Consider the following 71,361-nt stretch of genomic DNA (forward strand, 5'->3'; position numbering starts at 1 on the left):
TTATCATCTAACAATTTCAGGAATTTAAGTGGGTCTATCCCAGTAAAATGTGTCCAAAGGTAATCTTAACAAAAATGAAGTATAGTTCTCTTGTAAATTGTCACCTAAAGCACAATATTTCAAGGCTCAGGAAAGTGGCTTTCTTTTTTAAAATTCATAGTTTACTTGTCTTGTCTCAATAAACATTCCAAGTGTAGGTTTAGCAAATTGATATGGTCAGGCAAACTGTGTGCTTATGCTTCTGTTTGGTTATTTTCTCTGCTAAGTTCACCCTGTGGGGTGGACTTTGACCAATGGAGACTACTAAAGAGAGCTAACAGATAAATTCTTTTCTATTCCTTCCACTTAGACTGTCATAGATGCAGTAATTTTATGTGCCCTTACTGAAGACGTCATGTGATGTAAGTAATCAGCTGTGTTTTTGTTGAAAAGTTCTGTCCAGATGAGTAACTTACCTCCTTATACTTGCCTTCCTTCTTTCCTTGTCTCACTTCCCTTTTCCCCCTCACACTTTTCCCTTGTATTATACATCTCAAGGTCAACTTTTGCCCCAGGCCCTGTTTTCTAGCCTTGAACTAAGGAACTACTCAAACTATTAATTCTATTTTTAAGAAAATGACTTCTGTAATATAAGATATGACTGTAGTAGCTCAGTGCACCATCCCTCAAAAGTAGCAAGCATAAAAAATAATGTTTCTACTTATGGAGAAAATTAACGTTTTGGAGGTAACCAAAAACCTTCCACAAAGTATGCTGTCAGAAAAAGGTAAGTGTTGATAATAGACACCTACTTCACAATACACAAAACTGTATATAACAGAAAAATTAAAAAGGAAAGCATTGAATTGTGTTTATAAAAAGTTTGATGGGAACAAGAGCCTATTTTTATAACCTAGAGGTAGGAAGAACCTTCCTCAGTGTGATGAAATCTCTAGAATCCATAAAGGGAAAATTTGAAGGATTTGATCACCTATATAGGGGGAAACACATGAGCAACACTAAATGAATTAGATATACCTACTTTGACAGCACCAACATCTAGCTAAGTCAGCTTGTCCTGATTCCCTGAGCACTAAATAATCATCTGATGATAATTTGGTTTCTGATGTAGATTGATCTTAGGGAGTGAATGTTCTGAGCAGCAAACACTAAGAATCTGGTCTACTTGGTAATTTTTTTTCTTATAGTAACATAACTCATCATTCTTTTATTTTCAAAAAGAAATGCTACCCCACTTGGTAATATGTTATGCCTTCTGCAAACTTAGAAATGCTCAATAAACAGGGGGTTCTATGCCTAATCAAAGATCCTGTATTATTATAAATGGTCAACAGTGCCAGAGAGTTACACTAAACCCAATCTCAATGGTGGACTGAATGGATCTGTAAGGATAAAGTTACCACCCAATAAAGCTTCCTGCTCTCCCCACCACCCTTCTCCTTCCCCCTAGGCCTATCCCCAAACACACACATTGTCCAAACCCTTAACAAAAGGCCTGAGGGGGACTGAATGGGCAGGGTCAAGCATGGGAGTATACCATTTCGAAAAATAAATGTCTATTATCTTGCTTAATATCACACTTCAGGGCAGAGCTGACCAGGGACCATTATCCTAGTTTTCTACACCTTATGATGGCAGCAAGATAGTTCTGGTTTAAGGGCAAGGAAGAGCCATAGCTCAGAGAAACCAGAAATAAACTTTAGCTTGGGATGTTATACAAAATGAATGTGGAAAGGTAGCATTGAAAATGGTCATCATCATTCTTAGAAAAGCCATTATCAAGGGATCTTAGCTAGTCTCCATTTGTCAAAGTTCACCCTTTGGAGCATTAACTCTACTGTGTTTCCATGTGTGTAGTTTGGTTAGTTTGCAGCAGCAATAGTCCTTTCCTGCTATGTGACACTACATTAACTCATTCCTCAAGCTGTGGCTTGAACCACAGTGGCATTGGCAGTGGCAGAAAGGATAATTGCTGTATTTCCTCTGGATTTGAAGTAAGGCAGGGCCCAGGAATGGCGAGGGGATGTAGTTGGGCCAAGTGGAACTTTGATGGTACATACATTGAATTGGGAAATGTGATACGAATAATTGTGTTATGAGTCCATTATGAAGGATGCTAAAACACCATGGGGATAAGATACACTATAATTTGGGCTATGAAAATTCTACAATTGGTAGAAGGGGGTCTGGACCAAAAATTCTGAGTCAGCAAGTGAAGTACTCATAATGCCTCCTATCTCAGGATATATGACCACGAATGAATTAATCAGTGCATTTAAGCATTTTCAAATCTGCTGCCTAATTCTGTTGTCCAAGTTATTACACATTGTCATCTTGCCTTGTAACCAAGTATAGGACATTGATGTTTTAGGAACACAAAACATGCTATTAGGTCTTGAAGATGTGAGCAGTACTAATGAAGACATTTTTGCTAGCACCTGCAAAGGAGAGTGACATCCTGTTTGACAAAGTGGGTAAAATGCACTTTTGAACTTTTGAAAATTTTAAAAGTTTTTAGAAAAAATATAGAAATATAGAAATATAGAGAAATAATATAAGGATAAAATGAAATAAGTGTAAGAGGGACATTGGGACTGAGACAATTTTTTGAGTTCTTATTGCAGCAATTGATTGATTTGTTATAGTGTATTATTTCTTTGCCATACTTCTGGGTTGCATTTATAATTATTATATTTAGAATTTTCACATATACATCACTGGTGTGATTAATCCATCGTTTTATTTATTTTTACATCACCAAGTATTTTTAAGTTGAAGTATGATTGACATACATAGTTACATTAGTTTCAGTTGTACAACATAGTGATTCAATAAGCCTATACATTATGTTATGCTCAACGCAAGTGTAGTTACCATCTGTCACCAAACAATGCCATTGACTATACTCCCTATGCTGTACCTTTCATTCCTATGACTTTCATAACTGGAAGCTTGTATCTCCCACTCCTTCTTACCCATTTTGCTCATCCCCACCCCTTCCCTCTGGCAACCACCAGTTTGTTCTCTTTGTGGTTTCTGCTTTTTTGTTTGTTTATTTGTTTTGTTTTGTTTTGTCTTTTTAGATTCCACATATAAGTGAAATCATATGGTATTTGTCTTTTTTATCTGACTTATTTCACTTAGCATAATACCCTCTAGGTCCATCCATATGTCAAATATTGTTATTAAGATTGTGTGGCTTGTTTTTCACTTACAAAGCAGTGTCTTCATAAAGAAGAAAATTATCAATATTTTCATTCATTTATTTTATTCTTTTCAAATTCTCCCTTACCATAAGGTCATGAGATTATCTACATTATCTTCTAGCAGGTTTACTGTTTTGCCTTATGTCATTTAGATCTACAATTCACCTGGAATTTATTTTTGTATGTGACATGAAGTAAGTGTCAAGATTATATTCTTTCCCTATAAAAAGATATCCAATAGACTCAGCACCATTTCTTCAGAAGACTGTCCTTTCTCTACTACATACACTACAGTGTCATATTTGTGATAACTTGTTGCCATATATATATGGGTCTGTCCTTGTACTTTTGATTCTGTCCATTAGTCTATTTTTGTTTAATCCTTATTTATTTATTTTTGAGAGAGATAGAGAGATATATAGAGAGAGTGGGGGAGGGGCAGAGAAAGAAGGAGAGATAATCCAAGCAGGCTCTTTAGTGTCAGTGCAGAGCCCCACGTGGGGCTCGAACTCACAAACAGTGAGATCATGACCTGTGCTGAAATCAAGAGTGAGACACTTGGCTGACTGAGCCACCCAGGCACCTCTGTCCATTAGTCTATTTGTTTATCCTTGCATCAATGTGTTTGAATCCTGTCATAATTACTGTAGCTTTATAGTGCATCTTCATATTTGGTAGTATGACTCCTCTTTATTGTTCTTTTTCAGAATTCTCTTGGTTATTCTTGGTGCTTTGCATCTTCATATTTTTTTAAAAAATGTTTGCCAATTTACACTCATATTAGTTCTGATTTGTACACATTTTGTTAGAACGACTCCTAGGATATGATGGTATCTCAATGCTATTTTAGATGGCTTCATTTTTATTTTTATTTATTAATTTATTATTATTATTGTGTTTTAGAGAGAGAGAGTGTGCAAGAGAATTTCAAGCAGGTTGCATGCTCAGCACGGAGCCCAATGCAGGGCTCAGTCCCACAACCCCGGGATCATGATCTGAGCTGAAATCAAGAGTCGGACACTCAACCAAGTCACCCAGGTACCCCAGATGGCTTTGTTTTTAAATTTTCATATCCTACTTGTTCGCTGCTGGTATATGGGAATAGAGCTGATTTCTAAAAATATACTGACATTGTATTGAGTGGACTTGTGGAAATCATTTATTAATTTTTATAGTTTATTTATAGATTCTTTTGGGTTTTCTACATATGCAATCATTTTGTATGTGAGTTATGATTATTTTTTCCAGTTATTGTTCCTTTTATTTATTTTTTCTTCCCTTATTGTACTCTCCCCAGTATGGTGATGAATAAAAATGGTAATAGTGGCCATCTTTTTCTTGTTAACTGATCTCAAGTGGAAAGCTCTCAATATTTCAATATTAACTATTATGTTTGTTGTAGATGGTGATTATCAAATTATAGAAGTTCCCCTTTATTCCTGGTTTCCTAAAAGTTTTAAACCATGATTGAATAAGCCAGAATAACCAGTTTGAACTACTCCACTCCAGAGAAGAGGGAGCAAGAGAATATAAAAGTAAAAAAAAAAAAAAATGAAAGGGTCTATAGGGAGAGTTCCTGGAAAAGAGCATTTGTGGAACAATAGGACTTAATTCTTGTCCTTTTCCTTTTCCTTCCTCTTTAGGAGTAACTATGGTGAAGCACTTGATCATTCTCCTTTTTTATTGCTGTTCCAAAAGCAGCAGACACCACACATATATCTAGTGTGTTGGCACATGGAATAAGAACAGTGGAGTTGAAGGAGAATAGCATTGTAGGAGAAGGTAAATGCCTATTCACCATGCCTATTCACAAGCGAACAAAAACAGACAAATACATAGGAATAAAACCCAAAAAGAAATGGGAAAGATGATTATAAAGAAAACTTCACTAAAGAAAATGAGGATTTAAATAAATGTGCCTAGATGGGAAAATTATAAAGATGCCACATCTTGCCAATGATTAACCCATAAACTTAGTGCAATTTCACTTAAAACATTAAAAATTGGATTCTGCATAGACAGACAGACAGATCTAGGCAAGCCACCCTGCTTTCCTCGCTGCACCATGAGGCCTGATCCCCACAGCCGTGGGCAGGCAGCATCACAGAGCTGAGTGATCCTGAGTTGTCTGGACTCCTGCAGTTCCCAGGACAGTGTGTGCCACAAAGCAGACACGGGAAACAGAAGAAGCTTATGATCCTACAGATGACAAAGAAGCCCATTGGTGGAGGATCTTATCCCACTCAAATCTGTAAGATTGATTTCCTAGCAATTGCTTCAGCTGGTATAACCGGAGAACACGATTATTTTCTTCCTTTTGGCCACTAAATGCCTGTGTGCACCACACATTCTGTGAGGGAAGAAGGGCAGAGCTTCTTAGATGATGATGGACATTCCACTGGATGGGACAAGGGCAGAGAGTGTGACATCTAACACAAGGGTGCAGTGTGAACTTCCTCATCTCCCTTCACATCCAGCTCCCTGCCTCCTCTATGCACCATGGTATTTGATTAGTTTTTGCATCATCCTGGACAAGAGGAGGGACTTGTCAACTTGAACGAGGGAGGCTCTAAGAAGTGCATCAACCAAAACACCTTCCCGTGGTTTCCTCACACCAGACTCAGAAAGCTGCTCACCTGTCACTCAGAAGAGGCCGTTCTGGAGCTGTGAGACTACAGTGAGTCATGCCGATAAGGAGTACTATTTTGAACTGAACCCCTCCTTGTTCAGATATGTTTTGAATTTTTATTACACGGGTAAGCTACATGTCATGGAGGAGCTGCGTGGGGGTTTTTTCTGTTGCAGTAAGGGCTACTAGGAAGGCAAGGAAGAAAACTATGAGAAAGATTGGGACATGAAAAGCAATGATGTGAGTACAGGCTCTTCTGAAGACTTTTCTCTGAGAAGGAGCTGGAGAAGTTTGATAAGCTGCAATTTGGTCAACTACAGAAGAAGATCTGGATTTGAATGGAAAATCCAGCCTACTGCCTGTCTGCCAAGCTCATTGATTGCCATCACCTCCTTGAGTGTGGTGCTGGCCTCCGTTGTGGCCATGTGTGTCCACAGTATATCAGAGTTCCAGAATGAGGATGGAGAGGTAGATGACCCCGTGCTGGAAGGCTTGGAGATTGCATGCATCACTTGGTTCACCTGCAAGCTTGCCATCTGGCTGCTTGTTTCTCCCTTTCAAAAGAAATTCTGGAAAAACCCTCTGAATATAATTGACTTCATCTTCATTATTCCCTTCTATGCCACCTTGACTGTAGACACCAAGGAGGAAGAGAGCGAGGACATTGAGAACATGGGCATGGTGGTCCAGATCTTCAGGCTTATAAGGATTTTCCAAATTCTCAAGCTTGCCCAGCACTCAGTAGGACTTTGTTCTCTAGATATCACATAGAGACACAGCTACCATGAAGTTAGGCTGTTGCTTCTCTTTCTCTCTGTGGGCATTTCCTTTTTTTTCTGTGCTTATCTACTCTGTGGAGAAAGATGACCACATCTCCAACCTCACCAGCATCCCTATATGTTGATGGTGGGCCACCATCAGCATGACTACTAGGGGCTATGGAGACAACCACCGAGTCACCTTGGCCAGGAAGCTTATCGCCAGCACATGCATCATCTGTGCTATCACTATCAATGGCTTATCACCATTATCTTCAACAAGTTTTCCAGAAGCAGAAGGACATTGATGTGAACCAGTGCAGTGAGGACCCACCAGAGACATGTCACAAGCTACCTTACTTTAACAGTAGAGATATTTATGCACAACAGATGCACTCCTTCATCACCAGTCTATCTTCTATGGGAATTGTGGTGAGCAATCCCAAGTCTACATATGCTTCAAGCACTGAAGACAATGAGGATGTTTATAACATGGCATCCTTGGGGAATTACACTGCAACATGAGCAGGGACATTTGTGCCTTTATCTTGCATTCTTTCCTGATGTTAGGTTAACACAGCTTTATAAACTTCAATGGGTTCATTAAAATCATTAAATTCTCAGTGTGTACCTTACAGCCATACTTGGACATTCATTGCTCCAAGATGGTAGAATGTTCTTTATTTTTCCACAGTAAAGTGAATTAAGTGCCTTGTTCTAAAATTTATGTTTTACAAGAAAGAGTTGTGATATGATTTTGGGAAAAAAGGTGAATGGTATTGGGTGGAACTTATTGCTACGCCTTATGTATCATTCTGTGTTTGTCATTTACTCAATTGAGCTAAGTGTGAATTACTGATAAGAATCAAAGGTCCAGTGACTGAAGACTACATGCTTGTTAAGATCCACAAAAGGAGACAATGCATGTAAATCCATGTTCATATTCTAAACATGGGAATTTGGAGCATACTTGCCTAATTCTGTATGGGAAAAAATTGGATTCTGCAATGAATGACATTAGTGTAACTCATTATACATTTAGAGAAAATTAAGATACAAAGTCTACCTCAAACTACATGTACAAAACACACACACATTACAAATATACGCTACTAGTAGGTTAAAAAAAGAACCTAACTCTAAAGAAGTTCTTTCTTTAACTCTAAAAAGAAAAACTGTATTTATATTAGAAGGAAATATAGGCAGGGTGCCTGGGGGGTTCAGTCAGTTCAGCATCTGACTCTTGATTTCAGCTCAGGTCATAATCACCAGGTCGTGTGATCAAGCCCTGTGTCAGGTTACACACTGGGCATGGAAGCCTACTTCTCTCTCTCTCTCTCTCTCTCTCCTCTCTCTCTGCCACTCCACCCCACTTGTTCTCTCCTTCTCTCTAAAAAGAATATTAAAGAAAAGAAGGAAATATAGGCAAATGTTTTCTAGTAAATGTGGGATGTGAAGACTCCTAAAAAAATATCACAGTTCAATACAAAAATTGACAGGAACAGACTAGTTAAAATTCCAGATTGATGAAATATACCACAATAAAAATAAAAAATCAAGGACAGTGTTGAGAGAAACTATTGAGCCATGAATGCAACATGTGACAATAGGCATACTTCAACAGTGGCAAAAGACTACCATGTGCAAAGTGCAGCAAATCTAAACATAGAAAATGAACTTGCTTTTCTCTCACACAAATAAAGTAATTTTGGTGAGGGAAGAAACCAGTCCCCACTTTCCCGTGTTGTTAAAGTAGGCTGGGGGATGGGGTTCGTATGTTTCCTGTGAGCCAGGATATGTCCTGAGAAGGAACCTGGGACAGAGGCCTGCTCACAAGCACCAATACATACCTCCCTGCTAACACACACACCACCTGCCATAGGGCCCCCCAGTGAGCTGAGGGTCCCCGAGTCAGTTAGGAGTTCCTGGGAGAAAGGTGTGCCTCAGGACATAATTCCCACCGGGAAGCCACAGAGGGGATGCTCGGCTGGGTGCATGAAGATCCCATATGTGCCACACTGCAGCGTGAGAATGGAGTGCTAAATGGTGCTGGGTTAATTTGCTACCCCTTTGGGGAAAGAAGTCAAGTTGGATCACACCTCCTACCTTTCACAAAGGTAACTTCCAAGTAGATCTGTGAGACCCTTTAAGTGTAAAAGTATGAAGGAATTAGGAAACCCTATAGGAGACTCTTTGTAATTGGGACATGAGGGAGGACATCCTAAGCCACACACAAAAACAAGAGGCAATGAGGGAAAAGAAGCCTGCCTTTCGGGTAACAGGAGGCCAAGAGCAAGAGAGGAGGGAAGTGACAGGGTGTGAGGTGATGCATGCAGCATGTGTAGCAGACAAGGGACTGGCCAATCCTCTGCAGGACTGTCCTGGACTGTGGTGTAACACCCATCTGCATCTTAGACCAACTGGTGGCCCGCCCCCGGAAAGGAGCCTGGAGCCAGCACTAGCCACAGTTGTCAAACTCTAAGCTGAATGGTGCTGTGGCGGCTTAGAGATTGACTTGGTGAGGGCTGTGCCTATCTGTGGGTGGCACATCAAGGTGAGGGGATTATGGTTGAAACTGCTTTGAGAGTGGCACATAGGGCCTTGGGGAAGGATGCAGACTTTGAGACTGGAGGCATCCGCTGGGAAGCTGGATGTCTGCAACCTCAGGAGCCACTTAATGGGGGCGGGGGGAGGTCAAATCACAAATTTCCCAGGAGAGGTAGCAAGCTGGGGAGGGCACTGGGAGCTAGTGTGCAAGCCAGTACCCACAGGCACCAAATGTAGACGTAATCATGAGATGAATAAGAAGCAGAACCAGGGCTTTTTGGGAGCTGGAAGGCAGTCTGTGGGGGCAGTTCCAGATTTAGCCAAGAGGCAGGCAAGGCTGGGGTGGGCCCCATCAAGGCAGGGCCCTTCCCCACAGAGTGTGACAATCTCAAGCATCGATGACCTTGTCAAATATTTCCCATGGGGAAGCCCAGAAAGAATCTGTTAGTTGCAGCAGGCAGGTAGGCAAGTTTGGTGCCCGGTGGTCCCATGCTGTTTCATTCTGAATTAGGTATGAGAGGGGGCACCATGGTCTTTCTGGTGCTGAAAGCCTCTGTATGTCTTAATCAGGCCCTGAGTGGCAGGCATGCTCCTGAGTCCCCTCCAGTGCCTCTAGGGTTCCTGCTCTGGCACAGCAACCAACCAAAGGATGAAGGGCAGACCAGAGGCCTGAGCTTCCAGACACAAGGAGTGTTTTCTGGAGGGCAGTGCCAGCAGATGCAGAGGAGGCTCTTGAGTTGGGCCAAAACCACACCATGGAGACCCTTCGATGCCAATAGGCTTCCCAGGGACAGAAAGTTGCTCAGGAGATGGGCAGAAAGTCTCCAAGGCCCTCCCTGAGTTAGAAGTCAGCCGTGGCCTAAAAATGCCAAGTGCCTGCCTTGGAGATGGAGGACAAGTGCCTGTGGCAGCACTTGACTGTTGATTTGGCAGAGCAAAGAGGAGAAGGGAGGCATGTGTTAACTTGGGGCCCCAAGCCAGGAGGAAGGAGAAAATCTTTTCTGCCTTTGTGCTGAGATTAAAGAGAATGAGCATGAGGGTGTCACTGAAGACAGCATTGGCCAAGCAGGCTCCACTGGGACAAGTGGGTGTGGGCGTTGTCTGCACGGCCATTCTACTTGGGAAATAGATTGCCCAGTCCACCTGAGGCTGGTTTGGGAGAAAGGGGTGGTCGCATTAGCAACTCTTAAGCAACATGGCAGGGCCCAGCAGCCAGCAGAGGAATAGAGTTCCCGGGGGGTGAGCCCTACTGGGGCGTGGTGTCACAGCAACCACAAGTCACATGCTGGCCATCCAAGGTGCCAGTGCCTGGGAAGAAGCAGTGTCTCCATTGCATGTTGGAAGATTCTGGGGCACCTGGCAGGTGCCGGTGCCTGCTAGTCAGGCCGAAGCACAGGGCGGATGGATACAAGTCTTAGAGTTGTAATCTACCTGCAACCCAAACTCCGGGAGAAGGGAAAAAAGTAAAACTGTGCTCTGTGCAGAGGAGAGCAGTCCGAAAGCAGAGCATGCGCAGAGTGCTGATGTGCAGGGCACAGTGGCCCAGAGCAGCATCCCATGGAGACCAGGAGAGGGCACCAGGCACAGAAGCAGCTCTGCCCAAGGGAAGCTTCTTGTTGAGCCTGTTGGCCAGGGCTCTGAGGAAGAGGACCATCGCTTGACACATCAATAGCCGTCAGAGAACCTGGCTTTGGTGATGCAGGGGCCAAGGTGCTGCTGGGAGGGGTCTGGCAGTATTGAGAGGGGTGGCAGCGTGACTTGCCTAGATCCACGGAGTGGTTCAGTGCACAGGGCTGGGTTCCTCCTTTCCTCTTAGGGATGCCAGGAGCTTGGATGGAGGCGACAGAGATGTCTCCCCATGGACCTGTCATACCCTGCCACCACCCGCCACCACCCTCAACATCTGCCCTACCACCCCAATGGGGAGTTCATGGAAGGCTCTGCTGGCCCCTTCTTGGGTTTCACTGAAGGTACCAGGGAAAGGGCAGAAAGGAGGTTCCCCCAGAGGAAGCAGAGGCCAACACTTCTCGCTCTGCCAGGAATCTGGGCTTGGGGTCCCAAGGGAGGGAGGGGGCCTGGAGGTAGGTTTAACAGCCGCTTTGCAGGAGAGACAGAACTACACAAAGTGGGCACTCGGAGAGCGGCAACCATCATTGCTATAACTAGTGTGTGACATGCGCAGGGATGGGTTGTCCAGTGGTCCCCAAGGACGTGTACACACACCCCAAGGATACTGACCTTCCTATTTAGGCTGGCAGTCAAGGAAAGACACCTTCGTCGAGGGATTTCTCTGCTCCAGGTGCCAGGCACTGTGCCGCCTGCTTCAAAAGTGTTGTCTCTTTCAGTCCTCCCAACACTCCATCCTGATTCCACTAACCCCACCTCCACTCCCCTGTTCCCACCCCCAGCCCTCCAGGCCCTTCTTGAGGCTTATCCTGAGCACTGCAGCCCACCTCTACCCCGCCTCCTGTGAGCACTGATAAGCATGCATTTGTCAGGGAGCAAAGGCCCCCAGTTAGCGTGGGTTGGTGTTGGTTGGTCGCGTATTTTTGTCTTCCTCTTCATGTAGACTGTAAACTCAAGGGCAAGTTCCATGTCTCGCTTTTGCCAATCAAAGCACACACCTTTATTGATGATACATACAAATGGTAGGTTTGGGTGGGTAAGGTTAAGTCAGTACAGCACACAAAAGGGGGGTGTATGTTTTTGATGAATAGGTTCACCATCCATCAGCTCGCAAAGAAGCAGTAAATGAGAAAGAATTCAACCTAGGCGGCAGCAAAAGCATTTTCAGCACAAGCTCCGATATGTGTCTGGTCTCCACAAAATGGTCCCGCTTAGACAGGGAGACCACCACGGGCAGGGCATCCCTCATGATGCTATAATAGGATGTTCTGTATCCACAGCTGGCAGCTGGAATGATCCCTTTACCACAGGAAGAAGACCACAAGGGAGTGACTGACAATGCACATTGCCTGCAGACTGCAAAACCAAGAAGTTACTCCAAGCCCTGTGGGAACCCCTGCCTGGCCAATAGGAGTGTGGTCCTCGATTTAGCGAGTGTAACTTTCACCCCGTGATGTGGTGATGGGCTAAGACTGGATCTTCAACAGCACCCACTGCAGATTCTTTGAGTGAGAACACATGTGTGTGTTCACTAGAAGGGTTTTGGGTAGATTCAGTTCCATTCTGTTCGAGATGGCCATTTAAGAGGCCAGGGTGTCCAGGAGAACCTGTCTGTTTCCGTTCCTCATAAAGAGGGACATGAATGCGAGCGGCATTTGGGCACCCAGCAATTCCCCTGCCAAGACTGGCTTTTCGGACAAACCCATCAACAGTTTCAAAACCTGAAGCTCAGCACATCCACTTCCCTCTGCTATCAAAGGAAACTTCAAGTCTGAAACGGACTTGGCAAGCATGTTATTAATAACTGTCATGCTTATTAACAAATTTAATCCGGCCTGCTGCAGAAACGAGTTGCAGCAATGTGACACAGTCTCCCGACACACTTCATTGATGTACATCTTAATCTGCCCCTGATTTTCAATACTTGCATTCAAGTTATCCGGAGCACATAAAGCTTTCTCCTTAATAGCGGGGTCAGGAGTGGGGATCGTGTTTCCAACAATGGAGAGGCTGGCCAAATGACTATTGATATTGTGGATAGATGAAAAACCAGCATCCTTGGGCTGAGCAAACCACATTTTGCCCTGAATGAAAGGACACTTGGAGAGGTCAAGAACACAACTGAAATTTCTAAAGCTTTGATTACTCCAAGTATTTTTATGTTCGTAAGGGAATGGGCGCTGTTTTACTGGGTGTGTTCGATTGGCCTTGCCCCCACCTGAAGGCCTATCTTCAGTGCCTCCAGGGGCCCCAGGTTCAGTCCAATCCCCATCCTCACTCCAGGGCCGAGCCATAGTTGTGAAATCAAACCAAATCTCAGGTTCCTCCTCATCCAGCTCCTGGTCATCGTCCCATTCCTCTTCCTCTTCCTCCAACTTGTTACTGTCATCTCTTCCTAATGTTAGTTTGTAAACACAGTAGCAGGCACCAGCCCCAATCATGAGTCCTGCTGCCATCCAACCCACTTCCCGAGCTCGGCCCATGCTCAGGTCTGTGCCAGTCTTTGGGTAGGATGGGAGAGGGACTTGTTCCACCTGATTGAAGAGGATGCTAAGGCCAGGGTGAGTAATGGTGGAGTGTAGTCCTCTTCAGCCTCTCTCAGGTTCCTGTAGCTCTCTTGTGATGAATCTATGGTTGAGAAATAGTATCAGGGCCTTGTGCTGTGTTTGAATTCGTGCCTCACTACACAAACAGGGTAGAGTTTGAGTTCTGGTTGAGAGAGTTGGATTATTAGTAACCTGTTTCTTTGTTATTTGTTTATTATTCTCTATGTACCATTGGGACCAACCATTATGCTTTCAGGCCCTACAGAAAAGGGCAGGAGATAGGGCTGTGCTATGCTATCCAGGAGGGTGGTGACATGGAGAGGCAAACCTTCAGGTAGTCTCCTCTGTCACACACCCCCACCTACAAAGCTTCACAGGCAGTTTTCCCCACCAACCTCTACCAAAGTCAGGTAAATTCCTTCTTCTTCCCTTGTCTTCGGTTGTCAGTGCTCCTTCCACAGAGATTGATGGACAGTCTGGCAGAAGGACAGATGGAAAGACAGAGAGCCGGCTTTGAAAAACTGAAAGTGTGGTTGGATGGATCAGCACTGAGAACACAGGTCCTAATACCTGCTTTTCTGAATTTTCAGCCTTTGACTTTAAAATATTTTTCATACCCTTCTGACTTTTCTAACGGGGGTTTCCCCCTTTCCCCCCATATCATCCGCCATTTCCCCAGCAAAGGCCGCCACACCCCTTTCCCTGCACTGAGATGGGAGGGGGTGTGGAGAAAGAAGGGGCCAGGAGAGGGCGACTCGACCAGGCCCGCGCAGTTCCCAGCCCTTCCTCCTCCGCCACCCCCATCACCAACCCCCACCCAGGGTCCAGGGCTCATCCCACCCTCAGACCGACCTGCAGGGTCCCAAGGCAGTTTGCTCCTTCCCTCAGGACGACTTTTGAGGCGTCCTATGGGCCAACAGACCTACAAACCTGCAAACAGACAGGGAACCCAGGGGACGGAGTGTTTGGTGGACGGAGCAGCGCTCGGGACACGAGTGCCCTAATTGTGGCACCTTTCTTCGGAGTCTCTGGAACCGCCATTCACTCCTCTAACCACCCGCCCAAAGTCCACCAGTTCTCTCTACTAAATGGGCACGAGGGAGGGGGGCGCCGGCATTTAGAAAGTAGATGAGAAGGGGACACAACCCGGATCAGCTCGAACCTGAATTCGTGACGCCCTTGGCCCTCTCCTACCCCCGCCGCCTCTAAGCAGAGCCCAGGCTCCTACCGACCTCGCGGTCCGGGACTAGTTTCCTTCTTCCTCCACACGCCTGCAGAGTAATAGGGGCTGGTACCCAGATGGAGGCGACTAGCAGGACTTCTGCTCTAGGCAGCTCTTGGTCACGTGACCACCACGTCACGAATGAGCTCTGGCCCCCAATTTCCACTCCCACAAGCAGTGCGGCAGGCGCCAGCCTGCCCCGTACCTCCCCCCTTCACACGGGGCCCTGTCACTCTTTTCCTCTATAACAATACCGTTAAGCCAGAAGCGGCCTTGGCTCTCTGGTGGTCGAATTTGCCTTTCTCTAATTACACGATGGGGCAGCATCTTTTCCTGGGTCAGCTGTTACTTATACTTCTTCTGGGGGGAAATTTCTTATCTTTTTCTTGGCTCTGAAACTCCTGCTCCCATACCTTCTTTTTCTACTCCTTTGCACATCCGGTTTCTGAACCAAAATTCAGGGGTTTGGGGGGAGTTGCATGAAAGGAAGCTCAAGTAGTTGTGAGGTTTTTATTAATATTTTTGATACATTTATGTTCTATTTCATGCTTTCTTTTTTATTGACTCAAGCTACACTATTTTGTAACCAGAAAATATAATAAATCTATTTCAGTTGGAGAAAAAAGAATTTAAGTTATGTACATATGTAGATACATATATATGTAATAAACAAGATCTGCCAGGTAATAGGAAGACCTCATTGATTTGGTTAAGTTAATTTATACCCTGTTGAAAATATTTTCTACTGAATTCACAGGAAATAGCAGGTTTCAAACAGCATACTAAAATTTAAAAACATATCCTTGCAAACAAAACTAGTGTGCTTTCAATATGATTTATAGATTGATGGATAAAATGAATGTATAGTGGGGTGGTCAGCGTTTTAATCGTGGTCATTTTTGATACATGAACCACTCTCCCTTTCTTTGGCTGAACTCATAGTATTAAGTGTCAGATGGCTGAGAACTTCATAGAAAATTGCTGAATGGCTTTCCTTCTGGCTTCAAAGGACATACTTTTTTCAGACCCTAAATTCAGATTAATCTTACTGTTCAGATGAACTTTAGAAATTAGTAACTTCACAGATTAGCCTGTTTTTCACCCAAAAGTCTTTATTCAAAATCTATTCTCAAGTTTTGTAGTGTAACCCATAAGAAATCCATAAATTAAAGAATTCCCTGTTATCCCACTCACTGATGGAAATGAGGCTTAGCAGGTGGAATGTTCATTTAATCACAACATTGGTGAGATATCTCCGGGATCTGTTGTTCATGTACTATATGTCACCTTAGCAGCAGCTTGTGTTCAGCACCTTCCAGTGTAGATAGTGGTGAGGGTCTGTAAATGAAATCTTTGTCATTTTTCCCTCACAAAAAGCGCAGTTTACAGGATCCCAAGCAGTCACCAGGAGAAAGAGGCCTTTTCACTCGCTGCCTTCTGTGACAATTTCACTGTACCACCCATACAAGCACCTCAGAATAATCCCAGAACTCAGGGACAAAGTATGCAGAAACTAGTCTCCAGACATTCAGCTGTCCCTGCCAGGGAGTCATACTCTAAATATAGACCCTTCAGGCAGCTTCTTTCTTAGAACATTGAAATAAGACACCCCAGCAGGAAGCTCCCCTTGTAAGGGGCCCCTGTGTGGGGGAGGCCCTTTCAGGAGGTGAGTCAGGGAGCCCAGAGTGCCTTGCTGGTGAATATTCAGAAGTCAAGAGCACACCACAACTTTCTGGTCTTCCTCAAAACTTTTGTAGTCCAAATTCCTTCACCAGTATTATGCCATTTCTCTCTAAAACCCTTACAGCATTTCTTTCGCATCATCTCCTTATACTGTTCTTTTTGTCTCCCTTTATTTTCTTCTGGACGAGTGAATTCCATTTATGGAGTTTTACTAACAAATCTAACTGTTCATCATTCAATTTTTGGCTGCTAAGTACTTATATAAATGGCTTTTGCTTGTTTTGACCATATACATTAGAAAGAACTTAGGAGTATGTAAAGCTTAACAAAGCTGCAAGGACAAAAGCGCCACTCTTACCTCTCCTTACTAGTATAAAATATCCCCCTCCCCTACTTTGGTATGTTTTCCACTTATTCCAACATATAACTATCCTGACCGTCATTTTCCCAGTCTGTCAGACCTTTCCTGTTTGAGTCCACTCCATCTCTAAAACTTCCTATAAAACATGGGAATGATAACCCTTTCAGTTATCTTACTCCTTTGTCATTCAGATCCACAATTCTTACCAAGGAACCTAGAAACTAACATTTAAAATCCACTTTGCTCTCCATTATAACTATTTAAGGGCATCATCAACTATTTAAGGGCAGGTTGTTTGCCTGACATACCATTTCAAAAGCAAAAGAGGAAAATCCTTAAGCAATTCTTCAGACAAGCCTGTTAAAAGTTCCTGAGCCTGAAGAAGACTGTGTGAAGCCACTGCCAAAAGGAATATTTTGGCTTAACTTGGTATGTAGTCACATGTGATAGGTGTCTTACAGAGTGCCCCCAAACACAAAAGGATCCCCAGATGGAAACACTAATAGGATTGTAGAGAGTGAGAAAAAAAAATTATAGAAGATTATTTTAAAAAGCTGTATTACTTTATGTACTGTGTTATTTGTTTTTGTACTAAATAATTTGTTTTAGTTAACTTTGTTTGGTTGCAAGCAACAGAAACCAAACGTGGTTAATGGAAACAATGAAGGAATGTTGAAGATCAGGGTCAGCTCTGAAGGGTATAGGTAGGAGGAATTCACAGATAGTCTCTTCAGGATACCACAATTCTGCTGATTTTCAGTGTTTTCTTAAATCTGTATTCAAGATTTAAATTTTAGTAGGAGAGTATTGAGTTGGTCTATTTTGGGCACAATGCTCACCCTTTTGCTGGGGAAGATGAAAGGGCATGTAAAACGTAATATGCACTTACTTTCTTTTCACAGGGATAAATGTAAATTGTTTCAGATATTGATTTGCAAGAGCCTTTTAACTACTTTGGATATTAACCCATTGTCCAGCTATGACTGAGATGCTGGGGGCCTATGTGCCACAGGATGTCTTAGTTGTAATTTTCACATTAACTAAACATTAGAGAGGTACATTTTGGAAATGGTGAATGCACAGGATTGTATTCTAAGCCAGAGTTACCTGGCTTTCCTGACAGGATTCCACAAGGCTGTATATATAGTTCAGTGTCTTGTCCTCACTGTTGTATGATCAACCCCTGACTTTATCTGAAAGCAAAGGCCTCTATCAAGGAAAGAACCCCATTCAGAGACTTATGTATAAATCGAGATCTGAATACCCAAACCCATGTATCTCTGCATTCTCTCCCAGTAAGTGGGACAAAAGGGAAGCTAAGTCTCAATAGGAGTGACAAATGAATAATTTACCCTGAGAAATTCAACTGTCAGGGGGTACTGGAGGTTTCTGTCAGTTTTACCAGTCCATTCTCCCTGTAGGCAAGCTACTATTTGGGAAGCCACAACCTCAGAAGGTTGCTTGGTGAGCCTGAAATCAGATCAAGGTCATTGGTTCACCTTAAGAAGTGGCTTTCAGCTAAGGAAGCTTGAAATACTCTTACACATTATGGTGATGGCTCTGCCAAGGAAAGCTGAATGTTCCATTCATCTTAGCCAAGACTCCCTCTCCCCAGACAGCACTTGGGTGGGAACTACCAATATTTTTCTCTGACTCTTCTTTTCATACATTCCTATTCTTGAATAAGCCCCATGCTGCACATAATCTTTCTCCAAATACAGTATCACATAGCTGATTTGGTTTCTGTTTGCTAAATTTCAGTCATATCCAAGTACTGCCTCCTGGAAGTTACCCTGACAAGAATTTCTGTGGAGTTTTGCCTATTCCCAAACTTTCCAGTTTCTTGATTTGCTTCCATATTGTCTGTGGATTATAAAAGTTATACTCAGATAATAGCCTTATATCTGAACTATTAAGGAATATTCCATTGTAGATCCCATGTTCTGACATTATTTGATTACTTTTCCCCGAATAAAAAAGTTCTATCATTGCTGACAGGTGAATCACAGAGTTCACCAAATCAGTCCGTGAAATTGTTTTACACTAATTGCTAGATGCTGATTTCAGGCAATTTGGTCTCAGTGGTCTCAGTGTTTCTCTAACACTTATTTTATTTAAAGGTGATATTTCCTATTTGTACTCAAGTATATTTTGTAATGTTCTTTTATGCTACTTACTTTGTCAGTGTGCATACCTTTTTGGACAGATATCCACTACATAGCTGTGATTCCTACTCAATCTTTTCTGTGTTACTGGCTTCTGAGGGCTCCATGCCTCTTTCTTGCTGACTGATGCAAGTGTAAGTGTGTAGCTCTCCTGTTTAGAAGACTGGCCTCATCAGGAGATTTATGCAATTCTAGACACTTCAATGGGCTCATTTAGGGTTTGTGTTATGTGTTAGGCCTCAGAAGACATCAATATGATTTGGAGTGAGGTGTGTAACATTCCCCACGAATGAGAAAATGTGGGGTTTTGGAGGCCATCACCCAACATCACTCTCCAACTCCCACTCTTTTTTTTTTTTTCTCTCAAATGAAAATAGCTTTATAGTATTTTTTTTCCTCACAAAAGAATGCAGGTTGGGGGCGGGAGAGGGCAGAACAAAAAGAACTAAAATGTGTTAAGAAAGTAAAAAACACGCTGTCACTGCAAGTCTCCTTTTCTGATGGCTTTTTCGTTTGAGATCAGGGACTAGACTTCAGAGGAAATGGTAGACATTAATAGCTGGGAGGAGGGGAGGTTAAAGGAGAGGTTGCCGTCCCAGGAGCTTAGGGGAAGGAAGAGGCAATTTTTCAAAAAGTACAAGTGGCCAGTAGCCCCTGGGGAAGATGCTGTCCCTTCCTGGTAATCCGAGGAAGGCAAACACAACTACAGGGAAATGGGGTTAGCAAAGAAGAAAGAGTAACAAGGCCTGGTATGGGGGAGGGAATAGAGGGGGGGCGGTCCCTCTTCTGCCGCACTGCTGGTGGGAGGGGAAATTAGGGACCCGAGTTGGTGGATGACGTAGGTCTCACGTGACCAAGAGCTGACGTGTGCAGAAGTCCTTCTTGTTCTGGTCCTTGTTCCCGTCTGAGTACCAGCTCCCCATTGCCCTGAGGGCTAGCAGGCCTGCGGCAGAGGGAAAGAGGTGGAGGAGAAGGAAATTGTCCTGGATTCTTGCAGGTCAGTGCCTGAGAGATTCCATAAGGTGGGGATGGCCGAGGGCGTAGGGCGGAGACCGTCGCGGGTCCTGAGACGCCTCCGTCGTCTCTTCCTCTCCCCGCCGGCTTTCCAAGACATCTGTCCCGCCCGCAGACCATTTTGATGCTACGAAATGGTGAGCAGGGGGCTGTTTGGGGAGGAGCACAGAGATCCGGAGTTGGAAATCTGCTGGGAGCCGAGGCTGTAATCCGTTAAGGGAGCTGTGGCCTGGGTGTTGGCCCCCAGTCCTTCAGGACAGTGCTGGCGGAAAGGTTGAACATTTGGGGAGGGGGAAGGTGCAAAGTGATGTGTCAGCAGAACGCTGAGAGGGGTTAATAGGGGTGGGGAACCTTTGACAACCAGGCCTCTGAATTAGGAAAGAGTTTCATGTTCTGGGGACTGGTCGTCCACCAAGAGCTCTAGTAGCAGCCGTTTTCCGTCTTTCTGACTGTGGCTGTGTCTTCCTGACCATGGCTCTGTGTCTAGGGGGTCCAAGCCTCTCCCGGATTGCCAGTCTTTCCGTAGGTTGCGACACTACACCAGGCAAGAGAAGAGGAAGGAAATTAACCCCAATTGGTGAAGGTCGATTTGAGGGTAAGACTATCTGGAGACCCTAAGAGGGGCGGTGGTGGGGTTAGGGAGAAGCCAGAGATGGCAATGATCTAGGTTAGGGCTGAGTCTGAGTGTCTTTCTTGTACTCTCGGGACTGTGGTGAAATGGCGTTCAGGGTGTGTGTGTGTGTGTGTGTGTGTGTGTGTATGTATGTATGTGTGTGTCGCGGGGGCGGGGGTGGGGGTGGGGGTGGAGGAGAATGACAGTATGGAAACCTATCAGAGAGTTTGTTCATAATCCTCTCTCAACAGTACTTAGTCCGATGTTTTCGATCTGTCATCCTGCAGGTCTGCTGTAGCAGGTGGCACCACTTGAAGAGAGGGAGGAAGTTTCCTTGGATCAGTAGAGGTCGGTGTAGGCGTGGGGGCTGCCTGGAATGGGGGGGGGGCTGGAAATCAGCCGCAGTTGGATAAGCTCACTCAATTCTACCTTATTTTCCTAACATCCCTCCCATTTCAGGTTAGGGAAGGGGCAGGCTTGTGCATGTTTTGGATGGCATAGAGGTTAAAAAAATCTAACAGCCTGGATGGTGAATCAGGAAAGCTACGGATGTGAACAGTCAATCCATCAAAGTCCTTAGTTCTCACCGGCTGTGGTCTCTCTGCAGATCGCAAGGGTTGTTGGGCGTGGCACACCTCCAGGGAAGGGAAGAAGGGACAAACCGTCTGTCTGGAGGAGGTTAGTGTAACAGTGTCATTCCCTGGGGACACCCGAGGTTGGGGTGCTGAGGCCTCAGCAGAGACTGTGGGCTCCATAGCCTTTATCTAGGCTTGGGAAGAGGGTGGGTTAGGGAGGGTAGGGGGAGGGTGAAATGAGGAGGATACAGAGGGTTTATTAACAATCTACATTTCATACCAGCTACACATTTGTTATGCTCCCGTCCTTCTGTGCAACTCTCTGTGTGGGGCAACACAAAAAAGAAACTCAAATCCCATTTCCTTCCTCCACTCCCAGGTCCACCTCCAGTATCAGCTATTGTGTCCTTGAAGTGGCTGAAGACGATCACCTTCCACAGCCTTGCACCCAGGCCCATAGTGCTCCTCTCCCAGCCTGAGTGAATACTCTGTTCCTTGGTCCCTGCTATTGTCAGGGACGATTGCATGGGCTACGCCAGGAAAGTAGGCTGGGTGACTGCGGGACTAGTGATTGGGGCTGGAGCCTGCTATTGCATTTATAGACTGACCCGGGGAAGAAAACAGAACAAGGAGAAAATGGCTGAGGGTGGGTCTGGGGATGTGGATGATGTTGGGGACTGTCCTGGGGCCAGGTACAATGACTGGTCTGATGATGATGATGACAACAGTGAAAACAAGGGTATAGTGTGGTACCCACCTTGGGCCCGGATTGGGACTGAGGCTGGAACCAGAGCAAGGGCCAGAGCAAGGGCCAGGGCTACTCGGGCTCGTCGGGCTGTTCAGAAACGGGCTTCCCCCAATTCAGATGATACTATTTTGTCCCCTCAAGAGCTGCAGAAAGTTCTTTGCTTGGTTGAGATGTCTGAAAAGCCTTATATTCTTGAAGCAGCTTTAATTGCTCTGGGTAACAACGCTGCTTATGCATTTAACAGAGATATTATTCGTGATCTAGGTGGTCTCCCAATTGTTGCAAAGATTCTCAATACTCGCGATCCCATAGTTAAGGAAAAGGCTTTAATTGTCCTGAATAACTTGAGTGTGAATGCTGAAAATCAGCGCAGGCTTAAGATATACATGAATCAAGTGTGTGATGACACAATCACTTCTCGCTTGAACTCATCGGTGCAGCTGGCTGGACTAAGATTGCTCACAAATATGACTGTTACTAATGAATATCAGCACATGCTTGCTAATTCCATTTCAGACTTTTTTCGTTTATTTTCAGCAGGAAATGAAGAAACCAAATTTCAGGTTTTGAAACTCCTTTTGAATTTGGCTGAAAATCCAGCCATGACTAGAGAACTGCTCAGGGCCCAAGTACCATCTTCACTTGGTTCCCTCTTTAATAAGAAGGAGAACAAAGAGGTTATTCTTAAACTTCTGGTCATATTTGAGAACATAAATGACAATTTTAAATGGGAAGAAAATGAATCTGCTCAGAATCAATTCAGTGAAGGTTCACTTTTCTTCTTTTTAAAAGAATTTCAAGTGTGTGCTGATAAGATTCTGGGAATAGAAAGTCACCATGATTTTTTGGTGAAAGTAAAAGTTGGAAAATTCATGGCCAAACTGGCTGAGCATATGTTTCCAAAGAGCCAGGAATAAATTCTTAATTTTGTAGTTTAGAAGTAACATACATTGTAAACTATTCCTTTTCTCCACCTTGTTTATATGGTAAAGGAATCCTTTCAGCTGCCAATTTTGAGTGATGAATATCATTGTATAATCAATGCTGATTTTTATCTGAGTTGATCTTCAGGTCTAAGCTGGATGAATGAATATCACTACCTGTTCTGAAAACATGTTTGTTGCTTTTTATCTCGCTGCCTAGATTGAAATATTTTTACTATTTCTTTTGCGTGACAGTGAACTAGTTTTTCATAAGTAAGCTCTCTCCTGTCATTTGCATTAACTTGATTTGTATATCATCAATAAAGTTGTGTATTAATGCTGAACAAAACAAGAAGAAAGAAAGAAACCAGCCTTGTCCTTTGGTTTATAATATAGTTTGAGAGGTAAGAAAAATACAAACAAATAGATAACAATATCTGGACCATATACTCATTGTCAAATGTGCAGTCTCAGAGCACTGAGGAAGCAAAGGCTTCTGTGGGATACAGTAGTCAGCTACAGATTCATGGAAGAAGAGGCTATTTAAAATGAGTCCTGAATGGTGTATGTAGTTAGGGCATTCCAAGAGCTGGAGTGAGGGAGCACTAGGGTGAGAAAGGCATGGAGGTAGGAACCCTTTTCCTATGACAGTGAGGATACTAGTCTACTTAGAGAGTGTGGGGAATGGAAGTAAATAAATTTGGAAAGCTGAACGAAGCCAGTTTGTGGAGAGTTGTTTGAATATTATCCCACTGAACACCAAGAGTCAAATATTTTTGACTAGAAAGAACAATTGGAATTCATATAGAGATTCCTCTCTCACCAACTGTGCAACATCTGCGAGGGTGTGGATAAATGGATCCTATCAAACTCTTGTGGTAGGAATAAGTTTACACTGAGTTTGCCCAAGATTTGTGGAGGGCCATTTGGTAATACATATAAGCCTTAAAGTTTGTTACTCTTTTGTCCTAAGGAAATAATTGAATAATTGGCTAAAGGCTTTATGGACAAGGCTTTTCATCCCAGCACTGTCCAAAACAGTAACAATTGGAAACAACTAAGTGTCTAGCACACCTGAATGGTGAAATTAATTCAGGAATGTTCACACAGTATATAAGATAAATATGTTGATCCAAATCCATGTTGCCAGGAAAAGATATTCATCCTGCATTGTTAAATGAGAAAGGTAGTTTAGATAGCAGTATTCATAGAATGATTCCTTTTCTTTTTTGAAGATAAAAAAACATATTTTAAAGTAGACACTAACAATTACGGAATTATAGATACCCCAAAAGTAACTGGCTATATCTGAGTGGAAGGATAATGAGTGACCTTTTACTTTTTTATTTTTTATTCATCTTTATATTTTTATTTATATAAAATGAGTATTGTTTTTTTTGGAAATTATTGAAAAAGAAAGTGTTGACAATGAAGCAGGTGATTGGAGCATGTACTGAGTGGAAAAAAAAGAATTTAGATTAAAAATGAGATGGCATGAAGTTTCCTCTCTGAAATGATAGATGAGTGATGAAGATGGGGCTTGTCATGAGGATTAAATTAAATAATACATGCAAAATACTTTGAATGTTCTGGCACAGAGCAGTTAATTAAGAAAAATAAGCACTCGGGGCGCCTGGGTGGCGCAGTCGGTTAAGCGTCCGACTTCAGCCAGGTCACGATCTCGCGGTCCGTGAGTTCGAGCCCCGCGTCAGGCTCCGGGCTGATGGCTCGGAGCCTGGAGCCTGTTTCTGATTCTGTGTCTCCCTCTCTCTCTGCCCCTCCCCCGTTCATGCTCTGTCTCTCTCTGTCCCAAAAATAAATAAACATTGAAAAAAAAAATAAAAAAAAAAAAAAGAAAAATAAGCATTCTTAATTCCCTAGAATGCAGGGTTGATAGTTTTTTGGGGTGGCCTTTGTTTTGTTGGGGGCATTCTGCCATGTGTCAGTGTCATTTAATAAATAAGAACAATAAAAGTTAGCATTTATTAAGTGACTACTGTGTAGAGTTCTGTGATTCCTCCAAGACAACTGTTAAAATAATTTCTCAAAGAATAAGATTTCCTTATTTCCAAGGGCTCAGTGTTTCTTCAGACATGATCTCACCAGCTTTCGCAACATATTCCAAGTGAGATCAGGGAAGGGTAAAATCCTCCATTCAGTTACCAACTGCTCTCAGCCCCAGGCTTCTATATACTTACCTTAATGTTGTCTATAGTAGACAAAAGGGTCAGGAACTGGTTGGCTTAAAGTTGTTGCATACGAGGACCCTATTGAATGAAGTAAAGTTGGAGACTCATTTGACACCAGTTTTAAGGATAGATTAGGGAAAAGGCAAGTAACATTTTTTTCTTGCTCTATTATTGGGTAGGAGAAAAAGATTTGGGAGGGGAAGGCTAATACACTTAAAATAAATTGAGTTTGAGGAATCTATGTGCCATCCAGGTGGAGACAGCCTATTGTCATTTGAATGGATTTAACTGGCACTCAGAGGAAAAATAAAGACTTGGGAGCCATCAGAAGATGAATGGTAATTGAGGACATGGGACTGGATGTGGTTTCCCAGAGAGGAGGTGCAGAGCATAAGAGTGGAGGGGTGCCAAAGGAACTGTGGCAGCTGGGGAGAGAAGCACAGAATTGAGGCTGAGTGTATACCCTTTCAGACACTTTCACTATCCATATTTCTATATATTGTATACATAAAATTAGATGATACTGTATATAAATTTTCAGAGCCTGATTTAAAATCTTTCTAATTTGCTCCTAAAAAATATTCATTGAAGATACTTGAGAAAACAGAGGCAATGAGAACACACTTGTTTTCTGACCCAGATGTGTAGCTTGAACATCTAAAAAAGAAATTTACATCAAGCCATGTTGAATTTGGGGTGCTGAGTGATTTTTTTTTTACTTAACCTCATTTGAAATGTGGGTGAAAATGAGGTTAAGTAATAAAAAGCCACCATGTGGCAGGGGCACAGGCCTGACTAGCATCCATCTGCTCTGGCAGATTTCTCCTCCTTCCCTCTCATTCTTTCCCCCTCTCCTTCCCTCCCACTTACATCTTTATTTCCTCCTTCTGGAAGATAACTGGCTGTATAGTCTCTTTGTGCTTCTGTGACCATTTAATTTCCATGACACCAGGTCACGCAACAGTGGGCATTTAATACAGAATTGTCATTGCTGTGGTAATGTGGCGACCTAGGGTGTGAGTGGATGCCAAAATTTTTCTGGAACTCTGGTTGAACAGAGACTGAGGAGGAACTAGTCTTAGCGTGGCACAGCCCTATGTGCATGGCATGTACTTTTGATGTCCCACACCTGGTATTATTTGGAACCAAATTGCCCAGACTTTGGGAAGTGCTGTGTGAGACAGATGTGTGACAGCCTGGTCCAGGCAGGCCACATGGCCAGCCAAGCCACATGCCAGTGTCCTGATGCTTTCACACTGGAGGTTGCCACTCTCAATCATTTTGGGAAGGGTATAGTTCTAGGATTGTGGCCGTGATAGTGGCAGATCATGGGGGCATGGAGGAGGCAGTGTCCTGTCTTTAGAGATGATGGCAGCTCCTGGGAAACTGAGGAAATTAGGAACTTGGAGGATATTTTGGTTTTGTTATCATCTAACAATTTCAGGAATTTAAGTGGGTCTATCCCAGTAAAATGTGTCCAAAGGTAATCTTAACAAAAATGAAGTATAGTTCTCTTGTAAATTGTCACCTAAAGCACAATATTTCAAGGCTCAGGAAAGTGGCGTTTTTAAAATTCATAGTTTACTTGTCTTGTCTCAATAAACATTCCAAGTGTAGGTTTAGCAAATTGATATGGTTCAGGAAAATTGTGTGTTTATGCTTCCATTTGTTTAATTTCTCTGCTAAGTTCTCTTGAAAATGGGTTTTCTAAGAATGATTATGACTATTTTCAATGTTATCTTTGTACATTCATTTTACATCACATCCCAAGTTAAAGGTTTTTTTCTGGTTTCTCTATTTGAGCTGTGGCTCTTCTTTGCCTTTAAACCAGAACTATCTTGCATGCCATCTTGGTGTGTAGTAAACTAGGATAGTGACCCCTGGTCTGTCCTGCCCTGAGGGGTTGTATTAAGCAGGATAACAAATATTTATTTTTCAGAATGATATACTTCCACATTTGACCCTGTGCATTGGGTTCCCCTCAGGCCTTGTGTTAAGGGTTTGGACAGTTTGTGTGTTTGGTGATAGACCTCAGCGTAGGAAGAAAAGAGGTGAGGAGAGCAGAAAGCCTTATTACTTTATCCTTACAGGTTCATGCACATATAATTCAGTCCACCAATGAGATTGGGCTTAATGTAACTCTCTGGCCCTATTGACCATTTATATTTTAAAAAATGAAGGAGTAATAATACAAGATCTTTGGGCATAGAGCCCCCTGTTTATCGAGCATTTCTTTTTTGTTTGCTTGTTTCAAGTTTTTATTTAAATTCTAGTTAGTTAACATACAGTGTGGTATCCATTTCAGGAGTAGAATTTAGTGATTCATCACTTCCATATAACACCCAGTGCTCATCCCAAGAAGTGCCCTGCTCAATACCCATCACCCATTTAGCTCATCCGCTGCCCACCTCCCCTCCATCAACCCTCAGTTTGTTCTCTATAGTTGAAAGTCTCTTATAGTTTTCCCTCCTTCTCTTTTTCCCCTCTTCCCCTAGGTTCATCTGTTTTGTTTCTTAAATTCCACATATGAGTGGAATAATATGGTATTTGTCTTTCTCTGATTGGCTTATTTCTCTTAGCATAATACACTCTAGCTCAATCCACGTCGTTGCAAATGACAAGATTTCATTCTTTTTGATGGCTGGGTAATATTCCATTATATATATATATATATATATATATATATATATATATATATAGTGATAATTTATGTTACTGTAAGAAAAATAGTTACCAAGTAGTAGACCAGATTCTTAGTGTTTGGAGCTCAGAACATTCTGTCCCTGAAATCAGTCTACATTAGAAACCGAATTATCATCAAATGATTATTTATTTAGTTCTCAGGGAATCAGGACAAATTGATGTTAGCTAAATGTTGGTGCCATCAAAGCAGAAGAACCTGGTACATCCATGTCTGCTGTGGGGATTGACTTGTTACTGAAATCAAATACTTGTATTCAATAGTTAGAGTATATTTCTTCCTGGACACAAATCTAAATTTTGTCTGTTTGGATACCCCTTTGACAGAGGCAGAGTATGAGTGGATGGCAGTTTTATGACTATAAAAGATATACTATGACTATAAAGATATATTATCAATTAGCTTTCATACAGAGTTTGAGAGATGTATACTTTTATAGCAGGAGGAAACTGGTATTGGTGCAATACATTCTTCCCTACATGTTGATTAGTGTCTCTCTTTTCTGGATTATTTTTGTTTGATGAGTAATGATAATTTGTTATTAAATTTTTCTGAAACCCAAGCAAAATTAATTGTCAGCTCTTTAATTATTTTTTTCCATTTCCATTTCAGTCTTCTGTTCACTGAAATGTGATTTAACTATGTTCATGCTAATTTTTGTGGCTTTCGTTCAATAAACTGCAGTGAAAATGCAGACATAATGAAATTGATTCATAAAGCAAAAATTTTAATTTTTACTTTCTTTTATCATTTAAAATGAGCTAAAAGGATTCTCATTTTGATATTAGAAAAGTGGAATTTAAGCAAGAATGAATAAAACCACCAGTATTTAAAATATTTTACAAATTGTAAATCCATTCAAACTGATTTGGACAATGATTCATTATAATCAACTACTATTTAACATCATCAGTCTTCACCTCTTGTTAAACTGACCCATGTAATTTACAGCCCAAAAATGGAATTGTTAAATTGCACCATGTCATCTGTGAAAATTCAATAAATTCTGTTTGATTTTCTTCCAATATAAAGCTTAAATCCTTATTCATGAATATCATAACTTTGAATGTCTATAAATGTATATCACATATATGATTATGTTTGTTTAGGTGGATATGTTTATAATTGGGGAAGTATTAAGATGTTAATAACACCCTGGAATGTTTTTAAGCTGTTCTTAAACTACTAATAGATGTCCCAGATTTGTTTAACCCAGAGAAAATTAGTGTCTGGGGAAGAAGGCCATAGTATAGGCTTTGCACTGGTGGACAACATTATGCATCCAACTGGGCATTTGACTACCACTTTGAGACAGATTTGCGAATTACCAGAACTCTGAGAAGTTATTTTTCACAATGAACTCATTTTTAATCTTCTTTATTTTATTTTATTAAACCATAGAAATAACTCATGCTTATTAAAAATTAAAACAGATAAACATATAAAGTGAAACATAAAACTGCCTTTTTCTTACCCATCATTACAGTTAGCTATTATTACAAGTCTAATATGTTTTATGCATATATAAACATAAATGATATATGTATTCACATTTTTATCAGAAAATGAACTGATAGTCCATTGTTCTGTTTTGCAACTTTTATTTCACTTAAAACGAATCATGTGTATCTTTCCATGCATCTCTTACTTCATTTAACTTTGTTCATGTTGTCCTTCTGTGTAGATGATCTACATTTTTAGGTAGTCCTATCACTCAACCTTTCCCTTTAGGGTCTCTAGTTTTGGGGTCATGCTGAGGCAGACTTTTCCCACCCCACAGTTTTAAAATAATTTTTTTATATTTTCTTCAAACTTAAAAAAATTGTGTGTGTGTGTGTGTGTGTGTGTGTGTGTTTAATCTTCCTGGTATGTACTTTTATGAGTGGTATGAAATAGAGAAGTAATTTTACTTCTTTTTCCCAGCCCCAGACATTGAATATGCCATAGTCTCCTCCACTTTTTGGCAGAATTTTTCATATGTTATCAGTCATAGGCTATGTACAAAATGTTATTGTTCTCTGTAAATGGAAACATTATTGTTCTTTTTGCTATCTTTGAAGTATGATATACCGAGGACAGTTGGTGAATTCCTGTATTATAGAGCCGCTTTTATTAAAGATGAAGTTAATAGTACTGGGTTGTGAAATTAGTAATTCATTGTGTTATGGGTCTATTATGAAAACATTTAAAACACCAGAAAGATAAATACAGTGTGCTTTGGGGTTTGAGCATGCCATAAGAATTTGTAAAAGGCAGTCTAGCAGATGACTTTGTGAGTATGACAACACTTCACTCAAAGCAATCTTAATATTGTCTTGGGACACATGACAGTGGATGAACTAATCAGTGTATCTGATAATTTGAAAATCTGCTAGCTAATTCAATCTTCCAAGGAGGAGAGTTGTTATATATTGTTATATTTACCTTGGAACCAAAGATAAGAAACTGATCTTTTTGAAACATGGAACGAACTGTTAGATCTAGAGAGCTTGAACACTATGAATTAGGACGTTTTGGTGGACACTAACAAGATAAAGTAATATTCTTATAAAAGCTGGAATAGATAGAGATTTACGTTTATAAAACACACTTGAGTACAAATAAAAAATGTAATAAAAAATGAAGTAGATACAGTGGGACATTGACACCAACACAGTTGGCTGAAGTAGCAATTGATGAAAACCTTCTGTGGATGAATTTAATAGATGTTACTCCTTTCACCAACAATATATCCTTTTAAGCAAAAGAAATAAGAAAATAATGTTAGCACATGGTCTCGTCATACTCCCTGAAAATTTGCTGGAATAGATGAAAGCTATTTTTTTGTATTATCTTATGTTGCACCACCTCTTCAAATGTGCTTATTAACTTTGTACTTTTTAAATAGTCCTTTGTGTTTTAGACAAACACAATCATATCTATTGTAAATTGAAATTAGTTTTAACTTTCCCAATTTTATACTAATTATTTATTTTATCTTATTGCAGTAGCTTTAATCTCCAAAGATACTGTTGAATAAAAATAAAGATTGTGGATAACCTTGATTTATTCCCATTTAGTGGAAATGACTCTGACATTTCATGTTTAGAATGAGGATTACTATTGATTGTTGGTAAAAAGCGCTTTTAATATTTAAGTTATTCCCTTCTGTTCCTGTTGGTATCCATTAGGAGTATATGCTGATTTTTTCCCCAATCACTTTTCAATATCTATTGAAAGAAGCATACTTTTTCTCCTTTAATATTTTTATGAAATTAATTATATTGGTAGAATTCTTAATTTTGACATTTTTGCCTTTGTGGATCAATCCCTATTAAATCATGATATAGCTTTTTCTTGCCAACCTTCTGGGCTCTATTTGGTTATATGTTCTATAATTTGTTAATATTTTGATTTCATATTTATTATTAGTATTTTTAATAATTCTCTTTTATGTACTATCTTTAACAGATTTTGGTTTTAGGGTTGCTAGCTTTATAAAATTCTTTAGTGAATTTTCAATTTTTTTATTCTTTTCTAGTAGAGATTGAGTAACATGGATATTATCTCTTCTTTAAAGATTAGATAGAACTGAACTGTGAAATCATTTGATTCTGGTTACTTTTTTAGTGGTAGATCTATAATCACAATTCCAATCTCTAGTAATTTCTCTACTCAAATCCTCTGTTTCTTGAGTTAATGTTGGTAATTTCTATTAGGAAATCACCCATTATCTCTAGAGTTTTTAATTTGATGTCAGATATGTATGTAAAATTATAATTTTTAATCACATTTATATAGTTAAACCCATTATTCTTCATAATGTGTATACTTTTGCTTCCCCTCTGTTTTCACTTAGTTGTACTCATGAAGAGTCTATTTTATTGGTCTTTTCAAAGAGTCAGTTTTGGATTTTTCACTTTTACAATTGTTTATCTTGGTCATATTTTTATCTTTAACTTTTATAATTTCTTGTAGTTTTGGATATGTTTTGTTGTATTTATCTTTATCTAATTCTTCAAGAAGAGTGCTTATTTCCCTTTATATGGTCTTCTTGAATCATAATGGTAATTAAGACTTTATTTTTCATGGAGTATGGCTTTAGTCATGCTCCATAGGCTTTGATATGATGTATTCTTTGCTTTCCATATAGCTTACAACTTTAGTTTTAATTTCTGCTTTGACCCACTAGTTATTTTAGAGAACTATATAATCAGGCAGTTACATTTTATGGTTATTTTTTATTATTTATTTCTGATTTTATTTTGTTAAGATAAGAGGGTGTGCTTATAAATTGTCTCATTTTTAAAATATATTTCCTCCTTCATTTAATCTCAGTTTTTAAACTTGAAAGTAGTGTTTAAATTTTTTAAAAATATTTATTTATTTATTTATTTATTTATTTATTTTGAGAGAGAGAGTGAGAGAGCTAGAGCATGTGTGTGCAAGCAGGGGAGGGGCAGAGAGAGAGGGAGAGAGAATCCCAAGCAGACTCCATCCTGCCAGTGTGAAGCCAGACATGGGGCTTGATCTCATGAGCTGTGAGGACATGACCTGAGCTGAAATCAAGAGTCAGAGGCTTAACTGACTGAGCCACCCAGGCATCTCTGAAAATTTTGCTTTTTAATCCCAGAAATTATTTTTCTTGATTTAATTATAATCCTTTCAGTGCTGTTATTATTTATTTTGCTAAAGATTATCTCTGACTCCTTCAATAGTTCTATTTCGGTGGGACATATTTTAAATTTTGCAGTGCACAGACAATGGATATGAATAGTCACTTATGGAAGTAATACAAGGGACTGGAGAAATTTGGAGAATGAAAAACTCCAAGAAAGGTCTTTTGGGAGCTATCCCTTGGAGGCAGGACTGAGATATGACTGAAATTTTATTGAAATCAATTTTATGATTCTGTGTTTATTCTTCACCATAGTCACATTTTCTTCAAACACTGTTTCTTAGACATACCTAGTGATGCCTACCTAATAGTAGATTGAATATTTTTCATAAAGTATCTTTAGACTGTTACCCATAATTTATCTGTTCTCTTACTCTGTCTACCCAATCCCTTGCACATCTGCAATGTATCAAATTAACACAGTGTTCTATTAGTACAATAAAATACAACTATTGTATTGTGCTTTGATTAGCTGTACTTTAAAAGAGCTGGGCTCAGAATTTAGTGTCTAGGAGAAAACAGACTGCAAGCAAATAAGTTTCATAGAGACCATGGATTGACCAATAGCTGATACCGTTTCCCAATGGGCTCATCTTGCTTATGTCTCCAAGGGAAACCTCTGAAGAGTAAGAAAGAAGAAAATAATACAATTATTTACTAAGGGATGAGGCGACAGATACTGAAAACTATTGAACATTTCCAAGTGCTCACTTACTGAAATCCTGGAAAAAGAGTGCCATTTCTCCCTTTCCTTGAAGATGGTTTCTTATTTATTTTCAAAGCAGAGATTTAATATTTCACTGGAGATTATAAATATATACATTTTACATGTATGCATATATGATAGATTATTATGTTTCAGATATAAACTTATGTTCTTGTTTTTCTCTTCCACAATATTTCTTACTTTTCCATTTTCCTCATTCCTCTTTTCAAGAAAGGTTTATGGAAGGGATTTGTGATTTCCCAAGGCCCAAACACATGAAAATATCATACTAGGTATAGTTGGTGCTCTGGACAAAGATGTACCTGGTTACAGTTTTATTTGTATTCAGCCTGCTGAAGACTCAGTGTGTTCAATATGAGTATTCATGTCTTACTTCAGTTGTGCCACAGTCTCTTCAAAGACTTCCTTTTCCTCATTGTCTCTAGTTTCTCTTTTTGGAAATTATTCTAGACATATTTGAATACTTTACATTCTTTCTGCCATGTAGTCTAACGTCTCAATTTATATTTTGTACCACTTCATCTTTTTGGGCTCATTTCAGGTAATTTTTTGAGATCTCTGTTTTGATGTCTTAATTATCTCTTTGCTTTTGAGTTTAACCTCTGCCATTGCCATACACATTTCACCAGTTCCAGATTATTTTTTTGTTGGTTTGTATCCTTTGGGTTATCTAAAATGTAGGAACTGAATTCAGTCCCATACTGATGGGTGGAGTTGGCCTAGGTTCTGATTGCTCCCAGGGGGCTCTTTATCTACCCACACCCTCACATAAAAGATAAGCAAAGCCATATTTTTACTGTGAGGAAAGGTTTTTTAGTCATCATTTTCATGTACTGGTTGTGCTTCTGTGGGGTCTGGGTTTAGACAGTAGCTCAGTACCAGCTTCCTACCTTCCACTGCCTAGAAGCATTGTCTTCTGTCGTTATGCGGAATTAAAATCCTGGTTCCCAGCCCTTCAAACCAATATCCATCTGTTTGTCTTCATCTCCCGCTCAATGTTGTTAGTTATTTCTGATTCTTGGGGATTTCTGTTTCATGATTATGAGCTTGACTATATTACTATTTTTAGAGGGGATGCATATTCTATTATTTCTGTGAGTTTTAAGTGGGAAGAGGGAAGTTTTCTGAGTCAGTTCAGTCTGCCACTGACTGGAAGCTTCTCAAATAGGTTTGTTGGATTGAATTGTATATGTGACTTATGGTCATGTCTCTTAAGAGACATCTGGGGTGGTGGTGGAGGTGGCTGCTTTATATTACTTCAATCCAGATAGTATAGGGTCTTATCAAGCTTTTTATGTCCCAGCATAGCAAAGGTAGGAAGCAGCAGAGAAAGTCTTGATCAATCAAGGATGGCACAGAAGCAAATAGAGAGCCATCATGTCCAAAGGGGCCACAAGGAAGGAATGAGAATGGTAAATTTTGTAGATGACACCAGAACCACATGGTCTCTTTCCTTTCAATAATTCTAAGGCACTCTATAAGTATCCTTGAACTTAGACACAACCATAGAGGAAATAGCAGATCTTGAACTGATACCATTTTGGTCACCCCCATGTAGTGAGAAGACAAAAAGGAAATTATGAGTATTGCTATAGAAAATAAAAGTCGGATGTCTTAAATACTTGAATTTGTAGACTAGGCTTTATCGCAATTACATAAAAATATATGCACATATATGTACATACAGATTTGTATATGAATAATAAAATAGCTAGAAGGATATACCACAATGTGTTAGCTATGGTATTCTGTAGCAGTGAGATTACAAGACATTTATATTGTCTTTTTTGCCTAGTTGACTATACTTTTCCTTATTTCAACTCAAATTCCCTTCCTTAGGGAATTTTTCCCATATCTACTGCCTCAGAGTGTGTCTTGATCTTCTGGTATGTACTTTTATTTTTTTTTAATTTTTTAATGTTTTATTTATATTTAAGAGAGAGAGAGAGACAGAGCGCGAGTGGGGAAGGGGCAGAGAGAGATGGAGATAGAATCTGAAGCAGGCTCCAGGCTCTGAGCTGTCAACCCAGAGCCTGATGCGGGGCTCGAACCCACAAACCGCGAAATTATGACCTGAGCCAAAGTCAGACGCTTAACTGACTGACGCTTAACTGGGTGCCCCTGGTGTATACTTTTCTATGTCTGTGTTCTATTCCTTCTCTGTACTTCTATGAAATTATAATTATACATACACTTGTGTGATTATTTGGTTTATGTATATCCTCCACTAGTCTGTGAGCTTCATGAGTGCAAAGGCCTAGTCTGTTTTTCTTACCATTGTATTCTCAGTAACTTGTATAGGCACTAAATAAAGACTTATTAAATGAATAAATGAATACATTTCTGCATTTTGGAATATTTTCACAATTACTGTATTAATTTCATTATTAAAAGAAAGTAAAAATCATCCCATTTAGAAAAAATATAAACATACCTTCTATTTATTTTGATTCCTAATACCTTTGAGGGTCATACTTACCATTAACAATGTGTTGGTAATTATATTCTCTCTCTTGAAAAATCCACATACACCCTCCTTTCACTCCCAACACACAATCTTGCATATACTTTCCGGGTGCTTTTACTTGGCTAAGAACACTTGGTCTATCTAGGTTAATCAGTATGGTCAGTGGGTGAGAATTCCTTGGATACTAGCTTAAGCCTGGCTTAGGGGCCACCAGGTAGGAGGTGGACTGGCAGGCAGAAAACTTGCAGCACGGCTAGGCTCCTCCTGGGTTCTCTGGAGTTTGGGGATGAAAGACCTGCCAGACTGCACTCCTCAGGCTAGGTGGGAGGCAGAAGAAATGATTCAGGGCAGCTTCTACTTAGGTATCATGAATAAGGACTGAGAACAAGTGGGTTTTTGGGGATTGCCCCACAGCAATCACTTCTGTAGGCTTCATGGAAACCCTCAGCTGTAGAGGCATAGGAGGAATCTCATTCTGGTTTCCATTGGTAGGAACAACGCACCCATCTATGCTGGGACTGAATTATCTCTATCAGAATCTGGGAGAGGGATGGAGAGGGCCAAAAGGCATTTACTTAGGTCACCACCTTCATCACTTGTTCATGTAATTCCTTGGAGCCAGCAGCAGAGTCAGTTACCTGAATGCAAATAATGAAAGGCTCTGGAATATAGGAAGGGACCAGGGGACAGCACCTTCTCTCACTCTTGACGGGACAGGAAGGATCAAACCATCTCTGCATCCCTCACACTCCACACTCTGAGCTGCCTCAGTCTCACAGCTCTTCCCTTTGCCCAGAGCTGAATCTCGTTCAGAAGGATTCAGTCTAAAAACTTATTAAATATCTTAGCATGTTTATTAACACTTCTTACATAGAAAAATTATACAATTGTAATATTAGTTGGACTATGCCTCCCTCTTAGGCGGAAAATATTTTCATGACAGATTTTTCTTCATATTGATTTCTTGTTGATTTTTCAGTGAAAATAATTTCATTGCCTTTTTTCTGATGGTGAAAATGATTGCATGTTGGTGCTTATTTTTAAAGGCTGCAATAGTACTGGAAAATATGAGGAAATAAAAATCTCATGTTTACTCCCTGTCTCTACTGCTGACCTCTTGCCCACTCTCTAATCCCAATTCCTGCCCACCCACATTCCCATTTTAGTGGATGGACATGGTGGCTGAGGAAATGGAAAATATTGCTTCCTGTAAGATTGAAGGTGGAGGGAGGGGCCTGGGGATCAGGCTAGCCCTGAGAAAGGTATCAATGAGTCTGAAGACATTTGAAAGAAAGTTACCCAGAGTCAGGAAAAGCAGGCAATGTGACCATCATCCTGAATGACTAATATCTTTTAATGACATTTTATAATTCCTTTTACAAAGCTCTTATCCATTGTGGCAAGGGTTTGTTAGTGCTCCCCTATAACCATGCTGTCTGCTTCCTCCTGGGCACCCAACTAGATGACAATGATCAGTTGTCCCTTATGAATGAATGTGGCCATAAGACTGAGTTTAGACCAATGAGTTGCAGAAGTGATGTATGTCATTTCCAAATTTTCTCTCATAAAACTGCATGCCTGTTCTGTGCTGTTTTTTCCTATCTACCAGATGAATGGAGAGAATGCTGAGTACCTAGTAGAGAGTGGAGTATAAGAAGATGGAATGAGCCTGGGACCCTGAATAGGCATTTGCAGCAAAAACTCACTGCTGATCCGGAACATTAACTTGAGACTCTTTTGTGAGTGGGAAATAATTTTCTAAAAAGGCATACTATTGAGTCTTTTGTTACAACAGTTGTAGCTTTTTTTTTTTTACTCTTTCTCCTAAAATACTTACTTTATTTTTTTTAATTTTTTTTATATGAAATTTATTGACAAATTGGTTTCCATACAACAGCCAGTGCTCATCCCAAAAGGTGCCCTCCTCAATACCCATCACCCACCCTCCCCTCCCTCCCACCCCCCATCGACCCTCAGTTTGTTCTCAGTTTTTAACAGTCTCTTATGCTTTGGCTCTCTCCCACTCTAACCTCTTTTTTTTTTTTTTCCTTCCCCTCCCCCATGGGTTCCTGTTAAGTTTCTCAGGATCCACATAAGAGTGAAACCATATGGTATCTGTCTTTCTCTGTATGGCTTATTTCACTTAGCATTACACTCTCCAGTTCCATCCACGTTGCTACAAAAGGCCATATTTCATTTTTTCTCATTGCCACGTAGTATTCCATTGTGTATATATACCACAATTTCTTTATCCATTCATCAGTTGATGGACATTTAGGCTCTTTCCATAATTTGGATATTGTTGAGAGTGCTGCTATGAACATTGGGGTACAAGTGCTCCTATGCATCAGTACTCCTGTATCCCTTGGATAAATTCCTAGCAGTGCTATTGCTGGGTCATAGGGTAGGTCTATTTTTAATTTTCTGAGGAACCTCCACACTGCTTTCCAGAGCGGCTGCACCAATTTGCATTCCCACCAACAGTGCAAGAGGGTTCCCGTTTCTCCACATCCTCTCCAGCATCTATAGTCTCCTGATTTGTTCATTTTGGCCACTCTGACTGGCGTGAGGTGATACCTGAGTGTGGTTTTGATTTGTATTTCCCTGATAAGGAGCGACGCTGAACATCTTTTCATGTGCCTGTTGGTCATCTGGATGTCTTCTTTAGAGAAGTGTCTATTCATGTTTTCTGCCCATTTCTTCACTGGGTTATTTGTTTTTCGGGTGTGGAGTTTGGTGAGCTCTTTATAGATTTTAGATACTAACCCTTTGTCCGATATGTCATTTGCAAATATCTTTTCCCATTCCGTTGGTTGCCTTTCAGTTTTGTTGGTTGTTTCCTTTGCTGTGCAGAAGCTTTTTATCTTCATAAGGTCCCAGTAATTCACTTTTGCTTTTAATTCCCTTGCCTTTGGGGATGTGTCGAGTAAGAGATTGCTACGGCTGAGGTCAGAGAGGTCTTTTCCTGCTTTCTCCTCTAAGGTTCTGATGGTTTCCTGTCTCACATTTAGGTCCTTTATCCATTTTGAGTTTATTTTTGTAAATGGTGTGAGAAAGTGGTCTAGTTTCAACCTTCTGCATGTTGCTGTCCAGTTCTCCCAGCATCATTTGTTAAAGAGGCTGTCTTTTTTCCATTGGATGTTCTTTCCTGCTTTGTCAAAGATGAGTTGGCCATACGTTTGTGGGTCTAGTTCTGGGGTTTCTATTCTATTCCATTGGTCTGTGTGTCTGTTTTTGTGCCAATACCATGCTATCTTGATGATGACAGCTTTGTAGTAGAGGCTAAAGTCTGGGATTGTGATGCCTCCTGCTTTGGTCTTCTTCTTCAAAATTCCTTTGGCTATTCGGGGCCTTTTGTGGTTCCATATGAATTTTAGGATTGCTTGTTCTAATTTCGAGAAGAATGCTGGTGCAATTTTGATTGGGATTGCATTGAATGTGTAGATAGCTTTGGGTAGTATTGACATTTTGACAATATTTATTTTTCCAATCCATGAGCAGGGAATGTCTTTCCATTTCTTTAAATCTTCTTCAATTACCTTCATAAGCTTTCTATAGTTTTCAGCATACAGATCCTTTACATCTTTGGTTAGATTTATTCCTAGGTATTTTATGCTTCTTGGTGCAATTGTGAATGGGATCATTTTCTTTATTTGTCTTTCTGTTGCTTCATTGTTAGTGTATAAGAATGCAACTGATTTCTGTACATTGATTTTGTATCCTGCAACTTTGCTGAATTCATGTATCAGTTCTAGCAGACTTTTGGTGGAGTCTATCGGATTTTCCATGGATAATATCATGTCGTCTGCAAAAAGCGAAAGCTTGACTTCATCTTTGCCAATTTTGATGCCTTTGATTTCCTTTTGTTGTCTGATTGCTGATGCTAGAACTTCCAGCACTATGTTAAACAACAGCGGTGAGAGTGGGCATCCCTGTCGTGTTCCTGATCTCAGGGAAAAAGCTCTCAGTTTTTCCCCGTTGAGGATGATGTTAGCTGTGGGCTTTTCGTAAATGGCTTTTATGATGTTTAAGTATGTTCCTTCTATCCCGACTTTCTCAAGGGTTTTTATTAAGAAAGGGTGCTGGATTTTGTCAAAGGCCTTTTCTGCATCGATTGACAGGATCATATGGTTCTTCTCTTTTTTTTTGTTAATGTGATGTATCACGTTGATTGATTTGCGAATGTTGAACCAGCCCTGCATCCCAGGAATGAATCCCACTTGATCATGGTGAATAATTCTTTTTATATGCCGTTGAATTCGATTTGCTAGTATCTTATTGAGAATTTTTGCATCCATATTCATCAGGGATATTGGCCTGTAGTTCTCTTTTTTTGCTGGGTCTCTGTCTGGTTTAGGAATCAAAGTAATACTGGCTTCATAGAATGAGTCTGGAAGTTTTCCTTCCCTTTCTATTTCTTGGAATAGCTTGAGAAGGATAGGTATTATCTCTGCTTTAAACGTCTGGTAGAACTCCCCTGGGAAGCCATCTGGTCCTGGACTCTTATTTGTTGGGAGATTTTTGATAACCGATTCAATTTCTTCGCTGGTTATGGGTCTGTTCAAGCTTTCTATTTCCTCCTGATTAAGTTTTGGAAGAGTGTGGGTGTTCAGGAATTTGTCCATTTCTTCCAGGTTGTCCAATTTGTTGGCATATAATTTTTCATAGTATTCCCTGATAATTGTTTGTATCTCTGAGGGATTGGTTGTAATAATTCCATTTTCATTCATGATTTTATCTATTTGGGTCATCTCCTTTTTCTTTTTGAGAAGCCTGGCTAGCGGTTTGTCAATTTTGTTTATTTTTTCAAAAAACCAACTCTTGGTTTCGTTGATCTGCTCTATAGTTTTTTTAGATTCTATATTGTTTATTTCTGCTCTGATCTTTATTATTTCTCTTCTTCTGCTGGGTTTAGGCTGCCTTTGCTGTTCTGCTTCTATTTCCTTTAGGTGTGCTGTGAGATTTTGTATTTGGGATTTTTCTTGTTTCTTGAGATAGGCCTGGATTGCAATGTATTTTCCTCTCAGGACTGCCTTCGCTGCGTCCCAAAGCGTTTGGATTGTTGTATTTTCATTTTCGTTTGTTTCCATATATTTTTTGATTTCTTCTCTAATTGCCTGGTTGACCCACTCATTCGTTAGTCGGGTGTTCTTTAACCTCCATGCTTTTGGAGGCTTTCCAGACTTTTTCCTGTGGTTGATTTCAAGCTTCACAGCATTGTGGTCTGAAAGTATGCATGGAATAATTTCAATTCTTGTAAACTTATGAAGGGCTGTTTTGTGACCCAGTATATGATCTATCTTGGAGAATGTTCCATGTGCACTCGAGAAGAAAGTATATTCTGTTGCTTTGGGATGCAGAGTTCTAAATATATCTGTCAAGTCCATCTGATCCAATGTCTCATTCAGGGCCCTTGTTTCTTTATTGACCGTGTGTCTAGATGATCTATCCATTTCTGTAAGTGGGGTGTTAAAGTCCCCTGCAATTACCACATTCTTATCAATAAGGTTGCTTATGTTTATGAGTAATTGTTTTATATATTTGGGGGCTCCGGTATTCGGCGCATAGACATTTATAATTGTTAGCTCTTCCTGATGGATAGACCCTGTAACTATTATATAATGTCCTTCTTCATCTCTTGTTACAGCCTTTAATTTAAAGTCTAGTTTGTCTGATATAAGTATGGCTACTCCAGCTTTCTTTTGGCTTCCAGTAGCATGATACATAGTTCTCCATCCCCTCACTCTGAATCTAAAGGTGTCCTCAGGTCTAAAATGAGTCTCTTGTAGACAGCAAATAGATGGGTCTTGTTTTTTTATCCATTCTGATACCCTATGTCTTTTGGTTGGCGCATTTAATCCGTTTACATTCAGTGTTATTATAGAAAGATACGGGTTTAGAGTCATTGTGATGTCTGTATGTTTTATGCTTGTAGTGATGTCTCTGGTACTTTGTCTCACAGGGTCCCCCTTAGGATCTCTTGTAGGGCTGGTTTAGTGGTGACAAATTCCTTCAGTTTTTGTTTGTTTGGGAAGACCTTTATCTCTCCTTCTATTCTAAATGACAGACTTGCTGGATAAAGGATTCTCGGCTGCATATTTTTTCTGTCTAGCACACTGAAAATCTCGTGCCAATTCTTTCTGGCCTGCCAAGTTTCAAAAGAGAGATCAGTCACGAGTCTCATAGGTCTCCCTTTATATGTGAGAGCACGTGTACCCCTTGCTGCTTTCAGAATTTTCTCTTTATCCTTGTATTTTGCCAGTTTCACTATGATATGTCGTGCAGAAGATCGATTCAAGTTACGTCTGAAGGGAGTTCTCTGTGCCTCTTGGATTTCAATGCCTTTTTCCTTCCCCAGTTCAGGGAAGTTCTCAGCTATGATTTCTTCAAGTACCCCTTCAGCACCTTTCCCTCTCTCTTCCTCCTCTGGGATACCAATTATGCGTATATTATTTCTTTTTAGTGTATCACTTAGTTCTCTAATTTTCCCCTCATACTCCTGGATTTTTTTATCTCTCTTTTTCTCAGCTTCCTCTTTTTCCATAACTTTATCTTCTAGTTCACCTATTCTCTCCTCTGCCTCTTCCATCCGAGCCGTGGTGGTTTGCATTTTGTTTTGCATTTCCTTTAAAGCGTTTTTCAGCTCCTCGTGACTGTTCCTTAGTCCCTTGATCTCTGTAGCAAGAGATTCTCTGCTGTCCTGTATACTGTTTTCCAGCCCAGCGATTAATTTTATGACTATTATTCTAAATTCACTTTCTGTTATATTATTTAAATCCTTTTTGATCAGCTCATTAGCTGTTGTTATTTCCTGGAGATTCTTCTGAGGGGAATTCTTCCGCTTGGTCATTTTTGGATAGTCCCTGGTGTGGTGAGGACCTGCAGGGCACTTCCCCTGTGCTGTGGTGTATAACTGGAGTTGGTGGGCGGGGCCGCAGTCAGTCCTGATGTCTGCCCCCAGCCCACTGCTGGGGCCACAGTCAGACTGGTGTGTGCCTTCTCTTCCCCTTTCCTAGGGGCGGGATTCCCTGTGGGGTGGCGTGGCCCGTCTGGGCTACTTGCACACTGCCAGGCTTGTGGTGCTGGGGATCTGGCGTATTAGCTGGGGTGGGTAGGCAAGGTGCACGGCGGCAGGGAGGGCAGGCTTAGCTCGCTTCTCCTTAGGTGATCCACTTCAGGAGGGGCCCTGTGGCAGCCGGAGGGAGTCAGATCCGCTGCCGGAGGTTTGGCTCCGCAGAAGCACAGAGTTGGGTGTTTGCGAGGAGCGAGCAATTTCCCTGGCCGGAACCGGTTCCCTTTGGGATTTTGGCTGGGGGATGGGCGGGGGAGATGGCGCTGGCGAGCGCCTTTGTTCCCCGCCAAACTGAGCTCTGTCGTCCGGGGGCTCCGCAGCTCACCCTCCCTTTGTCCTCCAGCCTTCCCGCTTTCTGAGCAGAGCTGTTAACTTATGACCTCCCAGACGCTAAGTCGCGCTTGCTGTCGGAACACAGTCCGTCAGGCCCCTCCGCTTTTGCAAGCCGGACTCGGGGGCTCTGCTTGGCTGGCGAGCCGCCCTTCCGCCCCGGCTCCCTCCCGCCAGTCCGTGGAGCGCGCACCGCCTCGCCGCCCTTCCTACCCTCTTCCGTGGGCCTCTCGTCTGCACTTGGGTCCGGTGACTCCGTTCTGCTAATCCTCTGGCGGTTTTCTGGGTTATTTAGGCAGGTGTAGGTGGAATCTAAGTGATCAGCAGGACGCGCGGTGAGCCCAGCGTCCTCCTACGTCGCCATCTTCCTCAGCTCCAATCAACAGTTGTAGCTTTTTAAGCTACTATGACATTAATGGATTTCTTTCCTTATTTATTTTTTTTAGACTTCAGATGAGGATTATACTAACTATATTCTTATATTCCTTCCTTCATACCATGCTATCTGCATTGGTCTAATCAAAATCTTTCCCTCTTTATTCATTCATTTACTACTTTGTTTCCTTTTATCTCTATTCCTCACTTCCATCCTCCACTCTGGAGACTACTGACCTAATATATTTGATGTGCATATTTTTGTTTGACTTCTTTTAAAACTCAAATTATTTTATATACATGAATTTTTATTTATTTTTATTTTGGGGAGAATACTTGCTATACATCATACATTTATTAGTGAATATCCCTCTGAAATTAGCAACAATGTATAAAAAATTATGATTGTACTACTTGGTCAAGCAGAACTAGCAACTTTCACTTTTAAAAAGTAAAAATCTGTCAAAATGTCAATCAGTAAATACACATATAAAATACAACATACTAGTTATGTTAAATGCTATAAGCTAATGTGAATCCCACAGAATGGAAAAAAACACACTTAAGCTTTAAGAATCATTTTTTCTTTGTATATTAACATTATCTCAAATACATACATGGGAAAAATGAGGTAACTGTAAATGTGTAAGGAACAGGTCACTGCCAAATTATATCACAGAGCTTGAGTGCTGAGCCCTGCCAGAACTTGGGGCAGGGGTATAGTGCCCACTGTCATGCTTAGGCCAGAAGTTGGTAAATAAATGAGTAAACAATGACAAGCCCCCACGACAGGAAATCATTGGTAACATGGCATCTACAGCAAGGTCAGCAAATCACAAACATCTTAAAAAAATTGTTTTATAAATCTTTTTTAAAAATGATTTTTTAAAAAATGTTGTGTTTCCTCCCCATTGCTGCTTATTGTAATCATTGCTGCAGCCGACACACAATCCATGATCCTGTTTCCACCTGCCCCAGAAAACTTAAGGATTCTGAAAACCTTTTGTTGGGTGGGAAAAGGTCAGGGGTTGGAGAGAGTGGTTCTCTGTGTAAAACACGTGGGGTTTAAACACTGCTATAAATATAGAAATGTCACCTGGAGTTATCTACAGTAAGACTTTGGGTTCCACGGAGTGGGGCCAGGCTGATGGGTCCCCATGGCAGGCTGAGGGGAGGCAGGGAGCCAGGGCTGATCCGGGGAGAAGGAGAGCTGTTAGAGCACCCCTGGGGCAGCAGGCGACAAAGGTTGCCTACTAGGATGTCCTGGCTCCCCACGTGGTTATTCCAGGCAGCAACCCCAACTGGGGGTTGGACAGGAAAAGAAAGGGACCAGGGAGGGAAAAGGTGGGAGCTCAGCCAGACCCTATAGGGGGCTTCTTCCAGATTTTGGAGGCAGGACTCAGGCTGGGAGGGGGACCCTGGAGGTGGGAACCATACCTGGAGGAGACTAGGCCAGTTGGGAGACAAGCCCTGGTTGGAGGGAGAAATGCCCTGAATGTGTATGGTTCCAGAAGGCTCTGGGGACATGTGTAGTACAGTGCATGGCAGTTATCAGCTGAGCAAAGATCACCCCCTAACTCTGCCCATGACCACCAGCTGCACAGTCCAGCCCAAGCTGTACACAAGCATGCAGACCAGGCGGCACCACCAGACCATTTCCTGCCCTCTTGGCACTTGGTTCTGGTTGGTCTGTATATCCTCCATTAAACCAAAGAAAACAAATTGTTTAAAAATCCACATTCCCAAATCCTACATGTGATTTTGGACCAAATAAATAAAAAAACTGCCTCTCCTCATGTTCATGTAAAACAGAGAGGAGAGATGGGGTATGGGTCTGGACCCCATCACTGCCAAGGAGGGATGGTCATCAGGAGCACAGGAGGTCACTCTCCCCTGCATGGCCCAGGCCCCTTTGGGATACATGCCACCCCAGCTCAGGGCCTTTCCCCATCTGCTCAGGAGATTGACTCTGATATTTTAATTTAGATAACGGTATGGTACTGTGGTTCTCATTGTTTCTTTTCCCCACTCAGCAGTATTTTAGAAAATATGTTACATGTTACTCTGTGTACATCTAATCTGTAGTCTTTTTCTTTTTAATGTTTATTCATTTCTGACAGAGTGAGTGGGGGAGGGGCAGAGAAACAGGGGGGCAGAGGACCTGAGTTGACATCACTGAGCCCGAAATGGCTCGAACTCACAAACCATGAAATCATGACCTGAGCCCAAGTCAGACACTTAACCGACTGAGTCATCCAGGTGTCCCTAATCTGGAGTTTTTAATTGTTGTTTGATATACCACAGTGTTCATCTACTCTAATCTACTTCAGTTTCCTAGAAACAAAATCTAGACTGCTTCTGATTTCCTACTACCTCAAATGCTGTGATGACTGTCATCATACATGTTCCCTTACATGCCTATGTGAGATGTGTTCTGGAATATATGTAAAATAAATGGAGTTTTGGGCCACAGGAAATATATATAATTATTTTAATTAAGTACTGCCAGACTGTTTTTTTGGATTAGCAGCTCTAGTCTAAAATCTAATCAGCTGTATGTGTTGAAGTTCCTATATTTCTGGACACTTACTAACAATTGGTATGTCTCAGCTTTCTAATTGCCAGCCAAATAGGTGTAAATACATTTCTAATTGTATTGTAATCAGCAATTATCTGATTAATAATGAGTTTGAACATCTCTTCATGTATTTCTTTCTTTAATGTTTATTTATTTATTTTGAGAAAGGGACAGAGCAAGCAGTGAAGGGGCAGAGAGAGAAAGAGAAAATCTCAAGCAGGCTCCACAACGTTAGTGCAGAGCCTAACTCCAGGGCTCAATCTCATCAACCCTGAGATCATGACCTGAGCGTAAATCAAGAGTCAGACCCTTAACCGAGTCACCCAAGCATCCCTCCGTGTATTTCTAAGTATTTTGGTTTTCGTCTTATCTGATTGTACTTTTTATATATTTTGCAAATTTAGGGTGGTGTGTTCCTGTCCTTTTCGTTTGGATTTGCAGGAGTACTTTATGTATGCTGGATACTAATTCTCTGTTAGTTTAGCATATTGCAAATACGTTTTTTTTCATCTGTTATCTATTAACATTGTTCATAGTGTCCTTTATTGAAATTCTCATTTTAATGTAATCAAATCTATTAATCTTTTTTGCCATATGGTATATAGTTCCCAGGTTCTGTTTAAGACACTGTTATCCAATTCGAGGCCACAAAGATATGCTTCTCTATTATCTTCTGTTAACTTCATAATTTTAACTTTCATATTTAGTTCTTTCATCCTCTGGTGTCCAGATTTATATTTGGTGCTAGTCAGGAGCCCAGTTTTATTTTTCTTCAAATAGTGAGCCAGTCTTCCCAATATAATGTACTAAACTCTTCGTCCTTTCTCCATTGATTTGTGGTGCCAATTTTATACTATATTAGGTTTCTATATTTACTTACATCTGTCTCTATGTCTTTTCATTTATCTATTTATCTCTTCCATATTGCTTTTATTATTGTGATGTGGCGGGGACAGCTAATACTGACCAAATGATCTTTGTACTTCCCTACTTTCCCAGCCTGCCTTGCGCTTGGATTGGGACCACGTGACCAGACTCAGACAAGGTACTATAAACAAAAGCAATGTAAATGACTTCTGGGCCAAGGTAGTTTAAACACCTGTAAAAAAGACCATGTATTAAGATGGAGGAGCCAAAAGATGGAAGAAACCTTGGATCAGTGAGTAACTGCATGGAAGATCGGAGAGTTGCTCAAACCTTATTAAATTTTATATAAACAAGAAATAAACATTTATTTATTTCACTGAGATTCTGGGGTTCCTTTGTTAATGCAGCATAGCCTTTTGTTACCTTGACTAATCTATATGGTTTTGTAGTATATCTTACTATCTGGTTGAATAAGTATCTCCTCTTAATCCTTATTTCTCAAAATTGACATAACTCTTTTAAGGTGAATACTTTCATATAAATGTTAGACTGTATAAATTAAGCTTTGATAGATTTTTTTAACCTTAAGCCAATTTTGCTTTCCAATATTGATCGTGGTATATTTTTGTACATTGCTGGATTCTACTTGCTTGTATTTTGTTGTAAATTTCCACATATATGTTTATAAGTGAGACATGTACAATTTTCCTTTTTCATACTGACTTTTTATGATTTTGATATAAAGGTTAATATTAGTCTTGTAGAATATATTGGACAGTATTACTTCTTTCTGTTCTCTGGAAGAGTTTGTATAAGACTTGAATTATCAGTTCTATATGGGCTTGTTTTGAGGGGCAGAGGGACTTTTAAACTACGTATTTGTTTCCTCAGTGGTTATAGGAATCTTTGGCTTTTTCTTTTTGAGTCAGTTTTGGTAAGTTCTATTTTTCAAGGAATTCATCAAATTCGTCCCTGTTTTCAAATTTATTATCATAAAGTTAGTCATAATATTATCTTTAAAAATCTCTGCTTTTGCAATATTATGTCTTTTGGTTCATTGCTAATAGTTTATTTATATTTTTTCTTGACTACTCTCACCAAAGATTTGCCTTTTTTATTATACCATTAAAAGGAAGAACTTTTGTCTCTGGTAATACTGTCTAATGTATTTTTGCTTTTTATTTGATCTATCTTTTGCTCTTGTCTTTTTCATTCTTCTGTCTTTACATTTATTCTCTTAGTCTTTTTCTAACTTAATTTGGATACCTAGCTTATTGATTTTTGTTGTTTTTTTAGTCTAACATAACGTTTTAAAATAATAACAGCTTCTTTGAGAGATAATTCACATACTAAACAGTTCACTATTTAATGTGTACAATTCAACATTTCTTAGTATATTCACAGGGATGTGCAACCGTCACCATGATAAATTTTAAAACATTTTTATCACCTCCCCCAGAAACCTTGAACCCATTAGCTGTCACTCTCCATCTCTCCTTTACTTCCCCGTCAGCCTTCATCAACCACAATTCTACTCTCTGTCTCTGTAGATTTACCTATACGAAAAATATTGTATACCATAAAAATTTAAGAACATAAATTCACCTTGAAATACTATTTTTACTGAATTCTACAAATTTGATCTTCAGTATTTTAATTATTACTCAGTTTTCAGTATTTAAAAATTTCCATTATGTTTCCTTTTTAAAAATATGAATTACTGGGGCGCCTGGGTGGCGCAGTCGGTTAAGCGTCCGACTTCAGCCAGGTCACGATCTCGCGGTCCGTGAGTTCGAGCCCCGCGTCAGGCTCTGGGCTGATGGCTCGGAGCCTGGAGCCTGTTTCCGATTCTGTATCTCCCTCTCTCTCTGCCCCTCCCCCGTTCATGCTCTGTCTCTGTCTGTCCCAAAAATAAATAAAAACGTTGAAGAAAAAAAAAATTTAAAAATATGAATTACTTAGAAGCATGTTTTAAAAACCCCAAACACATGGGATTTTTAAAAATCTTATCTTGTTGTTATTGTTTTCTATCCTATTTTCATTTGGTCAGATAAGATGATCTTTATGATATTGATTCTTAGAAATTTGTTGAGACTTGCTTTATGGCCAAGTACATGATTAATTATTGTAAATTTTCTATATAGCTTAAGAAGAAAGTGTATTCTCCTATTATTGGGGGCAGGATTCTGTATATGTCCATTAAATCAGCCTGTTGATTGCATTGTTCACTATTCTATATCTTTACTATTTTTTGTTCTCCTTGTCTTTTGAATACTTTACAGAAGTATGTTGAATTTTCTCATGTGATTGTTGGTTTGTTCATTTCTTTTTATAGTTCCATAACATTTTTCTTTATATATTTTGAGGTTACTTTATTAAATTCCCATGCATTTAGAATTATTTTTTTTTGTGATTTGAACCTTTTATCATCATTCAACAAAACCTTTATCTTTAAATAATAATAGATTTACAAGGAGTTGCAAAGATAGTACAGAGACGTCTTCCATACAATTCAGTTTTCCCCAATGGTTACACCTTACATAACTAAGGTGTAATAACAAAGTTAGGAAACTGACATTAGTACACTGTGTACATAGTTTTACACTATTTTATCACACCACTGCAATCAAGATACAGAATTGTTCTATCACTGCAAATATCTCCTTTGTGCTACCTCTTTCTAGACACACACATTCTCCACCCGACCATCCCTAACGCCTAGCAACCACTAATCTGTTCTCCATCTCTATAATTTTTTCAAGAATGTTATATAAATGGAATCATACGGTATGTGGCAATTTGAGATTGGCTTTTTTCTCTTTCCCACTCAGTATAATGCCCTTGAGATTCATTCAAGTTGTTGTGTGTATCAATAGTTCATTCCTTTTCATTAGCAAATAGTATTTAATGATATAGATGTACAATTTATTTAACCATTCACCTATTTTTATCTTTAATAATGTTTTTTTGTCTTAAAATATATTTTTTTCTGATATTAATTTGGCTATGCCAACTTCCTTTTGGTTAGTGCTTATATGGTATATTTTCACATATTTTACTTTCCAAGTTTCTGCATACTTATTCCTTAGCATGTGGCTGGATTTAAAAAAATATGACAATATCTTTTAACTACTAAGTTTAGCCCATTTTCACTTATTATGAATACTAATACATGTGAACTATTGTGCTTTCTATTTGTATTGTGTTTTTGAGGCTCCACTTTTCTCATTTCTTACCTTCTTTTGGATTTTTTTTTGTTAGTGCATTTTTTCTTTACTGACTTAGACATCATACATTCTATTATTTTAGTAGTCTCTTCTGAAATTTTATTTTTCATATCTAACTTAAGTCTAGAGCTAATCAGTACAGTATATAAATAGTAGGTAACAGCTCAATTGCAATTAATATGGACTAATATAAATTTATGTTCTTAGGCACCCTCAAAACCTATAATTCTCTTTTTTTGTTGTGATATTACAGTATCACCACCAGACCTAAGGTGTTTTTATATTTTGAAGTATGAGTCTCAAAGAGAGCATATGAGACAAATTGTTATTTATTTTCCTTATCAGCAGGTCATAGTGGGAACTATTTTTTAAAGGCCCAGAAAGACTCAGGATTTCCCATATCACCTATTTTGATTACCAGTGTTCCCAGTTTCACTAAAGAAATGTGGTATCCCAGAAAGGGAAGGAAAACTTCCAGACTCATTCTATGAAGCCAGTATTACTTTGATTCCTAAACCAGACAGAGACCCAGCAAAAAAAGACAACTACAGGCCAATATCCCTGATGAATATGGGTGTAAAAATTCTTAATAAGATACTAGCAAATCGAATTCAACAGCATATAAAAAGAATTATTCACCATGATCAAGTGGGATTCATTCCTGGGATGCAGGGCTGGTTCAACATTCGCAAATCAATCAACGTGATACATCACATTAACAAAAGAAAAGATAAGGACCATACGATCCTGTCAATTGATGCAGAAAAGGCATTTGACAAAATTCAGCAACGTTTCTTAATAAAAACCCTCGAGAAAGTTGGGACAGAAGGAACGTACTTAAGGATCATAAAAGCCATTTGTGAAAAGCCCACAGCTAACATCATCCTCAATGGGGAAAAACTGAGAGCTTTCTCCCTGAGATCAGGAAAACGACAGGGATGTCCACTCTCACCGCTGTTGTTCAACATAGTGTTGGAAGTTATAGCATCAGCAATCAGACAACAAAAGGAAATCAAAGGCATCAAAATTGGCAAAGATGAAGTCCAGCTTTCACTTTTTGCAGATGACATGATACTATACATGGAAAATCTGATAGACTCCACCAAAAGTCTGCTAGAACTGATACATGAATTTAGCAAAGTTGCAGGATACAAAATCAGTGTACAGAAATCTGTTGCATTCTTATACACTAACAATGAAGCAACAGAAAGACAAATAAAGAAACTGATCCCATTCACAATTGCACCAAGAAGCATAAAATACCTAGGAATAAATCTAACCAAAGATGTAAAAGATCTGTATGCTGAAAACTATAGAAAGCTTATGAAGGAAATTGAAGAAGATATAAAGAAATGGCAAAACATTCCGTGCTCATGGATTGGAAGAATAAATATTGTCAAAATGTCAATACTACGCAAAGCTATCTACACATTCAAAGCAATCCCAATCAAAATTGCACCAGCATTCTCCTCGAAACTAGAACAAGCAATCCTAAAATTCATATGAAACCAGAAAAGGCCCCGAATAGCCAAAGTAATTTTGAAGAAGACCAAAGTAGGAGGCATCACAATCCCAGACTTTAGCCTCTACTACAAAGCTGTCATCATCAAGACAGCATGGTATTGCCACAAAAACAGACAAATAGACCAATGGAATAGAATAGAAACCCCAGAACTAGACCCACAAACATATGACCAACTAATCTTTGACAAAGCATGAAAGAACATCCAATGGAAAAAAGACAGTTTCTTTAACAAATGGTGCTGGGAGAACTGGACAGCAACGTGCAGAAGATTGAAACTAGACCACTTTCTTACACCACTCACAAAAAGAAACTCAAAATGGATAAAGGACCTGAATGTGAGACAGGAAACCATCCAAACCCTAGAGGAGAAAGCAGGAAAAGACCTCTCTGACCTCAGCCGCAGCAATTTCTTACTTGACACATCCCCAAAGTCAAGGGAATTAAAAGCAAAAATGAACTGCTGGGACCTTATGAAGATAAAAAGCTTCTGCACAGCAAAGGAAACAATCAACAAAACTAAAAGGCAACCAACGGAATGGGAAAAGATATTTGCAAATGACATATCAGACAAAGGGCTAGTATCCAAAATCTATAAAGAGCTCACCAAACTCCACACCCAAAAAACAAATAATCCAGTGAAGAAATGGGCAGAAAACATGAATAGACACTTCTCTACAGAAGACATCCGGATGGCCAACAGGCACGTGAAAAGATGCTCAACGTGGCTCCTCATCAGGGAAATACAAATCAAAACCACACTCAGATATCACCTCACGCCAGTCAGAGTGGCCAAAATGAACAAATCAGGAAACTATAGATGCTGGCGAGGATGTGGAGAAACGGGAACCCTCTTGCACTGTTGGTGGGAATGCAAATTGGTGCAGCCCCTCTGGAAAACAGTGTGGAGATTCCTCAAAAAATTAAAAATAGACCTACCCTATGACCCAGCAATAGCACTGCTAGGAATTTACCCAAGGGATACAGGAGTACTGATGCATAGGGGCACTTGTACCCCAGTGTTTATAGCAGCACTGTCAACAATAGCCAAATTATGGAAAGAGCCTAAATGTCCATCAACTGATGAATGGATCAAGAAATTGTGGTATATATACACAATGGAATACTACGTGGCAATGCGAAAAAATGAAATATGGCCTTTTGTAGCAACGTGGATGGAACTGGAGAGTGTGATGCTAAGTGAAATAGGCCATACAGAGAAAGACAGATACCATACGGTTTCACTCTTATGTGGATCCTGAGAAACTTAACAGAAACCCATGGGGGAGGGGAAGGAAAAAAAAAAGGGGTTAGAGTGGGAGAGAGCCAAAGCATAAGAGACTCTTAAAAACTGAGAACAAACTAAGGGTTGATGGGGGGTGGGAGGATGGGGAGTGTGGGTGATGGGTATTGAGGAGGGCACCTTTTGGGATGAGCACTGGGTGTTGTATGGAAACCAATTTGACAATAAATTTCATATATTGAAAAAAATAAGAAATGTGTATTCCATTGTGTATGTAAACCACAATTTCTTTATCCATTCATCAGTCAATGGAATGAGAAAGAATGAAATATGGCCTTTTGTAGCAACATGGATGGAACTGGAGAGTGTTATGCTAAGTGAAATAAGTCATAGAGAGAAAGACAGATACCATATGTTTTCACTCTTATGTGGATCCTGAGAAACTTAACAGAAGACCATGGGGGAGGGGAAGGGAAAAAAAAGTTAGAGACGGAGGGAGGCAAACCATAATAGACTCTTAAAAACTGAGAATAAACTGAGGGTTGATGGGGGGTGGGAGGGAGTGGAAAGTGGATGATGGGCATTGAGGAGGGCACCTGTTGGGATGAGCACTGGGTGTTGTATGGAAACCAATTTGGCAATAAATTTCGTATTAAAAAAAAAAGAAATGTGGTCAAGTGGTGAATTCAACTGATACTACAATTAAATAGTAGACCAATGTCTAAACTCATTCTTCAAATTATCTTGGTCTGACAACTTTAAGTGGAAGACAATTCTTGTATGAGAATTCTATAAAGGCTCTATTTTATCTTTTATATTGAATCACGTATTCCATAATTTAGTCTACTCATTGTTTTCACTGGAAGTTGGTCAGTGTCGTTAGAAACAAATATCTGATACCAACTAATTCTTTTTCTCCATGAAGTCATTCTATAGGAACAACTATTTGTCATGTAGGACCTATTATAAGAGGGAAAGCGCTCAGTTAATTGTAGGCTATTAGTTTTCATACCCAGATTGTGGAAGGTAGTCTCATTTTTACTTTCCCCATTTCAACCCAAATATCCCATGTTTTTTTGAGACTCTATTATTTACTACCCTATTTCTGACTTACTTTTAGTCTGTAGCCATTGCTTAAGCACACAAAAGGAATATAAGGAAATATACTGTGATATATCTTACAAGTAGTGGCAAATTGAATAACCTGACCTGATGAAAGGTGGAAACAGGTGCAGCCTTAGGGATTCCAATAGCAGCAGTTTGTATCACTTCAGCCTTGTGCTTGGCGACTAAAACAACAGCCCTGTGTTCTCAGTCTTTGCATTTATCTGTTCATATTATTGAAGAAAAAGAACATGATCACTTCATAATCCGATTGTTTACCCAGACCAATAAATTAAAGCAAGGAAGCACTATTCAGTGCAAACATGGTTGTAAGAATTGTTCCATTTCACCCATGCTCTGGACACACAATGTAAAAAGTAAAAACTATAGTACAGAATGTCTAAAGAATGTTTCAACAGTCATATTTTAGGAATAATAGAACAGTACATTTCCTGTAAAGTTAAATCTTTTCAAATAACTATTCTTATGTCTCAGCCACACCTGGGCTATGCTGTTGATCTTTCACATGTAATGTGATTTAAGACACAAAAACTGAGACTTCAGGAAATGAAATATTTGCCTATTGTGTGATTCTTAGCTCATTCATAAGGCCAGATTTACATTTCTCTGTGCCAGAATACATTTCATCTGAAGTGGATTGAAGTTTCCACTGCTAGAGTAAAGGAAGCTGGGTGGACTACCCTAATAGTTGGAATTGAACCAAGAGATGCTGATGCATCTATCCTCAGTATATGAGCTCAAACACCACCTCTACCTCACCCAGGAGAAGACATTACAGTTCCAGATTGACATCTTTTCAGATACTCCTTACTAAGGGCTCAAACAATCTTGGGTCTAGCCTTACCCAGGGTCACCTTGTTACTACAGCAATGGTATTCTTTATTAAATGGCCATGGGTTTGATGTTATATGAATTACAATGGTCATAGTAAAACCGAGGAAGATCAACATTAGGCTCTGGATCCTCCATCATTTCTCCTCCAAGGAGAAAAAAAGCCTTTAGCCTTTTTCATTATCACCACAGATTGCTTCAGAAAATCCTTAGGCTGGGGCGCCTGGGTGGCGCAGTCGGTTAAGCGCCCGACTTCAGCCAGGTCACGATCTCGCGGTCCGTGAGTTCGAGCCCCGCGTCGGGCTCTGTGCTGACTGCTCAGAGCCTGGAGCCTGTTTCCGATTCTGTGTCTCCCTCTCTCTCTGCCCCTCCCCCGTTCATGCTCTGTCTCTCTCTGTCCCAAAAATAAATAAACGTTGAAAAAAAAAAAGAAAATCCTTAGGCTATGATTGTGGATGCAAGTTTTGCAAAATTCTGATTTTGCTTGAAAGCTCAAGTATTATTGTTGGTGACAAATACAGTCAATGTTTACTTTGAACGTTCACACATTCATTTTCAAGAAAATGTCTGCCCAATACCCAAGTCTGAAAAACCAGTTTTTCTACTATTCTTTCAAGTAGAAATGGCACTCCATAAAAACAAACAAACAAACAAACAAACACCAGAATATCCAATGGAAAAAAGACAGTCTCCTTAACAAATGGTGCTGGGAGAACTGGACAGCAACATGCAGAAGGATGAAACTAGACCACTCTCTTACACCATTCACCAAAACAAACTCAAAATGGATAAAGGACCTGAATGTGAGACAGGAAACAATCCAAACCCTAGAGGAGAAAGCAGGAAACAACCTCTCTGACCTCAGCTGCAGCAATTTCTTACTTGACATATCCCCAAAGGCAAGGGAATTTAAAGCAAAAATGAACTATTGGGACCTCATGAAGATAAAAAGCTTCTGCACAGCAAAGGAAACAATCAACAAAACTAAAAGGCAACCAACGGAATGGGAAAAGATATTTGCAAATGACATATCAGACAAAGGGCTAGTATCCAAAATCTATAAAGAGCTCACCAAACTCCACACCCAAAAAACAAATAATCCAATGAAGAAATGGGCAGAAAACATGAATAGACACTTCTCTAAAGAAGACATCCAGGGGCGCCTGGGTGGCGCAGTCGGTTAAGCGTCCGACTTCAGCCAGGTCACGATCTCGCGGTCCGTGAGTTCGAGCCCCGCGTCGGGCTCTGGGCTGATGGCTCAGAGCCTGGAGCCTGTTTCCGATTCTGTGTCTCCCTCTCTCTCTGCCCCTCCCCCGTTCATGCTCTGTCTCTCTCTGTCCCAAAAATAAATAAACGTTGAAAAAAAAAATTTTTAAAGAAGACATCCAGATGACCAACAAGCACATGAAAAGATGCTCAACGTCGCTCTTCATCAGGGAAATACAAATCAAAACCACACTCAGATACCACCTCATGCCAGTCAGAGTGGCTAAAATGAACAAATCAGGAGACTATAGATGCTGGCGAGGATGTGGTGAAATGGGAACCCTCTTGCACTGTTGGTGGGAATGCAAACTGGTGCAGCCCCGCTGGAAAACAGCGTGGAGGTTCCTCGAAAAATTAAAAATAGACCTACCCTATGACCCAGCAATAGCACTGCTAGGAATTTACCCGAGGGATACAGGAGTGCTGATGCACAGGGGCACTTGTACACCAATGTTTATAGCAGCACTGTCAACAATAGCCAAATTATGGAAAGAGCCTAAATGTCCATCAACTGATGAATGGATAAAGAAACTGTGGTTTATATACACAATGGAGTACTACGTGGCAATGAGAAAGAATGAAATATGGCCTTTTGTAGCAACATGGATGGAACTGGAGAGTGTTATGCTAAGTGAAATAAGTCATAGAGAGAAAGACAGATACCATATGTTTTCACTCTTGTGTGGATCCTGAGAAACTTAACAGAAGTCCATGGGGAAGGGGAAGAAAAAAAAAGGTTAGAGAGGGAGGGAGCTAAAGCATAAGAGACTCTTAAAAACTGAGAACAAACTAAGGGTTGATGGGGGGTGGGAGGGAAGGGAGGGTGGGTGATGGATATTGAGGAGGGCACCTGTTTGGATGAGCACTGGGTGTTGTATGGAAACCAATTTGACAATAAATTTCATAATAAAGAAAAACAAAAAAAGCATACAAAAAAAAAACCCCTAGTGCATTCAGGGCATAACTAAATGATCATGCAAATATATTTTTTGAGACAACCATTGTTTTAAGCTTTGCAGCAGCAGTGCTTTTTGCACATGTGCCATTCTATCACAAAATATTAAAAAGGCATGCACTCAAGCATTGAGATTTAATAAAAGTAATGATTTTATTATAAATAAGGACTCTCTTCATAACATTTTATTTATTTATTTTTTGTTTTTTATTTTTAGAGAGAGAGTGTGGGAGCTGGGGAGAGGGGCAGAGGGAGAGAGTGAGAGAGGGAGATAGAAAGAGGTAAAGAGAGAGAGAGAGAAAGAGAGAGAGAGGGAGAGAGAGAGAGAGAGAGAGAATCTTAAGCAGGCTCCATTCTCAGTGTGGAGTCCAGCACAGGGTTCCACCCCATGACCCTGGGACCATGACCTAAGCGAAATCAAGAGTCAGACACTCAACTGACGAAGCCACCCAGGTGCCCCCTTCATGACATTTTAAAATGAAACTAGATTTAAAGCATTTTTTTAAATCTGTGTCTGTAAAAAGTCAATCACTACTAGTATGGTTTGGGGCACTGCATTGATCTATGCTAAGACACCAGCAGTTTTATACACCACGGCATTTGTAGCATTAGTGCAAATGTCAACCTAGTGAAAATAGCAAATAACATGTTATATTGTTTGAAAATAATTTTGACCTTACAGTTCCAGGGACCTGCAATGGTTTGTGGGGTTTATATTGAGAACCACTGATGTACAAATATGATTCCAATTCTATGTAAAAATACACAGAGATGACATGAACGTCTGCAAGAATTTTCACTGACTTTCAGTTGCAGTAGCCTTTTTAGACTGATGCCATGGACTCAAATATGGTGAATGTCTTTTCATGCCAATAATATAGAAGCACATCACGGATTTTGATTATTGTATAATACTTTACTGTGTGGACATACCGCCTATTGTTTAGCAGTTTAAAAAATATTTTTTAGTTTATTTATTTATTTTGGGAGAGAGAGAGAGCTCAAGTGCAGAAGGGGCAGAGAGAGAGGGATAGAGAGAGAATCAAAAGCAGCCTCCACACCACCAGAGCAGAGCCTGATGTGGGGCTCGAACTTATGAACCATGAGATCATGACCTGAGCCAAAGTTGGACGCTCAACACACTGAGCCACCCAGGCATCCCTGTTTATCAGTTTTATAGTGTTAGACATTTAAGTTGCTTCTAATTTTTCTCCCTTAGAAACAGTGCTGAAATGGGCATCCCTTGTATATTTCTCTGTGTAAAATTATTTGATTATTTCCTTAAGAAAAACATTCCACAGTGAAATGCTTTATCTGAAAGTAGGTGTGTCTTTATTTTTTTATTTTTTAAATTTTATTTATTTTTTATTTAAATCCAAGTAAGTTGACATATAGTTTAATAATGATTTCAGGAATAGAATTTAGTGATTCATCACTTACATATAACCAGTGCTCGTCCCAACAAGTGCCCTCCTTAATGTCCATCACCTATTTAGCCCATCCCCCCACTCAACACCCTGCCAGCAACCCTCAGTTTGTTCTTAGTATTTAAGAGTCTCTTATGATTTGCCTCCTTCTCTGTTTTTATCTTATTTTTCCTTCCCTTCCCCTATGTTCATCTGTTGTGTTTCTTAAATTCCCCATACGAATGAAATCATATGATATTTGTCCTCTGACTGACTTATTTTGCTTAGAATAATACACTCTAGTTCCATCCACGTAGTTGCAAATGGCAAGATTTCATTATTTTTGATTGTCGAGTGATATTCCATTGTATATATATATACCACATCTTCTTTATCCATTCATCAGTTAATGGAAATTTGGGGTCTTTCCATAATTTGGCTATTGTTGGTAGTGCTGCTACAAACATTGGAGTGCATGTGCCCCTTTGAATCAGCACTCCTGTGTCCTTTGTATAAATTCCTAGTAGTGCAATTGCTAGGTCATGGGGTAGTTCTATTTTCAATTTTTTGAAGAGCCTCCATACTGTTTCCTAGAGTGACTGCACCAGTTCGCATTCCCACCAGCAGTGCAAAAGGGTCTTCTTTCTCAGAATCCTCACCAACATCTGTTGCCTGAGTTGTTCATTTTACCTATTCCGACAGGTGTGAGGTGGTATCTCATTGTGGTTTTGATTTGTATTTCCTGTTTATGAGTGATGTTGAGCATCTTTTCATCTGTCAGTTAGCCATCTGGAAGTTTTCTTTGGAAAAGTGTCTATTCATGTCTTTTGCCCATTTATTTCTTCACTGGATTATTTGTTTTTTGGGTGTTGAATTTGATAAGTTCTTTACAGATTTTGGATACTAACCCTTTATCTGATATGTTGTTTGCAAGTATCTTCTCCTATTCTGTCGGTTGCCTTTTAGTTTTGCTGATTGTTTCCTTCCCTGTGCAGAAGCTTTTTATCTTTTTTTTCCAACGTTTATTTATTTTTGGGACAGAGAGAGACAGAGCATGAACGGGGGAGGGGCAGAGAGAGAGGGAGACACAGAATGGGAAACAGGCTCCAGGCTCTGAGCCATCAGCCCAGAGCCTGACGCGGGGCTCGAACTCACGGACCGCGAGATCGTGACCTGGTTGAAGTCGGACGCCTAACCGACTGCGCCACCCAGGCGCCCCAGAAGCTTTTTATCTTGATGAGGTCCCAATAGTTCATTTTTGCTTTTGTTTCCCTTGCCTCCAGAGACATGTCAAGTAAGAAGTTGCTGGGGCGCCTGAGTGGCTCGGTCGGTTGAGCATCCAACTTCGGTTCAGGTCATGATCTCACGGTCCGTGAGTTCGAGCCCCACGTGGGGCTCTGTGCTGACAGCTCAGAGCCTGGAGCCTGCTTCGGAATCTGTATCTCCCTCTCTCTCTCCCCCTCCCCTGTTCATGCTCTGTCTCTCTCTGTCTCAAAAGTAAATAAACATTAAAAAAATAAAAAAAAAAAGAAGTTGCTACGGCCGATGTCAAAGAGGTTGTTGCTTGTTTTCTCCTCTAGGAATTTGGTGGCTTCCTGTCTTACATTTAGGTCTTTCATCCATCTAGGATTTTGATGGCTTCCTGTTTTCCATTTAGGTCTTTCATCAATTTTGAGGGTTTTTTTGTGTGTGTGCATTTAATAGAAAGTGGTCCAGGTTAATTCTTCTGCATGTCACTGTCCAGTTTTCCCAATACCATTTGCTGAAGAGACTATCTTTATTCCATTGGATATTCTTTCCTGCTTTGTCAAGGATTAGTTGGCCATATGTTTATGAGTCAATTTATGGGTTTTCTATTCTGTTCCATTGATCTATGTGTCCGTTTTTGTGCCAGTACCATACTGTCTTGATGATTACAGCTTTGTAATAATTCTGGAAGTCAAGGATTGTGATACCTCCATCTTTGGTTTTGTTTTTCAGGATTGCTTTGGCTATTTGAGGTCTTTCTGGTTCCATACAAATTTTAGAATTGTTTGCTGTGGCTCTGTGAAGAATGCTGGTGTTATTTTGATAGAGATTGCTATCTTTATAGCTTCTTATGTTGACTACCAAATTGCCTTCCAGATAAATTGTGCCAGTGAATAATAACCACCTGCCCCTTTTCTATGTATTCCCCTCCCAGGAATCCCTATCTTTATCCTTGCCTCAGGTTATCACACACTTGTACAAAAATGAGGATTTTGTGAGGCCCCTGGGTGGCTTAGTCAGTTAAGCACCTGACTTTTGATTTTGGCTCAGGTCATGATCTCACAGTTCATGGCATTGAGCCCCATGCCCAGCTCTGCATTGAGAGCATGGAGCCTGCTTGAGATTTTCTCTCTCCCTCTCTGCCTGCCACTACCCCACTCACACTTGCACTCTCGCTCTCTCTCAAAATAAATAAGTAAATAAGCTTAAAAAATGAGGATTTTGTGAGAGGTGTCAGGAAAGCAGGCTGGGTTTGAAAAATGTCTGGACCCATTTTCTATGTTCATTGCTTCAGTGGGCCAGGGAGAAGAGCAAGGAAGATGCATCTGCTCTTTAATGAATTTAAGGGTGAGGGTGGGGTTCCCATAAAGGCCTAACCACTACCCCTCTTCTAAAAGAAGACAGAGCTAAATCTCTAATCTTAGGGGAAAGAAACACTCTTTGCAATGAGTCTTTCTGTCACAATGTTTTGTCTCATCATTAGAAATGATAACTTACTTTGGCATTACTTGATCACAAGAACCGCCCAAGAAAGAGGGCTTTCTTTGTTAGGACTTGCACCAGATCATACAATTCTCCCTCTTTGTCAACCTACAGTCAAGTCAGACAGCAGATCCTGGTACTTTGTTTTTGTTTTTGTTTTTGTTTTTTTTTGTAAGCATCTGTTATTCCCACCATTCCCTAACAATTCTTAATGTTTATTTTATTTATTTTTTAAAAAATTAATGTTTATTTTTGAGACAGAGAGACAGAGCATAAGCATGGAAGGAGCAGAAAGAGAGGGAGACATAGAATTGGAAGCAGTCTCCAGGCTCTGAGCTGTCAGCCCAGAACCTGACACGGGGCTTGAACTCACAAGCCATGAGATACTGACCTGAGCCGAAGTTGGATGCTTAACCGACTGAGCCACCCAGGTGCCCCTTTTTAATGTTTATTTTTGAGAGAGAGAGAAAGAGAGAGAGAGACAGACAGAGTGTGAGCAGGGGAGGGGCAGAGAGAGAGAGAGAGAGAGAGAGAGAGAGAGAAGGAGACACAGAATCCAAAGCAGGCTCCAGGTTCTGAACTGTCAGCACAGAGCCCGACGCGGGACTCAAACCCACGAACCATGAGATCATGGCCTGAGCTGAAGTCGGACGCTTAACCGACTGAGCCACAGGCACCCTTCCCTAACAGTTCTTATAATCATCACCCTATTTCACCCTTCACACTCTCATGTTCGGTTGATGTTAACTTCCTAACAACAGTTCTCATTTCCAGTCTCTATGCCTAACCCCATCCTAGCTCCAATACATTTTGCACATGGCCACCAGATTATTTTTCCTTTTGTCAAAAATGTCCAGTAACTCTGGGATATTTCCATCTCAGGTGGGGGTTCAGGATTTCTCAAAACTTTCCCCACCTTTTTCATTCATCCTTCTCGTCCACAGCTTCCATTTCAGGCAAATTCATTGTCTTCTTATCACAGAACAGATTTTCCACCTCATGCCTTTCTTCAGGCCATCTTACCCACCTGAATGCCCTTCTGTGTTTTCTCATGCTCTCCCTTCAGGTCTCAGCCTAAGTGTGCCCTTCCCCCTTAAAGGTCTCCAGCAACTTCTTTATTTAACCAGACAGCATATATTTGACAATGAACAGATGTCCAGGTGCTGTCAGTAATCCTTTTGTGTTTATGTACTTTATCTCACCAGCTAGAATTTAAATTCAAACATGAGAACATTTTTTTTTCATCAGTCAAAACATACAACTTTATTGATGATACACAAATGAAGTCTTTGGTGGATAAATTCAAGACAAAACATATGACAGAAGTGTAGGCTATTTTTGATGGACAGGTTCACTGTCAATTTACATAGAGGAACCAGTAAAAATATTTCCATTCAAGCAGCATGATTAAAGTCACAAATGTGTTTTCAGTACAAGAGGACTACTTATTTGGTATTCATAAAATGGTTCAGCTTAAAGCTGGAGACTGTCACAGATAACATCACTCTGGATGATACATTATTCAAAACTGGCAGCTGAAAGGATCCCTTTACTAAATGAAAAGTGGAAAAGTAGTAACTTTCAATTTTCATTGCTTCCAGAATGGAAAACCAAGAAATTTCTTCAAGTCTTTTGACAGCACATAGCCAATCAGAATTTATCCACTAGTTTTATAACTTTCACTTTCACCAAGAGGTCATGGTGATCTGCTAAGGCTCGAATTTTCTTAACACACACTCCAGATGTAGTACATAAGTAAAACAGGGAACCTTTATTGAATTCTCTGTAGTTGAATACTTCTGCTCTGAGATTGTCATAGATGATCTCAAATAGAGTAAGGGCATTAATAAGAATTTCTGATTCCACATAGGAATTATAAAGAGAACTAAATGATGATGGCACTTGGGTGCTGAGCAGTTTTTTTAACATATCTGGGTTTTCAGCAAAATTCGAAAGTATTTTCAAAATTTCAACCTTGATTTTTCCACCTCCCTGAGATAACAAACGGAAAAAGTTTGCAATGGAGTTGACGAGCAGATGCTGGTAGTCATTGGTAATAGTCATGTTTGTTAAAAATTTTAGTCCAACTACCTGTACTGCTGAGTTCAGGTTAGAGGCCATGATATCATCCATCACTTTATTCATGTATACCTGAAGTCGGCCCTGATTTTCATAGTTCTCACTCAGGTTATTCATGGCCATTAAGGCTTTTTCCTTAATGTGGGGATCAGTTTTGTTGATCATGTTTGCAATAATTGGGAGGCCTCCCAATTTGCGAATTGTGTCTTGATTGCATGAATAGTTGGCATTGTTGCTCAGAGTGAGCAAAGCTACCTGTTGGATAAAAGGATCATCTGATTTTTGAAGCAAAGCAAGGACTTTCCTGAGGTCTCGGACACCAAGAATCTCATCTATTTCATAAGGAAAGGGGCGCTTCTGCATGGGAACAGGTCTCCTCCCTCTCCCTCTCTGCTGGGTTTCAGGCTCAGAATCTGACTCTGACTCTGTGTCAGTCCACCCAGACTCCCCTTCCTCAGAATCAGGGATCTCTGCCAGGAAAGCCTGTCCTCCATTAGCAGAGGCTGCAGCAGCTGCTGCAGCCCCATCCCCAGGGCGGAAGCCCAGCCCCAATTCGTCTACTTCAACCTTGTTTTTCTTTCCCTTGCCCTTGCCCCCAGTCCGAGACTTGGTTCCCTTGCCTCCACCTTTAGGTACAGCTCCAGTGGCTGATCCGGCCTTAGGTATTGCGCCTGTATGAGCCCCAGGGGTCGCTTTCTTGTAGGCTGCTATTCTAGGGGATCCTGAAGTCCCAGGAGCCTCTGCAGCCCCAGTAGGCACTGTTACCCCAGAAGGCACTGGTGCTGCAGTAGGCGTTGCCCTTACAGGAGCCTCCACAGCCTCAGTAGGTGCTGGTGCCGTAGGAGGCATCACTGGCGCCCTGGGAGGTGCTGCCAGCACCCCGGGAGCCTCTGCTGTGTCAAGGGCTTCTGGCAGTTTGGGAGCCCTTGTGATTGTGGGGGCCTCTACAGCCATGGAAGCCTCTGCCTCCCTGGGAGGTGGTGCCATTGAAGAAGCTGCTGTGGCCCTGACTACTGGTTCAGCTTTAGGTCCAACCCCTGTCCCTTCTACCTCCTGGACCTGATTTCCTGCCCCACTCTGAGCCTCAGCATTGGACACAGCTGCGGCCACTCCTTCAGGTCCAGCCATGTTCAGAGCAGAGGCTTCATCCTGGGCCCTGTCCTCAGCCTGAGTGTGGACTGGGGTGGGAGGGCCGAATCTTGGCCCAAGGTCAATTGTGAATCCGGCCCTTAGTCCAGCTCTAGACCTGGCTCCAGTCCCGGCCACAGCCCTTGTCTTGGGCTTGGCCAGTCTCTTTTTTGTCTGGTTTCTTCCCCTGGCATATTTGTAGACACAGTACCAGGCACTAGCCCCAATCACTATCCCGGCAGCTACGCAGCCAGCATCTCGAACTCGGCTCATGGTGCAGCTGGAGTAATTCCCTGATCCAGTGCGTGGAGCTGGCTTGCCTAAATGGGATGTGTGCACGTCTGGGCAAGGCACTTCCACTCAGTCTCACGGGTTTTACCCAGGATGCAAGTTGAGAAGGACCTGGGGTAAAGGACAGAAATGAAGCTTAAGGCTTTGGCTAACTTCATGTCTAAACAAGGCTACTTAGAGGACTTGGAAACATAATGCTTGGTGAGTGGGCTGGTACCCAGACACAGATGTCAAGGCCTGTGTTTGCTGATACAGGACCTTGGTTGTCCAAGGTTTTCTACACCTTCATCCCTAGCCAGCCCTACCCAATGCCAACACACAATTTCCTAGCACCTAAATGAGGGATGAGAGGCAGTATGGACGTTAGGAAACTTGTGGAGAGCAGGAAAAACAGTAGAGATCCCAGATTCTGCTCTGATCCTCCCACAGTCACCCCAAGGGTCCCCAGATGTTGCTCATACACATACCAACTTGCTGGAAGCAGGAGGAGTTTACTTTTTTCCACCAGGCTTGTACTTGTGCAGGGCCCCAAATTCAGACAGACCTGCAGAGAGATCCCAGAAAGGGTGCTTTGGAGCATTTGGTAGTTGGATTCAATTTCCTTTCTTGATTTGAACCCCTGTAGGCCATGTTTTTCCTTCTCAGGGATCCTCTTTCCCTTCCTAACCCTTCCTACCCAAAGCATTAATTAAGAAAGTAGATGACACACCCCTTTCTTTGCACCAGAAAGGACAGGCCCAAGGCAAGGGTATCTTGTAAAGAGGGAAAAGATGGGGGGGGAGGGGCCTCTCGTCCCATTCTCTGCTCTGGTTTCTGCCCCGTTCACACCAGGGGTTTCCAGACCGTTCCCACTCTCCACACTGACCTCCAAAGACTCAGGGCTGTTTCTCTTTCCTTCAGTTCAGTTAAAGCTTCATCCTAAGGACAGAAAGAAGGGCAGAAATGTAGACACCAGAGGCTGGACAGTGAGAGCCGGTGGATGGAGGAGACCCAGGACACAAGTCCCTATAATTGCCTTTTAGCATTCACATACCAGAACGACCACCTCTCAATTCACTCAACTCTTCTCACCTCTCCGCCCCGCCTCCTGCGCAGACTCCCCAGGCACTTAACCCCTCCTTTCTTTTGCCCCTCCCCGCCCGTCCGCCATTTCTCCGGGACACACAGCCACACCCCTTCTCTGCATCGAAGCAGGAGGGGGCGGGGCGAGGGTGCAGCAAAAACTGGATGGGACGCGGGATAAGGGATTACTGCCAAACAATCTAGTGTCTTCCTCCTAGGACCATCCGTCCTTCAGTCCCCAGGCCCCAGCCCTAGCATTAGCCTGAAGAACAGGGGCTCCAATGTCTGACCTTTCGATTTGAGGGTCGTGATTTTCCACTGTTTCTCTGTTCTGGGCTCCGCCTCCCCCCCCCCCCAAATTACCCAATAACCACCGCCACGTCTCCCTTCAGCGTACCCGAACTCCTTTTCCAGGACTGAATAAACGGAGGTGAAGGGCTGTTTGGGTTGGAGGTGTCTGGAAAGCAGCCTGGGGGGTAGCACGGTGGTTTAGTACCAGATTGTCTCAGGGTCCCCCCTCCTGTGAAGCCCAGACAGCACCAAAACCGCCATCTCCCCCACAGAGACTGGCACACCCATTTCCCAGCACCCCCTAATGACAGGGGGCCTGCCGGGCGGAGGGCAGGGGGAGTGGTGGTTGGGGGAGGTATCTGTAAAGTGAGGATGGGAATGAACGGGCCGGATTGTTTCCAAATTGCGTGCCCCTCCGGTCACCCTTGCCCAACCACCCTACTGGCCTTATATGCGATGCCACGTTTATTTCTCTTCCCTCCTCCTCTCAAAATAGGACGGGATGTGGGGTGCGGGGCCTGAGTGTCAAAAACAAAACCAAAAAACACTGACTGGGAGAGGAATTGAGCGGATTCTCCGCAGCTATATCCCAGTCTTTAGGTTTTCCCCCTCCCCCTCTCCCCGCCGCCCACCAAAATGAGCTGCGACTGAGCGCGGGGGTCTGGAAAGCCGGCCAGGAGCGGTTGAGGCAGAGGCACCCGCGGCCTCAGACTCCCGCATCTCTGAGCTACCCCTTTCGGGAGTGTCAGGCTATGCCCACCCTCACACCCACCTGCCCGGATCTGGGGGAATTTTCTCCTCCTCCTCCTCGCCTGGGTTAAACGCACGGCAGTGCGCAGCGTAAGAGAGTTGGTACCCAGAGGAGGACGGAGGACGGCTGTCAGGGCTTTAAGTACCTTTGCCCACGTCAGCTCCCGGTCACGTGAGGGTCTCATCGCCAGTAAGCTTGGGTCCCCAATTTCCACTCCCACCAAGAACATGAGCCCCTCCTTTAGCCCTACTCCCACCTCACCCTACCACATCAGGTCCTGTCACTCATTTCATTTTATTATTTTTTTTGTCTTTGTAGTCCCGGAGGCCAAAAGTAGCCCCTTCTCCCTGTGTTAGAATTTGTCTTTTTCTAGTTACCGGGGATGGGATGCATTTTTTTGGAAGGTGATGGACAAGTTTTACTTTTTGCTGTTGTTGTTGTTGTTGTTGTTGGGGACATTGTTTCATTTTTTCTTGGGCAACTGGACATTCTCCCTTCGTTCCACCTTCAATCCCTAATCCACTAGTGCCCACCATTTCCCCTGCAGTTGTGTCCCTGTTCCAGTATAGTTAAGGGGCAGAGTGTCAGAAAGGAGATAAGGAGTGGGAATTGGGTCTGTATTTCTGTAACACTTCTCCAATTTGTTTTCAAAGTGATCACCATCCTTTATTATTGCAGTAAAAAAATACCACAGTATGAGAAGCAGCAACAAAAAAAAGCTGCATGATTTATAAAGATCTCCCACTAATATTGAAAGGCACCATTAATTTTGGTTAATTTTTACCATACAGAAAATGACTTCTATTGGCCACATAGGAAATAGTTGTCAAAACGTGCTACGGTATTTGAATATATAAAAATGGCATTTTCCCTCAACAAGATAAGTGTGTTTTCATGGGATCTGTAAATTGATCCACGGAGAGATGTTGAGTTGTCCAATCTTATTTATTTTGGACAAATAATATCCTACTTTTTCTCCTTGTGGGATGGCTTTTAAGTTGGATAAATAAATGATCCTGTCTTGTTCTGTTAGAGAAACATGTTTATTTAATATTCCCAAACCATTGCTGACTGCTGTGTGAACCTTCTGTAATTTGATGGCTGTAACCATGACAGTTTTGAACACCTGTCCCCGGATTAGGTTCCAGTTTCGTGATTCAGCTCTGGGCAAAAAGCAGAGATGTTAGGCCAAGGGAAAGATGAAAGTGAGGGATGCAGAGATAGCTAAATCCCCCCACTGTTTTGTCAAGGGTGGGGAGGTGTTGACCCTCTACCCCCTTCCATATTCCAGAGCCTCTCATTCCCTGTATTCAGGCACTTGATTCTGTTGGTCACTCTAAGAGTACACATGGACAGGTGGCCAAGATGGTAAATGCCACCTTTAATCAGGTGACCAACTTGAGTAACCACCTTTGGTTTCTTCCTTTTCTCCCCTCCTTCCCCAAACCCCCACAGATGTAACTCAGAGATACACAGAAGGGGCTGCTATTCTCACATACCCCTGCAGCTGCAGTTTTCCATGAAAAAAAAGTGATTGCTGGCTGGGGAAAGCACCAGGTCTGCCTGTTCTGCCCTCAATCATGGTGCTTTAGTTAACATTGCTCCTAACACTGTCTGCTGCTCCCACCTGGCTTGAGATGTGCAGCCAGCTGGGCCTCTTACCTCTGGCCTCCTTGCTTGCAGGCACCCAGACAGAACCTAGCAGTGCTGCAGGGTCACTGCATGTAGCCTACACCCATTTTGGTGCTCCCTCAGCCAAATGTATGCTGGACCCCAAGGGAACCTCCTCACTGACCATACTGATTAACTAGTAGGCATTCTTAACTGGCTGCCTCTGCTGTACCTGAAATTGTACACAAGGTTTTGTTTGTGGGTGTATGTGTGGTTAAGTGCATTTGTTTGGGGGGAGTGGCATTAGAGGTCATTTAATTCATCAGTTTCTCAAGGGGTGAGTAATTGCTCCCCTAGATATTAAGAACTGATACAATGGCCTAGAGAGTTAGTGTTATATATAACAATCCAGATTAGGAATCTCTTTTTTTTTTTCTGAGGAAAAAAGTAACATATATTAATGATTATAAAATATCCAATATAACAAAGAAATATATAAAGTATACAGAGAAAGATATCTGTGATATCTTTTGCACTCTAAACCACTGCTAACAATTTCCATTGTCCTTTTTATGGACATATTAGTAGGTGCATTTGTGGTTATTAATCAAGTTCCAAATTGAGCAACAATAAACACATAATAAGCATTTGGAATTTTATTGTAATTGTAGTAAATCTGCAGATTAATTTGAAAAACATTAATATCTTAACATTGAGACTTCCCCTCCAGGAATATGTTATGTCTCCATTTTGTTCAGATCTTTTTATGTTTGTTAATCAAATTTCATAAATTTCTTCAGCTAAATAATTCCTATTACTTGTTAGGTTTTCCCTAGGTATTTAGTAGTCTTTGTTGCTGAAATGCTATTTTTTTTCCAATTAAAATTTCTGGGAGGGAATTTTCTGCTTAAGGATAATGTTCAACTATTATATATTTATTTTGTATCTGCTAATTTTTGTGATTTGTCTTATTAATTCCAATAGTTTTCAGGTGATACTTTTGGTTTTTCCAGGTATTTATATATAATCATCTGCAAACGACTTTTTTCACTTCTTCCTTTCCAATATTTGTACATTTTTTTCTTTTCTGCATGTGTTACATTGATCAGAACATCTAGAACTATATTGAGCAATGGTGGTGACTAGATCTTATTCTTGAATAAAATGGGAATACCGGTTTTGTTTCATCATTTAGTGTAACCTTTGCTCTGATATATTCTATCCTTTTTTCAAGGTTACTTTCACTTATGTTTACCAATGCTGCAAAAAAAGCAATACAGAGAAATAATGCCAGTGAGTGGAGCCAAGTCATAAGTTCTGTCGTCTTGGTAACCCACAAGGAGGGAGGAATCTGCCAGGTTAGAAGATCCTCTGACGCTGTTGTTTAACATAGTGCTGGAAGTTCTAGCATCAGCAATCAGACAACAAAAGGAAATCAAAGGCATCAAAATTGGCAAAGATGAAGTCAAGCTTTCGCTTTTTGCAGACGACATGATATTATCCATGGAAAATCCGATAGACTCCACCAAAAGTCTGCTAGAACTGATACATGAATTCAGCAAAGCTGCAGGATACAAAATCAATGTACAGAAATCAGTTGCATTCTTATACACTAACAATGAAGCAACAGAAAGACAAATAAAGAAACTGATCCCATTCACAATTGCACCAAGAAGCATAAAATACCTAGGAATAAATCTAACCAAAGATGTAAAGGATCTGTATGCTGAAAACTATAGAAAGCTTATGAAGGTAATTGAAGAAGATTTAAAGAAATGGAAAGACATTCCCTGCTCATGGATTGGAAAAATAAATATTGTCAAAATGTCAATACTACCCAAAGCTATCTACACATTCAATGCAATCCCAATCAAAATTGCACCAGCATTCTTCTCGAAATTAGAACAAGCAATCCTAAAATTCATATGGAACCACAAAAGGCCCCGAATAGCCAAAGGAATTTTGAAGAAGAAGACCAAAGCAGGAGGCATCACAATCCCAGACTTTAGCCTCTACTACAAAGCTGTCATCATCAAGACAGCATGGTATTGGCACAAAAACAGACACACAGACCAATGGAATAGAATAGAAACCCCAGAACTAGACCCACAAACGTATGGCCAACTCATCTTTGACAAAGCAGGAAAGAACATCCAATGGAAAAAAGACAGCCTCTTTAACAAATGGTGCTGGGAGAACTGGACAGCAACATGCAGAAGGTTGAAACTAGACCACTTTCTCACACCATTTACAAAAATAAACTCAAAATGGATAAAGGACCTAAATGTGAGACAGGAAACCATCAAAACCTTAGAGGAGAAAGCAGGAAAAGACCTCTCTGACCTCAGCCGTAGCAATCTCTTACTCGACACATCCCCAAAGGCAAGGGAATTAAAAGCAAAAGTGAATTACTGGGACCTTATGAAGATAAAAAGCTTCTGCACAGCAAAGGAAACAACCAACAAAACTAAAAGGCAACCAACGGAATGGGAAAAGATATTTGCAAATGACATATCGGACAAAGGGCTAGTATCTAAAATCTATAAAGAGCTCACCAAACTCCACACCCGAAAAACAAATAACCCAGTGAAGAAATGGGCAGAAAACATGAATAGACACTTCTCTAAAGAAGACATCCAGATGGCCAACAGGCACATGAAAAGATGTTCAGCGTCGCTCCTTATCAGGGAAATACAAATCAAAACCACACTCAGGTATCACCTCACGCCAGTCAGAGTGGCCAAAATGAACAAATCAGGAGACTATAGATGCTGGAGAGGATGTGGAGAAACGGGAACCCTCTTGCACTGTTGGTGGGAATGCAAATTGGTGCAGCCGCTCTGGAAAGCAGTGTGGAGGTTCGTCAGAAAATTAAAAATAGACCTACCCTATGACCCAGCAATAGCACTGCTAGGAATTTACCCAAGGGATACAGGAGTACTGATGCATAGGGGCACTTGTACCCCAATGTTCATAGCAGCACTCTCAACAATAGCCAAATTATGGAAAGAGCCTAAATGTCCATCAACTGATGAATGGATAAAGAAATTGTGGTATATATACACAATGGAATACTACGTGGCAATGAGAAAAAATGAAATATGGCCTTTTGTAGCAACGTGGATGGAACTGGAGAGTGTAATGCTAAGTGAAATAAGCCATACAGAGAAAGACAGATACCACATGGTTTCACTCTTATGTGGATCCTGAGAAACTTAACAGGAACCCATGGGGGAGGGGAAGGGAAAAAAAAAAAAAAGAGGT

At 41.0% G+C, this 71,361-nt stretch overlaps 3 protein-coding genes and 1 pseudogene across 12 annotated transcripts; 2 read left to right on the plus strand and 2 right to left on the minus strand.

The window, feature by feature from the left end:
- Positions 1 to 5,705: 5,705 nt before the first annotated feature.
- LOC115506829 lies at positions 5,706 to 7,118 on the plus strand (annotated as a pseudogene).
- Positions 7,119 to 11,738: 4,620 nt separating this feature from the next.
- ARMCX6 (armadillo repeat containing X-linked 6) lies at positions 11,739 to 14,659 on the minus strand. 6 transcript variants are annotated; one of them, XM_030305381.2, is made up of 4 exons: positions 14,545 to 14,659; positions 14,165 to 14,242; positions 13,708 to 13,788; positions 11,739 to 13,394 (listed from the first exon to the last, which is right to left on the minus strand). In XM_030305381.2, the coding sequence occupies exon 4, from the start codon at positions 13,247 to 13,249 to the stop codon at positions 12,347 to 12,349; it is 903 nt and encodes a 300-aa protein (XP_030161241.1). In that variant the 5' UTR covers positions 13,250 to 13,394; positions 13,708 to 13,788; positions 14,165 to 14,242; positions 14,545 to 14,659; the 3' UTR covers positions 11,739 to 12,346. The 6 variants fall into 6 exon arrangements, with proteins under 6 accessions (XP_030161241.1, XP_030161244.1, XP_030161242.1 ...); XM_030305384.1 differs by having other exon boundaries at positions 13,714 to 13,788; positions 14,545 to 14,647; XM_030305382.1 differs by having other exon boundaries at positions 13,708 to 13,833; positions 14,545 to 14,647.
- Positions 14,660 to 19,581: 4,922 nt separating this feature from the next.
- ARMCX3 (armadillo repeat containing X-linked 3) lies at positions 19,582 to 22,971 on the plus strand. Of its 4 annotated transcripts, none has more exons than XM_030305378.2 (5): positions 19,582 to 19,740; positions 20,273 to 20,352; positions 20,658 to 20,718; positions 20,978 to 21,048; positions 21,325 to 22,971. In XM_030305378.2, the coding sequence occupies exon 5, from the start codon at positions 21,471 to 21,473 to the stop codon at positions 22,608 to 22,610; it is 1,140 nt and encodes a 379-aa protein (XP_030161238.1). In that variant the 5' UTR covers positions 19,582 to 19,740; positions 20,273 to 20,352; positions 20,658 to 20,718; positions 20,978 to 21,048; positions 21,325 to 21,470; the 3' UTR covers positions 22,611 to 22,971. The 4 variants fall into 4 exon arrangements, with proteins under 4 accessions (XP_030161238.1, XP_030161236.1, XP_030161239.1 ...); XM_030305376.1 differs by having other exon boundaries at positions 19,595 to 19,740; positions 20,245 to 20,352; XM_030305379.1 differs by lacking the exon at positions 19,582 to 19,740 and adding an exon at positions 19,758 to 19,894.
- A 39,146-nt stretch (positions 22,972 to 62,117) lies between these two features.
- ARMCX2 (armadillo repeat containing X-linked 2) lies at positions 62,118 to 66,587 on the minus strand. Of its 2 annotated transcripts, XM_030306157.1 has the most exons (5): positions 66,508 to 66,587; positions 65,842 to 65,913; positions 65,248 to 65,300; positions 64,850 to 64,926; positions 62,118 to 64,493 (listed from the first exon to the last, which is right to left on the minus strand). In XM_030306157.1, exon 5 carries the CDS (start codon positions 64,362 to 64,364, stop codon positions 62,535 to 62,537), a length of 1,830 nt encoding a protein of 609 aa, XP_030162017.1. In that variant the 5' UTR covers positions 64,365 to 64,493; positions 64,850 to 64,926; positions 65,248 to 65,300; positions 65,842 to 65,913; positions 66,508 to 66,587; the 3' UTR covers positions 62,118 to 62,534. The 2 variants fall into 2 exon arrangements, with proteins under 2 accessions (XP_030162017.1, XP_030162018.1); XM_030306158.1 differs by lacking the exon at positions 65,842 to 65,913 and having other exon boundaries at positions 66,508 to 66,581.
- Between the last annotated feature and the right edge of the window lie 4,774 nt (positions 66,588 to 71,361).

This window comes from Lynx canadensis, chromosome X, assembly GCF_007474595.2.
Source record: "Lynx canadensis isolate LIC74 chromosome X, mLynCan4.pri.v2, whole genome shotgun sequence".
Lineage (NCBI taxonomy): Eukaryota > Metazoa > Chordata > Mammalia > Carnivora > Felidae > Lynx > Lynx canadensis.

What these genes read in the sequence shown, in the direction of transcription:
- ARMCX6 (XM_030305381.2), bottom strand. Translation starts at nt 13,249, where the DNA reads ATGGGCCGAGCTCGGGAAGTGGGTTGGATGGCAGCAGGACTCATGATT.
- ARMCX3 (XM_030305378.2), top strand. Translation starts at nt 21,471, where the DNA reads ATGGGCTACGCCAGGAAAGTAGGCTGGGTGACTGCGGGACTAGTGATT.
- ARMCX2 (XM_030306157.1), bottom strand. Translation starts at nt 64,364, where the DNA reads ATGAGCCGAGTTCGAGATGCTGGCTGCGTAGCTGCCGGGATAGTGATT.